Here is a 72,089-nt window from a genome sequence, read left to right on the forward strand (position 1 = left end):
CAAGAGACACCTTAGGAAGCATCATTCGCAAATTCAAGGCAAAGGGCACTGTTGAAACGCTACCTGGTCGTGGCAGAAAGAAGATGCTGACTTCGACTGCTGTGCGCTACCTGAAGCGTAGAGTGGAGAGAAGTCCCCGTGTGACTGCTGAGGAACTGAGAAAAGATTTGTCAGATGTGGGTACAGAAGTTTCAGCCCAGACAATAAGACGCACACTGCGTAATGAAGGCCTCCGTGCCAGAACTCCCAGGCGTACCCCCTTGCTGTCTCCAAAGAATAAGAAGAGTCGACTGCAGTATGCCAAAAGCCATGTGGACAAACCACAAAAGTTGTGGGATAGTGTTCTGTGGACTGATGAAACAAAATTAGAACTGTTTGGGCCCATGGATCAACGCTATGTTTGGAGGAGGAAGAACAAGGCCTATGATGAAAAGAACACCTTGCCTACTGTGAAGCATGGTGGAGGGTCAATCATGCTTTGGGGCTGTTTTGCTTCTGCAGGTACAGGGAAGCTTCAGCGTGTGCAAGGTACCATGAATTCTCTTCAGTACCAGGAGATATTGGATGGAAACGTGATGCAGTCCGTCACACACCTGAGGCTTGGGAGACGTTGGACCTTTCAACAGGACAATGATCCCAAGCATACCTCCAAGTCCACTAGAGCATGGTTGCAGAGGAAAGGCTGGAACATTTTGGAGTGGCCATCGCAGTCACCAGACTTAAATCCGATTGAGAACCTCTGGTGGGACTTAAAGAAAGCAGTTGCAGTGCGCAAGCCTAAGAATGTGACTGAACTGGAGGCCTTTGCCCATGAAGAATGGGCGAAGATACCCGTAGATCGCTGCAAGACACTTGTGTCAAGCTATGCTTCACGTTTAAAAGCTGTTATAACTGTAAAAGGATGCTGTACTAAGTACTAAGATTGAATGTCACTTGGGGGTTGAATAAAACTGATAATGCTGTGAGCACAGAAAAGACATTTGTGGTTATTTCATTATAACTGTTATGTTATATTTGTCTGACCTACAAGTGCCTCTTTAATGTAAATGTAAGCAAGATGACTGAATGATCAAAAGCAATGTCAAACTGGCCAAAACACTCAATTTCAGTGGGGGTTGAATAATTTTGGCCACAACTGTATCTACATTCTCACACTATCACCTTCAAAATAGTCCCCCTGTACTACAATCCAGCAGTCCCAGCGTTCCTGCCACTTCTATAATGTGTCCTGGAAGTCTTCCTTTTGAAGTGTGTCAAGCAGCTTCTGCTGTTCGCGCTGGATCTCCGCAATGTTGTCATAATGGTGACCTTTGAGCTGGATCTTCATCTTTGGGAAGAGGGCAAAGTCCACAGGAGCCAAATCTGGCGAGTAGAATGGGTGCGGAAGTGAGATCATTGCAGTCTGGAGATTACCATATTTTTCGCTCCATAAGACGCACTTTTTTGTCAGTGCGTCTTATGGAGCGAATATGGAGCCGCCGGTCTGGTATTTCCACCGCCGCAGTGTCAGAATACCGGGCCGGCCGCTCAGCTCTGCAGTGGGACCTTAACTGTTCTTCTATCCAGCGGCGCGCTGTCTTCCCGGCTTCTGTAGTGTGCGTGACAGCCGGGTGCCAAGTGCGCATGCGTGTGTGAATAGACACTAAGAGCCGCGGCTTGTGAGCGTGCCTGGTCAGGTGCCCCCATAGCAAACTGCTTGCTGTGGGGGCCCCTAACAGGAGGGAGGGTCAGGAGCGCCAGCTCCAGGGGACACAAGAAGAGGAGGATCTGGGCCGCTCTGTGCAAAACCACTGTAAAAAGAAGGTAAGTATAACATGTTTGTTCTTTAAACAAAAAAAACAAGACTTTAGTATCACTTTAAGTTATTATTATTTATTTATTAGGGTAGTTAAATAGTGCTGACAACTTACACAGCACTTTACATACATATTGTACATTCACATCAGTCCCTGCCCTCCAGGAGCTTACAATCTAAGGTCCCTAGCTCGCATTCATACATACACATACTAGGGACAATTTAGACAGGTTCCAATTAACCTACCAGCATGTCTTTGGAGTGTGGGAGGAAACCCACGCAGGCACAGGGAGAACATGCAAACTCCAGGTAGGTGGTGCCATGATTGGGATTCGAACCAATGAGGTTAATGTTGCCAGGCAGAAGTACTAAGCTATTTGAATGGGGACAAAAGAAATATAAAGTAGGTGTTACTCCAATTTGGCTGCTAAAGTGGACATACTCTTTAAAATGGTAGTAAACGCCATTTTTTTTTACCTACAGGTAAGCTTATAATAAAGCCTACCTGCGGATAAAATAAATATCTCCTAAACATTCACTGTGTAGGAGATATTCACTCCTTTTAACAGCTGGCGCATGCACATACGCAAAGCCGTGCCATTCCTTCAGAGCACTGTGCCGTGGCCCGGGACGTCATCATGGCCTGGCCATTCAAACGGTCGGAGCTCACAAACCCGGGAAGAAGAGCAGGTGAAGATGGAAGCCACTGCAAAGGTGAAAGCGCAGGAGGAAATTTTTTTCATTTTAAGTGCGGTTTACTACTGCTTTAAGTCACTTAAAGTAGTCACAGTCACAGAAAGTAGAAATTATATATATATATCTTCTGGTGAACATAATAAAATCAAGACAAACCACTAAAGAAAAATAAATTAATACATCTGCAAACATAAATATAAAAGTGTGAATGATAATAATAATTTAGTGTACATATGTACAGGGGCTGACTGACAACTCATGGGGCCCCCGGCAATAGGGGATCATGGGGCCCCTGTGTCCTTGTCCAAACTCAAAAAAGCCTATGAAAAAGGTACCAGGGGCATCTCATGGGGCCCCCTACTGATCCCAGGCCCTCGGGCAGTGCCCGAGTTTCCAAATGGTCAGTCCGCCCCTGCTTGTGTATAAACTGCAGCTTAATAAGAGTGCAGTATTACTGAACTCAAATTGCAGACACACCCAGAAAAGATACGGGGGGGATATCATTGTATTCCTACTTTTGGAATTTTAAATCTGTATAGTAGTAAACAATACAACAACAAAAGTGTGAATTTGTTTATGTTGTATCAGGCAGGTCACACTGGAAAATCAAAGATCACGTCAGTCATTTACGATCGCCATCTCATTGAGACACTATGGTCATCAACAAATATTTGAGCAATGTGCGCTGATTTTGTTTTGTTCTCTTCGGATTCCTAACGTGTAACTTTGACCATTTCTTCCATAACTCAGACCAGGAAATGGGAAACAATTTTAGATAGAGTGCTGAGAATTGGTAAAGGCTTGCCAGTTCCCTATCCACAAATTAGAAACAGGATCTGGGCCTCAGGTTTGGAAGGCATTCAGGAACAGGAAACAAAATTCAGCCAGGCATCAGTCTCACAGCTGTCAGGAGCCCCGCAGCAATCATATGAATGATCAAGTGCTGCCATCTGCAGGATAGTGGACATATGACACAATGCAATAAAAAAATGTATTTGTTGTTGATATTATTATATTGTTGTTATTGTAGTTTCCTCTCTCATGTATACAGTACTGACATACACTGCTCAAAAAAATCAAAGGAACACTTTGAAAACACATCAGATCTCAATGGGGAAAACTATCTTGCTGGATATCTATACTGACATGAACTGGGTAATGTATTAGGAACCTAAGGATGTCCCATCGTTTGATGGAAATGAAAATTATCAACCTACAGAGGACCAAATTAACAGACACCCTGAAAATCAAAGTGAAAAAATGATGCAGCAGGCTAGTCTATTTTGCTGAAATTTCATTGCAGCAACGCAGAATGGTCCTCAGTAGTTTGTATGGCCCCCATGTGCTTGTATGCATGCCTGACAATGTCGGGGTATGCGCCTAATGAGACGGCGGATGGTGTCCTGTGGTATTTCCTCCCAGATCTGGATCAGGGTATCGCTGAGCTCCTGGACAGTCTGAGGTGCAACCTGATGGTTGCGGATGGACCGAAACATGATATTCCAGAGGTGTTCTATTGGATTTAGGTCAGGCAAGTGTGGGGAAAATTCAATGGTATCAATTCCTTCATCCTCCAGGAACTGCCTGCATACTCTCGCCACATGAGGCCGGGCATTGTTGCGCACCAGTAGGACCCAGGACCCACTGCACCAGCATAGGGTCTGACAATGGGTCCAAGGATTTCATCCCGATACCTAATGACAGTCAGGGTGCCTTTGTCCAGCCTGTAGAGGTCTGTGCGTTCCTCCATGGATATGCCTCCCCAGACCATCACTGACTCACCACCAAAACGGTCATGTTGACCGATGTTACAGGCACCATAACGTTCTCCACGGCTTCTCAAGACCCTTTCCTGTCTGTCACATGTGTTCACGGTGAACCTGCTCTCATCTGTGAAAAGCACAGGGCGCCAGTGGTGGACCTGCCAATTCTGGTGTTCAATGGCAAATGCCAATCGAGCTCTATTGTGAGCACAGGGCCCACTAGAGGACGTCAGGCCCTCGGGTCACCCTCATAAAGTTTCTGATTGTTTGGTCAGAGACATTCACACCAGTGGCCTGCTGGAGGTAATTTTGTAGGGCTCTGGCAGTGCTCGTCCTGTTCCTCCTTGGTCAAAGGAGCAGATACTGGACCTGCTGATGGGTTAAGGACCTTCTACGGCCCTGTCCAGCTCTCCTAGAGTAACTTCCTGTCTCCTGGAATCTCCTCCATGCTCTTGAGACTGTGCTGGGAGACACAGCAAACCTTCTGGCAATGGCACATATTGATGTGCCATCCTGGAGGAGTTAGACTGCCTGTGCAACCTCTGTAGGGTCCAGATATCGCCAAATGCTACCAGTAGTGACACTGACCCTAGCCAAATACAAAACTAGTGATAAACAGTCAGAAAAGAGGAGTAGGGAAAAAATGTCAGTGGCCTCCACCTGTAAAACCATTCTTGTTTTGGGGGTCGTCTCATTGTTGCCCATCTAGTACGCCTTTTGTTAATGTCATTAACATCCAAGCAGCTGAAACTGATTAACAACCTGCTACTTAGCTGATCAGATCAATATCCCAGGAGTTTCATTGACTTGATGATGCTATACTCTAATTAAAAAGTGTTCCTTTAATTTTTTGAGCAGTGCATTATTTAGAACTTCACAGAATACTCAGAACCATTTACAGCATTCCCTGCTACAGAGGAGAGTACAGTCTTCGGAATGTTCATACATGTTGCAGCGTTTGCTGGCGCTCCTAAAAGCTATTTGTGGTGGATTGCTTTTCAGAGGCATTTGACAGGCAGTGAGGAAACAATATGTCACCTCCTCACTGCCTGTTTAACCCTGGACCTGCCGACCCACTGTGCCCCAACCGCTTGCATTGCACACAGTTCCAGGGTGATAGTGCCTTGGACTTGATGGGCTACTCTGCCTGTTAAAATCAAACATATATCAATTACACAGGTTCTGAGGCTATGTTAATGCAGATAAGACACTGACTTTAATCACCACCTTAATCAGCCACAGAACCTGTGTAATTAATATGTGTTTGGTTTTAAAGGAATGAGGTGGCAACCCTAGTTTAGCCCCAAGTCACTGCACGCCATGTTCAGGTCGTCAGGGACATAAAACCACTGATTTTACCACCCTCTGGACACCACAAAAGGGCCTCACACATGATATTCATTGAATGTAATACCGAAAGCCATCAGATACTAAAGACTGGACAAGGGAGATAGTCAGAGACTTTTGAACATGCTCCTATATTAGGTTAGAGACTGCAGACATGCTATAGGAGTGGCTGGAGACTGGGGACATCATTATAGACTTGGGACACATTACAAGAGACTGCTAGAGTTATTATCCTTTACAAATCCACATTTGTGTCTCTACAGTCCCCTTACATATTGCTGTCAAATTTCAGCAAGATCCAATATAAAAAAAACATAGAGTTAAAAAACATCAAAAACATAAAAAGAAGGGCCAAGCAGGGGCGGACTGACCATTTGGAAACTCGGGCACTGCCCGATGGCCCGGGGTCAGTAGGGGGCCCCATGAGATGCCCCTGGTACCTTTTTCATAGGCTTTTTTGAGTTTGGGCAAGGACACAGGGGCCCCATGATCCCCTATTGCCTGGGGGCCCCATGAGTTGTAAGTCTGCCCCTGGGACCAAAACAACCAACTACTAGTATCCAGTCTAAAAAACATTTTGATTTTACGAGCCCCAAAAAGATATAGAGAAGAAATAGAGTAGATAAAGGAAACACTTTAGTAGAAACTCGAAGGGGTTGCACAATAAGTGCCCCAGGGATGCAAATGGGGTACCAGTGGGGTCTAGGGTAGTAAAGGTAGAAAAGCTTACAATTTAATTCAGAAGAAAGGAGTGGTACTAAAGGTGTAAGAATTTATAATCTATTAGGGCAGGGGTCTCCAAACCTTTCAGTACGAGGGCCACATTGTATATTTTAGTAGGCAAAAAAGTACTAAATGAATGAATAGGCATGCTGTAAGAAATAACTTCACATCAAAAGGCCCCCCTATTACATCAGTGCCCCCTTTCATATATGCCTCCAGCGGCTAATCGTCAGGTACACCTGCCAAGCTTTCCGCATCTAATCACTTAGGCAGGCCATAGATGGGTCGACAATTGGCTGATTTTTTGGCCCAAAAAAAAAATCGCCCGATTTTCGCACCGTTAATGGGTTAATTGGTCAGCCGTTTTTCTGGATTTTGGCACATTTTTTTGATCGGTAAAGTTGGAAAAAAATCGGCTGATTTTGCCGATCGTACAATTTTCGTGGCAATGATGGGCAAATCGGCCGATCTTTTTACCGATTAAAAATCTGCGCATGAGCCGTGACCTGCAAGAAAAAGAAGGAGAAAAAGAAGAAGAGGAAGAAGAAGAAAAAGAAGAATTCCAGTCCGCAATTATATTTGACATGAAAAAGTATTGCGGTTGCAACAATGTGTCTATTTGTATCCGAATAAAAACATCTGTATCCGAAATGGATACAAATAGATACAATGTTGCAACCGCTATACTTTTTAATGTCAAATATAATAGGGGAGCTCCCTGCAGGGACAGAAGTAATTAAATGCCGGCTGTAGACGGGACGAAAATCGGCCGATTTTTTTCTACCGTTGGTGGTAACGTCGGCCTATTGAACAACCGATTTTTCCTTTTTTTTTTTTTTTAAAACGGCCGGTTTTCGACCCGTCTATGGCTTGCATTAGGCTCCTTTCACATGGGCATCCCGTTTTTTTCATCATCTCAGTCACGTTTTTTTCCAAGAAAAAAACAGATCAGTTCACATCAGTTTTTCATCAGTTCACATCAGTTTTCATCAGTTTAGGTCAGTTTTATATCCATTTTTCATCAGTTTACATTCGTTTTTCATCCGTTTACATCCGTTTTTCACCCATTTACATCTGTTTTCATCTGTTTTACATCCGTTTTTCAATCATTTATATCCCTTTTTTGTCAATTTGCATACATTTGTTGTCCGTTTACATACGTTTTTGTCAGTTTACATCCATTTTTCATCTGTTTCGTTTTTTTTAATGGAAGAAAAATAGGCCCATTTCACACGGGCGTTCCGTAGGTTCATTTTTCATCTGTCTGTTTACGGATGAAAAATGAGCACCTGTGTATTTCTATGGACTAGCAGATGTAAACGGATGATCATTTGTTTACATCTGTTAATGTCTGCATCCTTTAACATCCTTTTTTTGAACGGAAGAAAATCCAATTTCCTATCTCTGTTAAAAAAATGGAACGGACAAAAAACAGATGTAAACGGTGGAAAAAATGGATGTAAACGGACAAAAAGTGGATGTAAATGGACAAAAAAACGGATGAAAAAGGGATGTAAACTGATGAAAAACTGATATGAACTGATAAAAAACTGATGAGAGCTGATGAAAAACTGATGTGAACGGATCCGTTTTTTCTTAGAAAAAACGTGACTGAACTGATTAATAAAATGGAACATCTATGTGAAAGGGGCCATAGGGTTTACTTCCATTCAAAAAAATGGACGTTAATGGACGTTATGGCTAGTCCATAGAAATACATAGGTGTCCGTTTTTCATCTGTAAATGGCCAGATGAAAAAGGGACATACGGAACGCCCATGTGAAAGGGGCCTAACTGTCCCATTTGCAAGTGTGAATGAAATTTAAAAAGAAAACCCTTGTTATATCCCCCAAGGGAACCAGTGCACATAGTACTTGGCCCTGTACAAATCTGTGCAGTGGTTGCTGAGCTTGGTTGTGCAGAGGTTGTCAGACAGCTACCCCACCATAGGTGTCTGACCATGCCGGATGAGGAAGATAAATCTATAATTAGCTCTGACTGACAAAGCAGGAGGAAAAGGGATGGTACACACAGTGCACACAAAGTCCGTACAAAACCTCTGCCCCTGCCTCCTCCTAAACGAACATCTGCAGCCCTCCATCTAATCCAGCAGCCTTGTGCCTCCTCTTCTCTGCAACCCTCTTTGTACTTAAAAGAAAGAGCTACTAAGACCAGACCCACCAGTCCAGAAGCCACCTGCTATTTTGGGGGAAAGAGACTACTATAGTAACTGTTGGCTTGTGTTGTTGTGAATGACCGCACTGTAGGGGAACACAGTCATTCACAGAAAACAAGCCCACAATAACAATAACACACACCAGCTACTACACTAATCTCACTGGCAAACAGTTACAACTGTACTCCCTCTTCTCGGAATTACCAGGTGGCTGGTTGGTGGGTCTGAGCTCTCTTCAGTGCAAAGAAGGTTATTAATATTATATTGTACAGGATTTATATAGCGCCAACAGTTTGCGCAGCACTTTACAAAATGTAGGTAGAGTGCAGAATAGAAATGAAGAGGGAGCACAGGGTTGTACAATTAGGCTTTCTATCCCTCATGGGAATATCCATAAATTTGGCTGCAGCACGGGGTGAAACTACAACACAACACATACAGAAAAAAAATTTCAGTTTATATAAAAAAATACTACACAGATTTGATCAGAGCCAAGTGCTATGTGCATTGGGTCGCCTGGGGAATTCAACAAGGTTTTTAAGCTTCTTTTTTAATTTTTGGAGGAACTGCCATGTCCAGATTTATGGGGGAATTTTGGTTTTACAGTTGCAAGAAAAACTATGTGAACCCCTTGGGATTACGTGGAGTTTTGCATGAATTGGGCATAAAATGTGCTCTGAACGTCATCTAAGTCACAACAATAGAAGAACACAGTCTGCTGAACATAATACTACACCAACATTAGATGTTGCCACGGTTTAATTGCACATAACATGTAAACATTCATAGTGCAGGGAGGAAAAAGTATGTGAATCTTTGGACTTAATAACTGGTTGACCCTCCTTTGGCAGCAATAACCTCAACCAAACATTTCCTGTAGTTGCAGATCAGACCTGCACAACGATCTGGAGTAATTTTGGACCACTCCTCTTCACAAAACTGTTTCGGTGTAGCAATATTCTTGGGATGTCTGGTGTGAATCGCTCTCTTAAGGTCATGCCACAGCATTTCAATCAGGTTGAGGTCAGGACTCTGATTGGGCCACTCCAGAAGGCGTATTCTGTGCTGTTGCAGCCATTGTTTTGTTGAATTACTTGTATGCTTTGGGTCATTGTGCTGTTGCATCACCCATCCTCTGCGGAGCTTCAGTTGGCGGACAGATGGTCGTACGTTTTCCTGCAAAATGTCTTGATAAACTCTGGAATTCATTTTCCCATCAATGACAACAATCCGTCCAGGCCCTGAGGCAGCAAAGCAGCCCCAAACCATGATGCTCCCTCCGACAGTTTGTCTTACCGTGGACACATGAACATCAAGGCTTTTGGAGATACTTTTGTAACCCTTTCCAGCTTCATGCAAGTCAACAATTCTTGATCGTAGGTCTTCTGAGAGCTCTTTTCTGCGAGGCATGGTTCACATCAGACAGTGCTTCTTGAAACCAGTAAACCCAAAACAGGTGTGTGTTTTTTAAGGGCAGGACAGCTGTCAGCAACATATCCAATATCATCACACTGATTGGAGTCAAGGTTGGCTAACTCCTAGCTCCAATTAGCTCTGGGAGAAGTCATTAAGCTAGGGCCTCACATACTTTTTCCTCCCTGCACTGTGAATGTTTACATGTTATGTGCAATTAAACCATGGCAACATCTAATGTTTGTGTAGTATTATGTTCAACAGACTGTGTTCTTCTATTGTTGTGACTTAGATGACGTTCAGAGCACATTTTATGCCCAATTCATGCAAAATTCCACGTAATCCCAAGGGGTTCACATACTTTTTCTTGCAACTGTATACTATGTGCAGATTTCCTCTAAAGGTGTTGTTGTTTGCACCTATTGATTATACTATGGCTTTACTCATAGGTCTTCAGTAAAATTATACAACTGAGTATTTTGTCATCTCCTTGTTTTGGGACTATTTCTAAGTAGTTTTACATAGAACTGGTCCAATGGATCAACTACAGGGGTTTGACAAAAAAATGGAAAAAATACACGATTCACAGGTGTGAACGTGATGACATGTTTTGCGTTAAAAGCAAAAGTGATGTAACATTATTTTGGTTCCACTGTGTGATGAGACACCTAGCTAACAGATGGGAAGCCTCACTTTCATCATTCACTGTATGTGCTGCTAGTACTACACAGTCACGTCAGAGCTTACTGAGCTTCAAAGACGGTAAATTGTTGGTGTCGCTTAGCTGGTGCCTCTGTGATTGAAGTTGCCAATTTATTTGCCATGTCGCGAATATAGTATCAAAGATTTTGACGGCATATACAGTTTCTAAGAAAACGTCGTCTGATAAGCATAAGTGCTGTCGAAATGGTCAACTGACCAATAGAGACAAAAGGACATTGTGCAGGATTGTGACCCAGAATAAGAAAACAACTGCTACTAAAGTGACTGCAGAGCTCAATCTCAGTCTTCACGGTTTGGTGAGATAGTTTACAAGCTGGTATTGGCTTGTAAACAACAAACCAAAAATGGAAGTGACAAAATCCTCATCACTTCCGGTTTCCTCCATTACAGAGGGGAGGCTGGTATGAATGTACCTTCCTCCCCACTCAGAGCACAAGCACAGCAAGTGGCGGTGGTACTGGGCAATCCTGTGTGAAAGGTGTCAGGCGTCAGTGGGGAGGAACTCCTTCCACACCCAGTAGTAGTGATTGAGTGGCTGTATAACCGCTAGGACCACTTCTATAGTAAAGCCTATCACCAGCCTAAAATGTTGATGCCAGGATGAGGCCTGCAGGTGCAAGCATCATCCCGGTATAACCACTTCATCCTGAGGACGTACAGGTACATCCTAAGTGGTTGAAGTGCTAAAGCAGAACTCCAAAAAATGATGCTGCGTTATCCCTGTAGAAGTGATGTGATTCATGACACAATGCCTTGGAAAGAAGCACGGTGACGTCATTTCCAGTTACAGATGGCAGCTGCTATCTTGGTATACCCAATCCTATGCATATCATTGTACATGACTGTATGGGTCTGCAGACCCATTTTTAAGATGTGAGTAGTTTTTACCTGCTTTTATACATTAAAAAGAATGTATTACAGGATGGGAAGTCCCTTGTTGCTTATGTTTTGAGTATTGAGCTGAGTGGAAGGAGATTTTAAAGACGACACAGATGAGGAGATACTCAAGAGATCCGTTTGGAGATTCATCTATTAAAAGCGCATGAGACCTAAACTATATTGCCAAAAGTATTGGGCTACCTGCCTTTACACACAGATGAGCTTTAATGGCATCCCAGTCTTAGTCCATAGGGTCCAATATTGAGTTGGCCCATACTTTGCAGCTATAACAGCTTCAACTCTTCTGGGAAGACTGTGCACAAGGTTTAGGAGTGTGTCTATGGGAAGGTTTGACCATTCTTCTAGAAGCACATTTGTGAAGCCAGGCACTGATGTCGGATGAGAAGATCTGGCTCGCAGTCTCTACTCTAATTCTAATTGTTCTGTCGGGTTGAGGTCATGATTCTGTGCAGGCCAGTCAAGTTCCTCCACCCCAAACTTGCTCATCCATGTCTTCATGGACCTTGCTTTGTGCACTGGTGCGCAGTCATGTTGGAACAGGAAGGGGCCATCCCCAAACTGTTCCCACAAAGTTTGGAGCATGAAATTGTCCAAAATGTCTTGGTATGCTGACACCTTAAGAGTTCCCTTCACTGGAACTAAGGGGCCAAGCCCAACCCCTGAAAAACAACCCCACACCATAATCCCCCCTCCACCAATTCTTATACTTGGCACAATGCAGTCAGTCAAGTACCCTTCTCCTGGAAACCACAAAACCCAGACATGTCCATTGGATTGCCAGACGCATGATTCGTCACTCCATGTCTCCACTGCTCTAAGGTCTAATGGCAGCGTGCTTTATACCACTGCTTCGAATTGACTTGGTGATGTAAGGCTTGGATGCAGCTGCTCAACCATGAAAACCCATTCCATGAAGCTCTCTACACACTGTTGTTGTGCTAATCTGAAGGCCACACAAAGTTTGGAGGTCTTTAGCTATTGACTCTGCCAACAGTTATCGACTCCAGCACATTGTGTGCTTCAGCATGCGCTGACCCCGCTCTGTCATTTTACGTGGCCTACCACTTGGTGGTTGAGTTGCTGTTGTTCCCAGTTACTTCTATTTTGTTACAATGCCACTAACAGTTGACCGTGGAATATTTAGTAGCCAGGAAATGTCACGGATGGACTTATTGCACAGGTGACAATCTATCATGGTACCACACTTGAATTCACTGAGCTCCTGAGAGAAACCCATTCTTTCACAAATGTTTGTAGAAGCAGTCTGCATGCCTAGGTTCTTGACTTTATACACTTGTGGCCATGGAGGCCTTGGAAAACATGAATCCAATGATTTGGAGGGTTGTCCCAGTACTTTTGGCAATATAGTGTATATAAACTATAGGTCAAATCTTAAGGTGCACGCTAGCTGGTGGAGGAGCACAAGTGGTGTTTATTTCACAGATGAAGATCACTGGTAGATTGATTTAAGATTGATGAGCTTCTTCACAATAGGCTGTTTGAAACCTTATTATATTTTGATATTTGTTTATGTATGCACTTTATTTATATGGTATTTAATTTAGAGCTAGGATTTATGAGTTATTGTGTGTAAATCTTACATTAGTATTAGTATTGAGAGCTGCTCAGTCGGCTGTTTACTTACATTTAATCTATTTAATTATTCACTTATTATTTATTTATCACTTATTTATCACTGTCGTTGATTGGTATTAATATTTAAAGCAGAGTTCCACTCAAAAGCGGAAGCTCCGCTTATTTGCCTCCTCCCCCCTCCACTGCCATTTGGCACCTTTTGGGGGGAGTGGGTACCTGGTTTTGACAGCTACCCGCTCCCACTTCCAGCTCAGTTCGCTGCGGCAAAATAAGCTGGAAGTTCGACCAGCTCCTCCCTCCCGCAGTCTCCTGGGAACTTTCACAGGTCCCAGGAGACTGCCGGACCAATTAGAAAGCGCAGCGCGACTCGCACATGCACAGTGGGCCGCAAGCTGTCACAGCCTGGTGTCCACAGTTCAGATGCTGGCGCCGTGGAGGAGAGAAGGGGAAAAGGGATGGCATGGGTGAGTACATCGCTGGACTCTGGGACAGGTGAGTGTTTGTTTATTACAAGTCAGCAGCAACAGTTTTTGTAGCTGCTGACTTTTAATAAAGACAAAACCGAGTGAAACTTCACATTGAGTGAGTAACCAGAATAATTTTTTAGTTTATTTTGATCTGGTATGTGAGAACACAATTAGGTGCTTGCAGCAACTCGTACTATTTGGGTAGGGTGTGGCACTGCATAAGGACATATTTATTTTATAAAGCAGAACTCCAGGTTTTTTTTAATTATTTTTAAATCCAAACCCCACCTTGTGTAAAAATTAAAAATCTACTTACCCATGCTACAGAGCTGTCTCCAGCCTCCTCCTTGCCCCAGCATCAGAAGTTCTTTTCTAGTAGAACAACAATTGTGTCATTCTGGCCATTTCCTGTGAGTCCAACTTGTTTTCTTGCCCATGTTTCACTTGACTGGTGTCTCTATGAACAGGTTATCTATCTGGTTGTAAAGAACTAACAGAGGCAGGGGCAGACTGACCATTTGGAAACTCAGGCACTGCCCGAGTGCTCGGGGTCAGTAGGGGGCCCCATGAGATGCCCCTGGTACCTTTTTCATAGGCTTTTTTTAGTTTGGGCAAGGACACAGGGGCCCCATGATCCCCTATTGCCCGGGGGCCCCATGAGTTGTCAGTCCGCCCCTGAACAGAGGGTGCACAGGCCTAGTGCATTACCTTTTAAAAGATAATTTATTATGTAAATAAATGGTAATATACTCACAAAGGAACAAATATCAAGGGCACATGGTATAAAGTACAGCAAGGTCCACTCATACTGGATGATTTCCGTAATGGGACTTCTAGACCTCTAAATTGCTGCCACGTTTCGAGGACTTGCCTCTTCCTCAGAGCTGATAACTGTAATGCCAGTATCCTCTCTTATATATACTAGTATCCTGATGGTGGGTAATTGAGGATCCACCCTTGGGTAGGCAAATATATATATATATATAATGATAAAAATCCATAAAAGAATATATAGATAAATAAATAAATACATAATTACAAACTTAACTATGTTTACCATTGGGTCCTTCGGGTCCACACACATGGGCATTTGATATGCTTGCTTTGCCCGCCCAAGGGTGGATCCTCAATTACCCACCATCAGGATACTAGTATATATAAGAGAGGATACTGGCATTACAGTTATCGGTTCTGAGGACGCGTCAGCATTTGGAGGTCTAGGAGTCCCATTACGGAAATCATCCTGTACGACTGGACCTTGCTGTACTTTATATGATGTGCCCTTGATATTTGTTCTTTTTTGAGTATATTACCATTAATTTACATAATAAATGATCTTATAAAGGGTAATGCACTAGGCCCGTGCGCCCTCTGTTTGTTTCTTTGCATGCAGTATTCTGGATCCCCCTAGTCCGTTGAGGGCAGCAAGGCATGCAGCTTCTAGGCATCCCACGTGTCGTTCAAACCTCTGTGGAGTCCATCCTCCAGCACAGGAGCATATGCTTATGCCATTCTTTGTCATATGTATCTGGTTGTGCCTATGCAGTACTGTTTGATAAAAAAATGGGACGCCATCTTGAAACTCCCAGGAAGTACCACATGAATGCAGTTTACCCATGCAGGGGAGAGGAGGAGGCTGTATTTCAATGTGAGTAATTTCTGTATACAATTAAACGCCTGCAAGCTTGATCTACTACACTATGGAGGATCTCTTTTTTGCTCACTAATATGAAAGTGAGATTTCACAGAAATACTGCTTAAAGGACCCCAAAGGTCACAGAGGAGAAAAGGTGGAGGAGGCATAATAGGAGAACTAAGGAGGTTTACCAGACAGGATTGTTGAGGATCCAGGGTGATCCTGAAAGCTCTTTGGCCCCTAGGGGTCGTAGAAAGGAGGTGAGGAGGCACTGCAGCTGGAGTGGAAAAGTGTGTTGGCACTTACACGATTGAGCACTAAATGCACATTGCATGTGTATGCTGCGTCACTGAATTATTTATATTGGACTTATATATTTATGTGTTTGTTCATTTATGAGATTTGAAGTGGCACTATCACGTGATTTATGTTTGTTATCTTTATTCCAATATTATTTGTTGGCACATGTGTGGGGCACTAAGATGATTTGGTCACTTTAAGATGTGTTATATTTTTCACATTCTATATATTTTCATTTTTATGCTTTCATTATAAGTATTTCACATGTAGGTGTGTTTGGCTTTTTTTAGCCCATGTAGCATTATTTATAGTGATTTAGTTTTTTAGCTCTGCACTATTGTTTAAAATTTACTGTTTGTGTCTCTGTGGATAGGTTTTAGCTTTATCAGTACAGTACTTATGTACTGATTGTATCTTTTTGGGCATGTTTCTAGGTGAGTCAATCCAATGCTGACTGCATCTTTGCAGGCATGTTTGTGGCAGCCTCATTGAAGTAGTTGTGTGATAGAGTGCTATCACTGTTCATTGACTGATAATGGCAGCCCTGGTTTGCAAGCAAAACAATTGTATAAAAATATATTTGAAGACATGAAGTCAATTGTAATCAACGTGTAGTGTTCTTATTGAGGTTTTCAATGCCAGACCCCACCCCTTTAGGCCACACCCACCCAGGTGATCTTATCTTGTAAGGGTGGCAACCAAATTCATAATCCATTCAGTTTTGTGAACTTGGTTTAGACATTCTTAGGGGTCCATTAATAACAGAGAGCAGACATAACCGTCCACTCACCATTATACTATGCAGAGGTGCAGCATGCCATGGTCTTCATCTGGTGGTATTCCATAAAATTGTCTCAGTTTAAAGTAGCAGAGAGAACTCTGTGAATGGAGTAGTGTTGGGTATGTGACTTTCACAGGTCATGTGACCAGACTTTCGTCCTGGCTTTTTTGTAACTACATTTTAATAGTATCCTACTGGCTTCAGAATCTCAAAGCCAATGGAGTTTAAGGCCACATGCACCAGGAACATTTAGCCCCACTGCAAGAGGCTCCAATGTCTAGATGAAGGTGGATGGCACAGGTGCATCATCCAGCCCCGCTGCTGTAGTGGCTGAACAAATGGCCAGAAAGCAAGAAGTCTACTAAAGCTGAAGCAATTAATCCATAGTTAGGGCCTTTTTAAATCTTTGGTAGTATATTTTATTGTACCCAGTTTTAATATGCAGCCCTTTCCCCGAAGCCTCTGGAAATGTGCTGAGGTTCTTCCCTGTTGGATTGCCCAGCAGCCAGTCACATTAACAAAGTCACACTTTTCCTCAATAACCAGTCTAGGGGTGTTGTTTTTATTTTCAGAGAACTTGGGTAGGGTTCAGGGAATTGAGTGGAATACTCCAAAAACAGAAACTATGTACAAGTTGAGGACAGCAATCTCCTTTCTATAAAGTTGAAATTCTTGCATATAGTAAACTGTGGACTTGGCGTGTAATAGAAACAGTAAAAGCACACAAGCTTCTTTCTTTAGAGCAATAAGAGCAGAGTTCTTTCACAGAGAACCAGACAGACTAAGCTCTTCAGAACTTCATGTCCCCTTTAAACAACACACAGCTGACTCTCTAGCACAAGAGGGGTGGCAACAGTCCAAAAGTCTCTGTGACAGACTGCCTGGCACCCTGCCTGGGTGCTTCAGTCAGAGAACTGCTTACTCACCACTGGGACACAGGAGCAAAGTATTATAGTTGGGCATTGCACCCAAGAACTAGACGACACTAGCTTTAGTGCAACTGGAACTCTTTATTGAACAGAAATACAGGTTTTTATACACTTCAGAAATAGGGGCAGTCTCCACATGAACAATCCCACACTGATTAGATAACAGGGTAAAGCTGACAAAAGTCTAAGCCCATCATGTAGAAACCTCCAGGAGGACTAGCCAACAGGCAGAAACAATAGGTGACTCAATTTACTCAGTTAACAATGGGATAAAGACACAGTAAACACATCACATCTTAATAAACAGATTGCAGCAAGAGACCTCAGCATCAGGTTGTTTTGAACTGATTATATTAACATCTGCTCTGAGTCTCTGAGTCTAGGAGGGGGGTTGAAGCAGTCAATGGTGGTTTGGGCACAGGGACTCCAAATCTGTATCCTGGTCCTCCAGTTCTCAAAGTCTGTGTGTTTCAAGGACACATGGACTTGAATTTAAAGTAAAACTACTCCAAATGTCTCCCCAGGCACACACCTCCCAAAGAATAGAGCCCCCTCAGATGCCAGGGACCATGGTCAGTAGGCAAGAGACTAGCCTGCAGTCCCCTCCAAAAGCCCCTTTCCCAGTTGGGTCTGTCATAGTCTCTAAGATCTCTCACAGCAGTCTGAACTCACAAATGTCCAGCGAACGTTGGTTGCTTCCTTCCAGCATCAATGAGACACCTTTCTTTTGTGATCCCAAACTAGATGTTTAGCAGACAACCCCTCAGTCAGCTCTCTGTAGCTTCAGTGTCCAGGAGAACATAGAGCAGCAGCCCTCCAAGCTGGACTGATCCTCAGCAGGAAGAGATCCAGAAGTCCAGTGTGTCAGGGTATTTATTCAGTTAACCAGAAATCTTCAGGGCCTTACTCTCTGGGATTGGCTAGGGCTGCTTAAGTATTCATTCTGTCTTCTGCATAGCCCCACACCTATGTTCCAGAAAATTCTACCATTCTCTGGAAGCAGAGGGAGCCATCAGACTAGCAGCAACTGAAAACACTGAGGAAACCTTAATCAGCTACACTGGATACAGTGAGCACAGCTGGAATTTACCTAACCAAAAACACACACAGCTTCACTGAACACAGTGAGCCAGCACTAAATCTAACTAATCCTAGCACCTATCTGGGAGGGTGCTACAAATATGTCCAATGAATAAAGCCAAAGCATATATTACACTTCCATTAAGACTGAGCACACTGGCTCACAAATAGCATAGAGTAAAGATAAACTTTGTGTCTTAAAACACCAATGAGCTCCCCAGGCAAAGACCAACAGTTCAGGTTCAGAACTCAAAAAAACAGAAACTAGAGTGAAGTGAATTAGGACACCAGTCCCTTTAAGTCAATCATTTGTGTGCCAACACCACCTGTTAGGGACCTGCCGGTGGTAGCCTCTAGCGTTCCACAGACCGAAATTCCCCAAGGTGTGGAATCTAAGCCCTGACCTGCTTGTTCACCAGGGCCCCTGATGGTGGGGATGGACTTGGAGCAGGCCGAAACCAGGTCGCGGCCCCTGGGTGCACCCAGCTACGGTAGAAGCGCTTGCCGGAGGTGTATAGCAGGTGAGAGCCTGATGTAAGGAGGTAGAAAGAGCAGAGTCGGGCAGGCCGGGTCGGTAGCGGTGGAGGCAGCATGGTACAAAACAGTAGACAGAAGGATAAACGGGTCACAAGCCGGGTTCGGTAACAGAAGATCAAAACGTGTGGGAAAAGACAGGAGGATGGTCAGGCAAGCCAAGGTTCAGAGCAGGAGACAATCAGCACATCAAAGGTCAGGCAGAGTCGGCAACAAAGCAATCTAATCTCAGGAACACAGGATACAGGTAAGACCATAGGGCAATTAGAGCACAGACCTGACCTGTTTTAAATAGGGCCCTGATTGGTGGCAGGCACGCATCCGCGATTGTGAGCACACATGCGCAAGCGCCGCTGCCATAGCGGGTGCCCAGATCCCAAAGCTCGCACGCTAGTGCGGCCGGGCACACCACGCATGCGCAAACCCGTGCGCGATCGCGGCCAGATCTGGGGTCCCTGACACCACCACTGATACATTTCAGGGCCAAATGTGCCAATGCCACCATGAAACCTTTTCAGGGCCAAGTGTGCCAACACCCCCCTGATACATTTCAGGGCAGAGTGCGCCAAAACCATCATTGATACATTTCAGGGTCTAGAGTGCCAACGTCACCACTGATACATTTTAGGGTGGAGTGTGCCGACACCACCACTGACACATTTCAGGGCCAATTGTGCGTGCTAACACCACCATGAAAACTTTTCAGGGCCAAGTGTGCCAACACCACTGATACATTTCTGTTTCAATGTTTTTATTGTTACACGGGGGTTGTAGATGTCTGGGGGGTAGCGTTCAGAAGGGAGGAGGATCATGCCTGTGACAAGGGCCAAGTGTGCCAACCAATATATTTCAGTCCTGAGTGTGCCAATACCACCACTGATACATTTTAAGGACAAATGTTACAACATCACCACTGATACATTTCAGGACCAAGTGTTCCAACAACACCACCACTGGTACATTTCAGGGCTAAAGGTGCCAACACCACCACTGGTACATTTCAGGGCTAAAGGTGCCAACACCACCACTGGTACATTTCAGGGCTAAAGGTGCCAACACCACCACTGGTACATTTCAGGGCTGAAGGGCCAACACCACCAGTGATACATTTCAGGGCTAAAGGTGCCAACATTACCACTGGTATATTTCAAGGCTGCATGTGCCAATATCACCACTGAAACATTTCAGGGCCAAGTGTGCCAGCAACACCTTTGATACATTTTAGGGCCAATTGTGTCAACACCCCCATTTATACATTTCAAGGACGTGTGTGTCAACACCAGGGCCACACCTCTACTGTATATTAGAATCGCAGTGGTGAATTCCAGCTGTGAGCAATACAGGTGCCATCTTGAATGTTCATGTGTCTGCCAGACACTATTTATTTTATAATGTCCAAGACTCAGTAAAGCAGCTGTCTGGCAACCTCTGGAGAATTTTCTCCTTAACTACACTTACAAATTATAAGTTAATTACATTTTGTTTGTTATTAACCACATGCAATACTTCACTTCAAAATTAAATTGAGCAGTAATAACATAACAGCAAGCTGAATTTCCGAGCTGGAGTTTTATATATAGTAGTTTTATAAGCCGAGGTAACAAGGTTTAGGTTAGGTTTCCATAGCAAAATAAATATTTAGTTTATCCAATAAAGATTTAGTTACCCCAGGCTGGACGTACAATTACTTTCCAAAGTCAACTAGGTTATTGGATTATTACAATATAATACAATAAAGCTTACCAGAATTAACTTTATTTATAACTCAATTTTATTATTAGGCATAATTCATTTATGTTTGCTAACCTTTAGATAACCATAAATATATAATGTAAAGAGGAAATACATTCCAAACAACAAGTTATAAAAACAATAATATTACATGAATCTTTTAATATTCCATTAAAGGAACTGTCCACTTTTAGACCACTTCCTCATTTATAATTTTCTTCTGCTTAGCCTGAAGATAAATAGATGTTTTATAGGATTTTTTTTTAAGTAGAATAAGTATTCATTGTGGTTTCAGCATGCATTAAAATATCATTTGCAACACTTTTGCATAAGTCTGTTACTAAATGTTTTATGTACTGATTTAACATTAAAGAGGACCTGCACTGTGGAAATACTATTGGAGGAGAAAGGACAAGTCATCAGTATTGTCTGCAGGCACAGTATAGCTGATCTTTTCCCTATGGGTGATTTACATTGCTTTGTTCTGTACTGTGTCTCTGTGTGGAGGCAGCCATGTTGCTAGAAGTAGGTGTCACGATCAGGAGTCAGGCACTGAGACCGGTAGCTATAGCAGTAGAGAGGCTCCCACTGACTAGCTGGATAAGTGCAGTAGCAGGTCACCCTGGCGAATGACATGGGCTCATCCGAGATGCGGAGTCTAAGCACTAACCAGCAAAGCTCTTGATGGAGGAGATGGGTTTTGCTGACTGTACCAGGTTGCGATCCTCAGGATCACCCCACCAGGAAGTGAACATGCTGGGGTCCAGTAGCAGATGTAGCAGGTAGGTATCAAGCAGAAGTGTAGTCAGTAAACAAGCCAAAGGTCGAGAACATTCAGTCACAGGCTGGGATCAAGCAGAAGCATATTTGAGGAACAAGCCAAAGGTCAGTAACAATGGGTAGCAGAGATACTGATGGCAGCAGAACTGACTGGACCCCAGCATGTTCACTTCCTGGTGGGTTGGTCCTGAGGACCGTGACCTGGTAATAACAGTGACAAGAGCAAGATATTGGTTGAAGAGAGCACAATAAACAGACAAATAGGAAGTGCAAAGGCATGGCTGAAATAGGAGGTTCATGGGAGGAGCAAAGGGTTCAAGGTTCAAGAGAAGCAAGTTACAAGGCAAGATCATTCAAGGAATTGTCCAAAGGAGCAGTCCAGCATCCCAGGTGGATCGGAAAGAAGAGACATCTCCAGACACAGCAAAGGTCACAGGTTCAGAATGGGACCCTGACAGAAGGGCTTTGCTTCCTCATGTCATAACTCCCACCCACACACACACACCCACCTTTAACAATGACTGGTGACCTAGTGACTGGTGAGGTAATGATGAAGAAGCAGCAGAGATGTGGAGGAAGCATCTGGCCAGTGAGTAGAAAATTCCCCAGCAATAGCGGGAATAAATAATGTCTCAGGATGCTCCTGCAGCCTACCTCCTTCACCTCTTACTTCTCTCTCTGAAAAGATATAAAAACTCTCTAGTAATCCATCTCTTAAATGCTGCCAGAATTTGGAGACATGAACCCCTTCCTACTCTATCTAGTGATAAAATCAACTATCTGCAACATATGGAAAGTCTCACCGCCTCCTTGAAAGGTAGAGAGGTGAAATTTTGACATACTTGGTTCTACTGGTTGGAATTGCATGTTCCCATGGATATAAAGCCAGTTTGGTTCATTTTTCCAACATGGACCTGCCCCAACGCCCACCCTTCTCTCCCTTCTTTTTCCTCTCCTTCCTTCCTCACTTGCCGGTACCCTATTCTTGTATTTTATCCTTCTTGCCTTAATATTATTTGGAGTTTGTTGTACTGCTGTGGTTATTTTCAACTAATGTGTTCTACACCTGTGAAACCACTACAGGTATATTGTCTATAACCCGTGTTTGTATTGAAAATTTAAAATCAGGAATTTACAAAAAAAAGCAATGTCTCAGGCTTGGTGGGAGGAAATAAATGACATAGGGCCTGTGGTGTATAGGAGGAGGAATAGTGCCCCTCATTGGTATTAGTGGGAGGCATAGTGCCCAATGATTGGTGTCAGTGGGAGGAAGAGTGCTCAGTAGTTTACATCTGTAGCAGGATCTATGTTCTATCATTGGCTTCAGAATGGTGCCCAAGTCATTGGGAGGAATGATGCCCATGCATTAGAGTCAGTGGGAGGATTGGGGTCTCATCATTAGTGTCAGTGGGAGGAATGGTGCTCTATCGTTAGTGTCAGTGGGAGGAATGGTGCTCCATCGTTAATGTCAGTGGGAGGAATGGTGCTCCATCGTTAATGTCAGTGGGAGGAATGGTTCCCATTCTTTAGAGTCAGTGGGAGGAATGGTGCCTCACAATTGGTATCAGTGAGAGGAATAGTGCCCCAAGGGCCAGATGAATGAGAGCAAGTGGCTGCATCAGACCTGTGGCCCACAGTTTAGAGCCAACTGTCTTAGATAATCTCACACTGCAGATATACAACAATAAGGCTCATGTCACAGGAAGTGTACTGCTAAATTTCAGGAGGTTTTCAAGAAAAAATGTTGATCTTTTATGGTTTTTCTTAGGCACAATTAACATTTCTAAAGGTTTTCTATAACATAGCAAATCTTCACTTTTTTAAGTTTAGGTACATGTCAGGAAACTATTCTAATTAAAATAACTTTTTGTATTACATTCTTCAGTTGCTTCTTGGTTTCTGGCCTAGGCCAACATGGTGTCATACATTTCAGAAGTCTTCATGAGCATTTTTTTTTTTTATTCTGGGGGAGAGGAGCTAAGCATACCTTCCTGCCCGCATGACTAAGCTAAGGGCAGATGTATTAAAGGAAGTAAATACTCCATGAATTGTCTGCCCTTATTCAAGATGGAGGCAGCTAACCATATTTGGGGGGAGTTTTGCACAGTGATTACTCAACAAAATGAAGCATGGAGATGTGGATGGATGGAAGGATGGGTACGTTTACTTCAAATATTAAAAATGAATAAAATAACAATGTCAGTTTGTGGTGCTCAGATACAGTTTTGTTCCACTTTAAAGCAGAACTTTCCCCCTTTCCCTAAATGCTACATCAGCATGCATCTTTGTATGCTGATGTGAATTTGTCTAACACTTTTTCGTATGTGTTTTGCTTTACTTGCCTTTTTTCTCTTCCGTTTCCTGGTTTCCCTGAAGGCAGTGGTGACATAGCCCAGCAGCAAAGATGCCCCCTGGGAAGGCAACATCACCATTGCCTTCAGGGTAATCCCGTCTGCAAACTGTGAGATCTCGCAGTATTGTCATACTGCACATGCACCATACAAAGTCAGAGTCAATTGCTGGAGAAAATACAAAAAAGATTCTGCATGAGATTTTGTGAAATTTCAAGGACGGGTTTTCTTCCCCCAACAGATGCCCGTAGTGTATTACAGAATAAAGTGCATGATGTCATATCCTTCATGTTGCGCACACAGTATCACATGATATACAGTAGGTAAGTATGATTGTTTATTTCCCTTTTATTCAGGTATACATGTTTAAAAAGTAAGGATGGTGGGAAACAGTGGTGGAGCTACCAGGGTTGCAGAGGTCGCACTTGCGACTGGGTTCTGGTGTTCTGCCACCACATAGGGGCCGAGGAGCTTGTAAAATGATCCTAGACTCAGTTTACACTGCTGTGACCCTAAAGTCACATGAATTGCTTTCAACTTGCAATTTTCTTGACTTCCTTGTGACTTGCCTGCGACTTTCCTTGCAACTTGCTTGTGACTTTTGTGATTTATTATTTCAGTCTATCGCACTCAAATTGCATCAGAGTTGCAGAAAAGTAATGCAGGAACCTTTTTTAGTCACTGTGACTTGAGTCGTATTAATTAAGATGCCACTTATTGAAGCTAAAGTGTTTTGACTTGTCATGTGATTTTATGGGGTTGATTTACTAAAATTGGAGAATGCAAAATCTGGTGTGGCTGTGCAAAGAAACGAATTAGCTTCCAGGTTTTTTGTCAAAGCTTTATTGAACAAGCTGAAGTTAGAATCTGATTGATTTCCTTGCACAGCTGCACCCGATTTTGCACTCTCCAGTTTTAGTAAATCAACCCCTATTTGTCACAAGTCACATGATGAGTCACAGCAATGTGAACCAGGGCTTTTAAAGAGCCCCAAGATGAAAGTAAAGGGCCCTGGAATCAGAGTAAAGGGCTCCAAGCTTGGAGGGAGAGGACCTGGGCTCAAAGGGAAGGGCTCCAGGACCAGAGGAAAGAGTCCTGGGACTGATGCAATGGGCCCCAGGACCAATGGAAAGGGCCCCTGAGACCAATGGAAAGGACCCCGGTAATGATGGAAAGGGCCCCCAGAGGTCAGGGGAGCCCTTCATGGTTTCTTGCAAAAGGGCCCTTAAGGTTCTAGTTATGCCTCTGGTGGGGAAGGTCCTCTCTAACTGCAACATAGAAAAGCCAAATCTTCTGGCCTGCTAGACAGGGCTGTGCTGCATGGCCAAGCTGTGTAGATCTTAGAACTGGATGGACAGAAATAAAAATCCTTTAGCAAGAAAAACAGCTCCCATATATCTATTTGGCTTTGTTTTCCAGCAGTTCAGCTTTGATTCATTGGTTTTCCTCCCTCTTTCATTTCTGATGAGAGGTGTGTTCCTAGTGGGGAGGTAACAAGAAACAGTACAAACCCTGCAGAGGTTCTAACTGCTTTCGCCGCTCTTTTCAAAACTAAATAGAAAAAAAGGGCTGGAATTTCACTTTAATCATTTTCTGTGCCCCTACACTCTGGCAATGCATGGAAGAAGCACATTTTCCACCAGTCCTGCTAAATTATCCTCCTCCAGACGTGCCAGTCATAAATGTTGCACTTGGAATGTCTTCTGCTCAAGCTCTCTTCTCATTTTTGCCAAGCTTTGTAAAAAGAGAAAACAAGCTTGTATTTTATGTAATACCAAACGACAGCCCGGCACAAACTACAGCCGGCTAATTTAATACACACATTGGTGACACCGGCATCATTTTGGGGGAAAAAAAGGTCTGCGCTGAAAAGAATGTTTTCTTAAGTGAAATCGTTTTCATTCTGGAGTTTTACTGCTCCGTTCATGCAAATTGGGAATGATGCCTAGATTGCATGATAAAATATATACTATGGCTACGGTATGCTCAATTTATAGCCGATCCCTATTATGCACTTAAAATAAGCACTGAGTAATTAATAGTCAAGATAAATGCCTTTTCTTATTTCCTGAAAATATATTTATCTTTTTGTCCTTGGGATCCCTCGTACCCATGCCAAAGAGTTCAACTGAGACAGAACACTGCTTGAGTTTGCTGTTAGTTTAATGGTGTTTGCAGCCAGTTAAAACAAATAGAGTGAGTCAGGCTCAAAATGTGTCGTTACCTTGCTATTTTATAATGGCATTTTGGCCTACATACCTCTATATTTCAATTAAAGGAAATTATTGGGTACATTAGAAGAGAAAAACATTTGAGGTATAACTGTAAAATCTTTACAATGTTATTTACTTTGCAATATTTTTTTTATGTTCAGATTTGTAGGTGCTGGCAGCTATAAAACAAGCAGTACAATCAGCATCCTTGAAAATTAAACAGTGCTTTTTGAGCTACTGTGATTATGTACAAGATTAAAAAAAAAAAGAAAATGTAAAGTATGGCGAAAAAAGGGAAAGAAAGAGAAAAGCAGCTACTACCTGATCACACTCTCTGAAGTACATTATGTGCTAACAAACCAATATACGCAATGGGGTGGGGCTTTTTCCATATTCTAATATAATCAGATTACTGCAAAAACAATGGAAGAAGGGGCTCACTAGTCTAGTGCAGTACCTGAGAATAGAATTTTTATTAAAACACCAAAATGTATACTCACAAACAATTGTGCCAAAAGCATAATGTCCAAAGCAACCAGATCACCAGGTCAACTCCCAAATCTCAAGAAGAACCTCAGATGGTTGATGCATTTCGAGGGACAGTCCACCCTGTGGCTCTGAGGAAGAGGAGTCTGCATCCTCTAGGTAGTTAGGCTTTGTTGTTTTGTTAGACAGAGGCTGGATAGCAGCCTGGGATGAGTCAGCCTGGGAGTGAGGCAGAGGTCCACCTCGGGACAGGCTGGGAGGCTGTACAGGTCACGGTTTCTGGAGCCCTCCCACCCTTCCAGAAACTTGGAGAACTTTCTGGAAGAGGGGCAGAGCAAGGGAGAAGGCCCAGATCTGCATGTTTGAGGGACCTTTGCCAATCTCCAGGCAGAAGGCCAGGCATGGAGACCAAGGACAACCCTTAACTGTGGCAGAGCCAGGGGTGCAGGGTGCAGAGTCGGGTGAAAGATGAACGGGAGGAAGGCTGAAGTGTGGAGTTTGGGAGGGGACCCCAGGGAGGGGAGCCTACCTGTAGGCTGGTTGAGTGACAGAAGGATCTTCACTGTTTCACTGTATCTTAGGGAGGACATCCTGAGCAGCAGGGAAGGAGCCAGCCCAGAAAAAGGCCTGAAAGCAACTGTCCACCCACCACGCGGACAGGACAGTGTGAGTACTTCCACACCCCTTGTGACAGATAAAGGGATAGTGCGGTCAGGTGCAAGACCCAACTAGTTCTCATCTGGGACTGTTTAACTGGCAGATCTTGGAATACCTTGCCCAGGGATACCCTCATTGCAGCTGGGTGAAAAGGAGGATCTGAGGTCTGAGGGGGTACACCAAGGGGACTTCCGCATTCCTTAACAGAGACAGTTACTATGTTTTGATCCACATTTTTGTATAGTATTATTGCTAAGAAGGTTGTCCTCAGGTTCACAGTTCCATGGGCATCCCATATACACCTAGACCCCATCCAAGTTGTTAATCCCTTAATAAAAAAAAACTAAAAACTAGCTCAAGGACTGTTTACTGACTCTGAATGTGCTAGTGTAGAAAATGCATATTGCCTAGCTGTGCAGAGCTTAGGGTGACCCACACCAATCCAGCAGTCCTCTCTCAAAAGTTTCTGTGTTGAGCTTCTCTATCACAAAATGTTCTCCTTTAACTGTATAACCACCACCTGTTGTGCCCTCACTTGGACTCCATGACATTACATGCTATGTAGGGTCAAATAAGACCTGCGTCCCCATCTGTGTACATATACACTCACCAGCCACTTTATTATGTACACCTTGCTAGTACCGAGTCGGACCCCCATTTGCCATCAGAACTGTCTTAATTCTTCATGGCATAGATTCAACAAGGTGTTGGAAACATTCCTCAGAGATTTTGGTCCATATTGACATAATAACATCACACAGTTGCTGCAGATTTGTTGGGACAACGGGACAGGATGGAGTGGAGACAGCAGGGATCAGTGATGGGACAGGATGGAGTGGAGACAGCAGGGATCACTGATGGGATACAATGTCAGAGGAGACAGCAGAGATCAGTGATGGGATAGGATGTAAGAAGAGACAACGGGAACAGGATGGAGTGGAGACAGCAGGGATCAGTGATGGGACAGGATGGAGTGGAGACAGCAGGGATCACTGATGGGATACAATGTCAGAGGAGACAGCAGAGATCAGTGATGGGATAGGATGTAAGAAGAGACAACGGGAACAGGATGGAGTGGAAACAGCAGGGATCAGTGATGGGACAGGATGGAGTGGAGACAGCAGGGATCAATGATGGGATAGGATGTAAGAGAAGACAGCAGGGATCAAGGGTGGCACAGGATGGAAAGAAGACAGCAGGGATCAATGATGTGATACAATGTAAGAGAAGACAGCAGGGATCAAGGGTGGCACAGGATGGAAAGAAGACAGCAGGGATCAATGATGTGATACAATGTAAGAGGAGACAACAGGGATCAGTGATGGGATAGGATGTAAGAGGAGACAACGGGGACAGGATGGAGTGAAGACAGCAGGGAACAGTGATGGGACAGGATGGAGTGGAGACAGCAGGGATCAATGATGGGATAGGATGTAAGAGGAGACAGCGGGTATCAGTGATGGGACAGGATGGAGTGGAGACAGCAGGGATCAGTGATGGGATAGGATGTAAGAGAAGACAGAGGGGATCAGTGATGGGACATGATGGAGTGGAGACAGCAGCGATCAGTGATGGGACAGGATGGAGTGGAGACAACAGGGATCAGTGATGGGATAGGACGGGTGTCGGCAACCCGCGGCTCCAGAGCCGCATGCGGCTCTTTTTCATCTTTGCTGCGGCTCCGGAGCACACTGCCCACCAGGTGACAGGCAATAGGGTTTCAGTGGTCGGCAAGCCGCGGATCGCAAGCCACATGCGGCTCTTCTGTGTGCCGGGCGCCCGCTCCCCTCCCTCCTCTCGGGCGGCCGCCTCAAAAGTCAGGACTCTTAATCCGGCCCGCGGAGCGTGGAACATTAGCTGTCAGGATGTAGGCGGGGCAGCCAGGATGTAGGCGGGGCAGCGTGACGAACTCCTCCCACAGTCCGCCCTGAAGACCGGAACACAGCGCGGGAACACAGCGAGAGGAACGCGCGGAGCAAAGGTAAGTGAATTGAGACAATATGGGGAATTAATTACTATAGGGGGGATGAATTACTATGGAGGATGAATTACTATATGGGGGATGAATTACTATGGGGGATGAATTACTATGGGGGATGAATTACTATATGGGGGATGAATTACTATGGGGGATGAATTACTATATGGAGGATGAATTACTATGGGGGATGAATTACTATATGGAGGATGAATTACTATGGGGGATGAATTACTATGGGGGATGAATTACTATGGGGGATGAATTACTATATGGGGGATGAATTACTATATGGGGGATGAATTACTATGGGGGATGAATTACTATATGGGGGATGAATTACTATATGGGGGATGAATTACTATGGGGGATGAATTACTATATGGGGGATGAAGCTAACTGCACGATCCTGTATATAGCATTAAGGTAAGAAACAATATATGCAGTGTCGGATTTGTTTTAAATGTTGCAATGGTTTTGCGGCTCCCAGTCTTTTTTTTCCCTTCGGAAACGGGTCCAAGTGGCTCTTTATGTCTTAAAAGTTGCAGACCCCTGGGATAGGATGTAAGAGGAGACAGCGAGGATCAGTGATGGGACAGGATGGAGTGGAGACAACGGGGATCAGTGATGGGATAGGATGTAAGAGGAGACAGAGGGAAGCAGTGATGGGTCAGGATGGAGTGGAGACAGCAGGGATCAGTGATGGTAAAGGATGTAAGAGGAGACAGTGGGGATCAGCGATGGGATAGGATGTAAGAAGAGACAACAGGGATCAGTGATGGGACAGGATGGAGACAAGACAGCAGGGATAAGTGATGGGATAGGTTGTAAGAGGAGACAGCGGGGATCAGTGATGGGATAGGATGTAAGAAGAGACAACAGGGATCAGTGATTGGACAGGATGGAGACGAGACAGCAGGGATCAGTGATGGGATAGGATGTAAGAGGAGACAGTGGGGATCAGTGATAGGACTGGATGGAGCTGAGTCAGCAGGGATCAGTGATGGGATAGGATGTAAGAGAAGACAGAGGGGATCAGTGATGGGACAGGATGGAGTGGAGTCAGCAGGGATCAGTGATGGGATAGGATGTAAGAGAAGACAGAGGGGATCAGTGATGGGACAGGATGGAGTGGCAACAACAGGTATCAGTGATGGGATAGGATGTAAGAGGAGACAGCGGGGAGCAGTGATGGGACAGAATGGAGTGGAGACAGCAGGGATCAGTTATGGGATAGGATGTAAGAGGAGACAGCGGGGATCAGTGATGGGACAGGATGGAGTGGCGACAACAGGTATCAGTGATGGGACAGGATGGAGTGGAGACAGCAGGGATCAGTGATGGGACAGGATGGAGTGGAGACAGCAGGGATCAGTGATTGGATAGGATGTAAGAGGAGACAGCGGGGATCAGTGATGGGACAGGATGGAGTGGAGACAGCAGGGATCAGTGATGGGACAGGATGGAGTGGAGACAGCAGGGATCAGTGATGGGACAGGATGGAGTGGAGACAGCAGGGATCAGTGATTGGATAGGATGTAAGAAGAGACAGTGGGGATCAGTGATGGGACAGGATGGAGTGGAGACAGCAGGGATCAGTGATTGGATAGGATTTAAGAGGAGACAGCGGGGATCAGTGATGGGATAGGATGTAAGAAGAGACAATAGGGATCAGTGATGGGACAGAATTGAGTGGAGACAGCAGAGATCAGTGATGGCATAGGATGTAAGAGGAGACAGCTGGGATTAGTGATGGGACAGGGTGGAAATGAGACAGCAGGGATTAGTGATGGGACAGGATGGAGTGGAGACAGCAGAGATCAGTGATGGGACAGGATGGAGACGAGACAGCAGTGATCAGTGATGGGACAGGATAGAGAGGGCACAGCAGGGATCAGTGATGGGACAGGATGAGAGGAGACAGCAGGAATCAGTGATGGGACAGGATGGAGAGGAGACAGCAGGAATCAATGATGGGAGAGGATGTGAAACGAGACAGCAGGGGTCAGTGATGGGAAAGGATGGAGAGGAAACAGCAGGAATCAGTGATGGGACAGGATGGAGAAGAGACAGCAAGGATCAGTGATGGGACAGGATGGAGAAGAGACAGCAAGGATCAGTGATGGGACAGGATGTAAGAGGGCACAGAAGGGATCAGTGATGAGACGGGATGGAGATGAGACAGCAGAGATCAGTGATGAGACAGGATGGAGATGAGACAGTAGGGATCAACGATGGGAGAGGATGTGAGAGGAGACAGCAAGAATCAGTGGCATATCAAGATGGGAGAGGGGCAGCAGGGATAAGTAAAGGCAGGAGAGAAGAGGATTATTGTTGGACAGGTAGGATGGGAGGAAGCAAGGATCAATGATGATGTCACAATATGTGACAAAAAGGCCGCAGGAATCAGTGATGGTGCAACAGTATGGGACATAAAGGCCACAGGGATCAGTGATGGCAGAACAAGGCATGAGACGAGACAGCAAGAATCAGTGATTGGGACAGGATGGAGAGGAGACAGCGGGGATGAAAGATGGCAAGACAAGATGTGAATGGAAGAAGCAGGTATCAGTGATGGCAGCACAGGATAGTAGAGGTGGCAGCTGGGTGGCAGTGATGGAATAAGATGCAAGAGGAGGCAACATTGATCAGTGATGGGACAAGTTGGTAGAGGAGGAATCACTGATGGTGAAACAAGATGCGGAAGGAGGCAGAACAAAATAGTGATAGCAGGACAGGATATGAGAGGGGCAGCATGGATCCCCAGGAGGGTGAAACAGGATGTGAGAAGACTGAGTAAAAGCAGAACTGGGGGCGAAGGTGGAGGCTTGCAAGTCTGTATAGTGGAAGGGCAGTTACCTGCTGGCGGCACTGTGGGTTATCGACTGGATGGGAGCAATTGTTACATTCACCAGCTGGTGTCTTCAAGAAACCGACAGAGCTTAGTGATTAGTCTCCACCTGAAGCTAGTTGTTGGGCGACCAGCTCCACTTGGCTTAAAAACATAATTCCAGCTTTATTTGACTTTAAATAGCTAGTTTGGGCCAAGCTAGCCTAAATGAAGTATTTCCAATGCATGACTATGTGGCCACTGTATGCGCTGTAATGTACTGTAGCAGCATTAGCTACATACAATAAGCAGTGCTGCGTTCCAGCAGCAGTACATAGGACTTCCTGTCTGCTACTGGAAATAAAGTTAGTTGGGTTGATTGCTTCTCTGCCATTCAGGAGAAGTCTTGTATTGTTTTCTTTTAGTATTGTTATTCACGTTTCATTCAGTACAAATAGTACAAAGTACAAACAGGAGAACATTAATGGCCTTCAACAAGTTGGATTTGAGACATCACAATATTAAGTAATTCCTCCAGTATTTTGCTAAAGTTGGGTACTATACAGGACCGGATCTAGCCAGTCTGATGTGGGGGTACAGTAAAAGGGGTCACTGGTGGTATGGCAGAGGACAGGGATCACTTCTCCCATTCCTGCACTGCACACAGCCTAGGCATCAGTATAGTCAGACTAGAGCTGTAAAGTATCAGACTAGGACGGTATAGTGTTGGATTAGGACAGCATAGTTTCAGATTTGGTCAGTATAGGGTAAGTTAGGGCAGTATAGTGGCAGTATAGTGGCAGGTTAGGGCGGTATAGTGTCAGGTTAGGGCGGTATAGTGGCAGTATAGTAGCAGGTTAGGGCAGTGTAGTAGCAGTATAGTAGCAGGTTAGGGCAGTATAGTGGCAGGTTATGGCGGTATAGTGGCAGTATAGTAGCAGGTTAGGGCGGTATAGTGGCAGTATAGTAGCAGGTTAGGGTAGTATAGTGGCAGTATAGTGGCAGGTTAGGGCAGTATAGTGGCAGTATAGTGGCAGATTAGGGCGGTATAGTGGCAGTATAGTGGCAGGTTAGGGCAGTATAGTGGCAGTATAGTAGCAGGTTAGGGCAGTGTAGTGGCAGGTTAGGGCAGTGTAGTGGCGGTATAGTGGCAGGTTAGGGCGGTATAGTGGCAGTATAGTGGCAGGTTAGGGCAGTATAGTGGCAGGTTAGGGCAGTATAGTGGCAGGTTAGGGCGATATAGTGGCAGTATAGTAGCAGGTTAGGGCAGTGTAGTAGCAGGTTAGGGCAGTGTAGTGGCAGTATAGTGGCAGATTAGGGCGGTATAGTGGCAGTATAGTGGCAGGTTAGGGCAGTATAGTGGCAGTATAGTAGCAGGTTAGGGCAGTGTAGTGGCAGGTTAGGGCAGTGTAGTGGCGGTATAGTGGCAAGTTAGGGCGGTATAGTGGCAGTATAGTGGCAGGTTAGGGCAGTATAGTGGCAGGTTAGGGCGGTATAGTGGCAGGTTAGGGCGATATAGTGGCAGTATAGTAGCAGGTTAGGGCAGTGTAGTAGCAGGTTAGGGCAGTGTAGTGGCAGTATAGTGGCAGGTTAGGGCAGTATAGTGTCAGTATAGTGGCAGGTTAGGGCGGTATAGTGGGAGGTTAGGGCGGTATAGTGGCAGTATAGTGGCAGGTTAGGGCAGTATAGTGGGAGGTTAGGGCGGTATAGTGTCAGTGTAGTAGCAGGTTAGGGCAGTGTAGTGGCAGTATAGTGGCAGGTTAGGGCAGTATAGTGGCAGGTTAGGGCGGTATAGTGGCAGGTTAGGGCGGTATAGTGGCAGTATAGTGGCAGGTTAGGGCGGTATAGTGGCAGTATAGTGGCAGGTTAGGGCGGTATAGTGTCAGTGTAGTAGCAGGTTAGGGCAGTGTAGTGGCAGTATAGTGGCAGGTTAGGGCAGTATAGTGGCAGGTTAGGGCGGTATAGTGGCAGGTTAGGGCGGTATAGTGGCAGTATAGTGGCAGGTTAGGGCGGTATAGTGGCAGTATAGTGGCAGGTTAGGGCGGTATAGTGGAAGTATAGTGGCAGGTTAGGGCAGTATAGTGGCAGGTTAGGGCGGTATAGTGGCAGGTTAGGGCGATATAGTGGCAGTATAGTAGCAGGTTAGGGCAGTGTAGTAGCAGGTTAGGGCAGTGTAGTGGCAGTATAGTGGCAGGTTAGGGCAGCATAGTGGCAGTATAGTGGCAGGTTAGGGCGGTATAGTGGGAGGTTAGGGCGGTATAGTGTCAGTGTAGTAGCAGGTTAGGGCAGTGTAGTGGCAGTATAGTGGCAGGTTAGGGCAGTATAGTGGCAGGTTAGGGCGGTATAGTGGCAGGTTAGGGCGGTATAGTGGCAGTATAGTGGCAGGTTAGGGCGGTATAGTGGCAGTATAGTGGCAGGTTAGGGCGGTATAGTGGCAGTATAGTGGAAGGTTAGGGCGGTATAGTGTCAGTGTAGTAGCAGGTTAGGGCAGTGTAGTGGCAGTATAGTGGCAGGTTAGGGCAGTATAGTGGCAGTATAGTGGCAGGTTAGGGCGGTATAGTGGCAGGTTAAGGCGGTATAGTGGCAGTATAGTGGCAGGTTAGGGCGGTATAGTGGCAGTATAGTGGCAGGTTAGGGCGGTATAGTGACAGTATAGTAGCAGGTTAGGGCAGTGTAGTGGCAGGTTAGGGCAGTGTAGTGGCAGTATAGTGGCAGGTTAGGGCAGTATAGTGGCAGGTTAGGGCGGTATAGTGGCAGTATAGTGGCAGGTTAGGGCGGTATAGTGGCAGTGTAGTAGCAGGTTAGGGCAGTGTAGTAGCAGGTTAGGGCAGTGTAGTAGCAGGTTAGGGCAGTGTAGTGGCAGTATAGTGGCAGGTTAGGGCGGTATAGTGGCAGTATAGTAGCAGGTTAGGGCAGTGTAGTGGCAGTATAGTGGCAGGTTAGGGCAGTGTAGTGGCAGTATAGTGGCAGGTTAGGGCGGTATAGTGGCAGTATAGTAGCAGGTTAGGGCAGTGTAGTAGCAGGTTAGGGCAGTGTAGTGGCAGTATAGTGGCAGGTTAGGGCGGTATAGTGGCAGTATAGTAGCAGGTTAGGGCAGTGTAGTAGCAGGTTAGGGCGGTATAGTGGCAGTATAGTGGCAGGTTAGGGCGGTATAGTGGCAGTATACTTCTCCAGAAATACTGACATAATCATACCGCCAGGGAGGCTACTAAACACACACTTACCAGGGTCCAGCAATGCACTCACCCACGCTATCTAATTTCTCGTTCTCTTCCTGGCACTGTCATCTCAACTGTGGGCACCAGGCTGTGACAGCTTGCAGCTTCACAGCCGGGTGTCCACTGCGCATGCGTGAGTCAGCTTAGCATTCTGATTGGTCCAGCAATCTTCATGGACCTCTGTAGGTTCTCCGGAGACTTCAGGAGGAAGGAGGGGGACGGAACTTCCGGCTCACTTCACCGTGGCAAACTGAGCCAAAGTAGGAGTAGGTACCTGTCAAAACCAGGTACCACTGCCCCCAAAATGTGCCAAATATGGCAGTGGAGGGGGGGAGGAGGCAAACAAACGAAGCTTCCACTTTTGGGTGGAACTCCACTTTAAGATTCACTGGGCTGTGCTCACTCCTCCCTTTTTCCTTTCTTCAACTTCAGAATCAGCTAGAGTGAAGGGGTCTGTGGGAAAAGTAGAGGAGGCAGCCACACCCCAGCCCCACCTACCAACTCCCACTGCCTCTGGAAATATTGAAGATCTCCAAGGAACAATTTAAGTTAATTAGACAACAGGGGAGTGGTACTGGCAGCCTCCCCCACCCCCTTGCTGACCCAATCATCGATTTAGCCAGGCAATACATTTATGTTTACAAATCTGCAAGGAGATGGAAAGTGCAGCTGTCTGTAGTATTGTTCCATGGGCAGGCAGACTGTTCGGGGTGGAGGGGGGAAGTGGTCTTTGGGGGGGGCCCAACTAAAACCTAGGGGGGGCATAGCCCGCCCCAGCACCCCCCTAGATCCGGCCATGAAGAGACATTCAATGTACCGCATAATTTTTTTGAACATCTAGAGTGCCATGTAGCAATGGTGTCAGTCAGTTTCGTTCCCCTCACAATGCCTGGTTGAGATGGTGGGGACAAGATGGCACATCCCTGTTACTGGTTCCATATATGGACCAGCATCTAATTGGTGTTTTTTTTACCTTAGGTGGATTTGTAGCTATTGTTCCATCTTTTTCCTCCTTTTATATATCTATATCTATATATATATATCTATAGATATAGATATATATTGTTTTATAACAACCTGGTTCATTTGTAGACATTCATAAGTTCTTACATCTCCTGAGGAAGTAGGCGTTGTCTCATGAAACGCTTCGAGATGCTTGCAAGAGCTCTTTTATTAATAATTTTTCAAGATGGGGAATACATTTACATGACATATGTACGGTATATCTTCATTTTATGTATTTGTATGAAGGTTTTATATTTTGTCAGAGCTTTTTTAATAAGTTTATTTGCAATAAAATATAAAGATTTTTATTAACTCCTGATGTGTCGCAAAATCCTTTGGGCATTTTTGGAGTTTTGTATTGTTTCATTTTTATGGGACTGAGTCACATCATACACACATTAGTCCTCTATTTTGAGTATTATCAGTCATTCTCACCTCTGCGAAGCCTTGTATTTAATTAATCCGCAGTCTCTTACTCTCTCCCATATCCTCTCTGCAGTCTCTGACCAGGTCCTGTGTCCTGTCTGCAGGCTCTGACCATCTCCTGTATTCTATCTGCAGTCTCTGACCATCTTCTGTACTAAGTCTGCAGTCTCTGTATCCTGTATCTTGTCTGCAGTCTCTGACCTTATCCTGTATCCTGTCTGTAGTCTCTGACCAGGTCCCGTGTCCTGTCTGCAGGCTCTGACCATCTCCTGTATTATATCTGCAGTCTCTGACCATCACCTGTAGTATATCTGCAGTCTCTGACCATCACCTGTAGTATATCTGCAGTCTCTGACCATCACCTGTAGTATATCTGCAGTCTCTGACCATCTCCTGTATCCTGTCTGTAATCTCTGACCATCTCCTGTATCCTGTCTGCAATCTCTGACCATCTCCTGTATCCTGTCTGCAATCTCTGACCATCTCCTGTAGTATGTTTGCAGTTTCTGACCATCTCCTGTACTATGTCTGCAGTCTCTGACCAACTCCTGAGGTGAAGCTCTAATAGGAAGAGGTGGAGCCTAAAGAAGAAAGGGAGGGACAAATTTAGATGGGGGAGGCACCCAATTTTAGTCTTGGCTAGGACAGGACAAAACCAAAATACACCACTGGTCCTTGCCCTCAAGAGCTTACAATCTAAGGTCTCCATCTCACATGCATACACATACTAGGGCAAATTTAGACAAGAGCCGATTAACATACTAGCATGTCTTTAGAGTATAAGAGGAAACCCACACAAAACACATGGAGAACATGCAAACTCCATACAGATAGGTAGTTCTATATATATATATATATACCTGTATGCACACATGAAAAAATCAGTAAGTAGACTGTTGGTAACTTATCATTATTGGGGAATTATGTGCAATGAAATGATTTTGGCATGTAAATTCACTTCTCACAGATATGTCCTCCTAATTAAACTAAGTGTAAATATAATCCTACCTAATTAAATAAGACATCTAATATATAAATGGCAATTCCCAATTCTTTGTTGTCTTTTTAAAATAAAACAATATACCATAATCAAAATAACATTAAATGTCCTATTTTAATTTAAAGTATTTCAACCATGTATAAATAAAATGTCAAACCAATCTGCAACCCAGCGTAACACATTACATAAAATTATAAATGATCAATAGAATTACAATACACAATCAGTTGGCAGGCATGCCACCACAATTCTTAAAATAGAACTTGGTACATGAAAAAGTAGACTTGTCTTAAAAGATGTAATGTGAAACATAGCGCAATTAGTGCATACAGAAGAAAGCAGGAAATCTGGCAACCTATCTGCTTTTTTTAGGCAATTTACCTTAATTGCATCATTGCAAACATAATTATTGCATCTGGATTTTCCAATGTAAACAGTGGCTCCAGACGCAAGGAGAAAGAATGATAGATGACACTTTCTGAGGAGGCTACTTTATTAAATGATTGCATTCAAAAGATTTTCATGCTTAAAACATAGATCATCCTGAATTATTTTTAGCTTTCATTTTTGGGTTTCAGGCTCTCCAAACTGCTCACCAATTAGTTATGGGTGCAACTGTAATTAACAAGCTTTGTCTGAGGATACAATGGATTTAAAACTCTGAGACCTCATTTCAGCTTTTATATATTTCCTTTTATTTAAAGGAACTCATTGACTTTTCAGGTTTTTTTTTAGAAAAATTCATAAGAGAACAGCTTGAAGTAAATAATACCAATATACAGTATGTTAATGTTTAAGGCTTGGTTCACATATATATATTTTTCATTTGATGTTTTCTCCAGTGCATTTTGCAGTTTGTTTTGTGTGTTTTTACACGCATTTTTTTTTCTCCTGTCCTTGCTGGCAGGAGAGAGACCTGTGTTGTTTACACACAGGTCTATCTCCTGTCAGTTCTGCGTGGCGGCAGGGAATTTCCAGCCAGGTCCCGGTGATTGACATCCCTAACCGCCAATGGCAGCGTGGGTAGGGCGGTGCGCACATGTCCCCTACCTGGGAATACAAATCACGTATATATAAGTGATTTTACGCAGCCCTGCTGACCTGTAGCAGTAGTTCTACTATAGGGTGGCGGGCAAGCGGTTAAAGTCCAATTGAAGTTTCAGTTTCAATCAGGCAAATACATGACAAGTGCACAATAGATAGGCTAATCAAGACCCACTACACCACCATTTCACTCTTCACATACCACCCCTTATAAACCAACATTAAAGGAAAACATAACACCGAATGGAGTAATATGGCCAACACAGCCTTTTATTAACACTTCAACTTCAATACACAAACACATTCCTTAAAACAGAAACACATACTGTATTTTTCGCTCCATAAGACGCACCTCACCATAAGACGCACCTAGGTTTTAGAGGCAGAAAACAGGAAAAAAAATATTCTAAACCAATGGACTGCAGACATACAGTTGTGTCCAAAATTATTCAACCCCCACTGAAATTGAGTGTTTTGGCCAGTTTGACATTGCTTTTGATCATTCAGTCATCTTGCTTACATTTACATTAAAGAGGCACTTGTAGGTCAGACAAATATAACATAACAGTTATAATGAAATAACCACAAATGTCTTTTCTGTGCTCACAGCATTATCAGTTTTATTCAACCCCCAAGTGACATTCAATCTTAGTACTTAGTACAGCATCCTTTTACAGTTATAACAGCTTTTAAACGTGAAGCATAGCTTGACACAAGTGTCTTGCAGCGATCTACGGGTATCTTCGCCCATTCTTCATGGGCAAAGGCCTCCAGTTCAGTCACATTCTTAGGCTTGCGCACTGCAACTGCTTTCTTTAAGTCCCACCAGAGGTTCTCAATCGGATTTAAGTCTGGTGACTGCGATGGCCACTCCAAAATGTTCCAGCCTTTCCTCTGCAACCATGCTCTAGTGGACTTGGAGGTATGCTTGGGATCATTGTCCTGTTGAAAGGTCCAACGTCTCCCAAGCCTCAGGTGTGTGACGGACTGCATCACGTTTCCATCCAATATCTCCTGGTACTGAAGAGAATTCATGGTACCTTGCACACGCTGAAGCTTCCCTGTACCTGCAGAAGCAAAACAGCCCCAAAGCATGATTGACCCTCCACCATGCTTCACAGTAGGCAAGGTGTTCTTTTCATCATAGGCCTTGTTCTTCCTCCTCCAAACATAGCGTTGATCCATGGGCCCAAACAGTTCTAATTTTGTTTCATCAGTCCACAGAACACTATCCCACAACTTTTGTGGTTTGTCCACATGGCTTTTGGCATACTGCAGTCGACTCTTCTTATTCTTTGGAGACAGCAAGGGGGTACGCCTGGGAGTTCTGGCACGGAGGCCTTCATTACGCAGTGTGCGTCTTATTGTCTGGGCTGAAACTTCTGTACCCACATCTGACAAATCTTTTCTCAGTTCCTCAGCAGTCACACGGGGACTTCTCTCCACTCTACGCTTCAGGTAGCGCACAGCAGTCGAAGTCAGCATCTTCTTTCTGCCACGACCAGGTAGCGTTTCAACAGTGCCCTTTGCCTTGAATTTGCGAATGATGCTTCCTAAGGTGTCTCTTGGTATGTTTAACATCTTTGCAATCTTCTTATAGCCATTGCCCTTCCTGTGAAGAGAAATCACCTCTTCTCTTGTCTTCCTGGACCATTCTCTTGCCTTCACCATGTTTGTAACCACACCAGTAAATGTCTAGAAGGAGCTGAGTATCACAGTCATTTTAAAGCTGCCTAATTGGTGCTTATTATGCTTGATTGCTGCTCGGTGACATCCACAGGTGTTTTCAATACCTGATGGAAAGCACCTGTATGAACCTCTGTTCTTCAGAGTGGTAGTCTTTAAGGGGTTGAATAATTGTGGCAATGAAGAAACCACATAAGAACCATTTACTACTGTATTACATAAACAATTGATGTCATTTTAGTTGCATTTGGGTAGTTACAACGTCCTTGTAGGATTTGATTCTGAATACAATTCCAAATGTACACTATAGTCCCTAAACCCCTTTACAGCATTGGGGGTTGAATAATTTTGGACACAACTGTAGTACAGGAGATGACCAGAGACTGCAGACATAGTACAGGAGATGACCAGAGACTGCGGACATAGTACAGGAGATGACCAGAGACTGCGGACACAGTACAGGAGATGACCAGAGACTGCAGACATAGTACAAGGAAATGACCAGAGACTGCAGACACAGTACAAGAGATGGCCAGAGACTGTGGACAGCACAGGAGATGACCAGAGACTGCGGACACAGTACAGGAGATGACCAGAGACTGCAGACATAGTACAGGGGATGACCAGAGACTGCAGACATAGTACAAGAGATGGCCAGAGACTGCGGTCAGTACAGGGATGACCAGAGACTGCGGTCAGTACAGGGATGACCAGAGACTGCGGACAGTACAGGAGATGACTGCTGACCTTTGGGGAGGGGGGGAGCGGGTACCTGAATTTGACAGGTACCAGCTCTTACTTCCGCGGAGTTGTTCTTTGGTTAGTGTCCGCTCTGCAGCGGGACCTTACCTGTTCCTCTATCCAAGCGGCGCGCTGTCTTCCCGGCTTCTGTAGTGTGGGCGCTCTGATTGACAGCCGGGTGCCCAGTGCACATGAGCGAGAAGCGCTGTGCTTTGTGATTGGTCTGGCGGCTTCTGGGACCTGTCATGTGTCCCAGGTGCTGCCTTACCATGCACAAAGCGCACCGCTTCCCGTGCATGTGCACTGGGCACCTGGCTGTCAATCCGAGCGCCCACACTACAGAAGCCGGGAAGACAGCGCGGCGCTGCATAGAGGAACAGGGAAGGTCCCGCTGCAGGGCTGAGTGGCCGGCCCTGTATTCTGACACTGCGGCGGTGGAAATACCGGACCAGCCACTCCATATTCGCTCCATAAGACGCACTGACATTTTCCCCCCTTTTTTGGGGGGAAAAAGTGCGTCTTATGGAGCGCAAAATACGGTAATCAAAGTTGTTGGTCTTCGAAGGCACCAAAACAGAACCGATATCCCCCTGCAGAACCCATATTACACTAGGCCTCCAGCCGCAACGCACCGGCTTGGAGACAAACATACCATCCGCAGTGCAGAACCACCACCTTCTAGTTAAACCTCGGTTAACTGGAATGCCCCCTGGCACACCATACCACCGATGGGTCTCAAACCATTATCATTTACACATTTTTGATGCGTTTTGTTAAGCTCTTTTTTTTTGTTAAGGTGGAATTTTTTTTGTTGCTGGGCAAAATAAAAATGCAAAACGTGGCAAAAACGCCGCAAAGATGCACTACTATGCATTTCAGAAGCTTCGCCATTGAACTCTATTGTAACAAAAATGCTGTTTTTTTGCTTTTAAAAAAAGTCCCTGACCCTTTCCAAAAATGCAGTAGCTCAAAAAAGCATAGATGTGAACAAGTTCAATAGGAAACCAAGTTAAGTGGACTGTAGTGCATTTCTACAAAAAGCACTAAAAAATGCACTGTTGTGAACAGAGCCTTAGAAATCTATATATAAATAAGACACAGGGACAATCATATTTGCCAATTACATACTTATTATTATTATAATACAGGATTTATATAGTGCCAATGGTTTGCTCAGCGCTTTTCATGATAGTGGGAGACAATACAGTAACAATACAGTTCAATACAAGAGGGATTTGAGGGCCCTGCTCCTTGGAGCTTACAATCTAAGCTTTGCTTCCTGATATGCAGTGATACACAGTGGTTGTGCTTTACTGTTCCCACAATGCAAATCTGCATGCCAGCCGACTCATTAAAATTAATGCACTGCCCAAGCAGCTGATTTGCAATAAGCCACTGAAAGCTCCTAGTGTTAATCTAAATATTTTGTGTTTAACGACTTGCCCTCCAGAAGATTTACCCCCCTTCCTGGCCAGGCCATTTTTTGTGTTACGGCACTGCGTTACTTTCATTGACAATTGCTCGGTCATGCAAATCTGTACATAAATAAAATTTATACATCTATAAAAAAAAAAGATTGACAACTTTGTTAAAAAAATAATATTTTTGACTTTTTGCTATAAAACATAGCCAATAAAAAAATAAAAAAAATCTAATTTTGTCATAAATTTAGGACAAAAATGTACTCTGCTACATGTTTTTGCTTAAAAAAAATCCCAATACATGTAAATTAAGTGGTTCACATGAAAGTTATAGTGTCTACAAATGGCGTTATATATATGGGAATTTTTTTTTTTTTTTTTTAATACTAGTAATGGCAGCGATCAGCAATTTATAGCAGGACTGTGCCGTGCATTCTGACACTGGGGGGGGACTGACTAACTGCCACTGACATCCCCAATGACACTAATACAGTGATCCGTGCTAACAAAAAGCACTGACACTGTACTAATGACACTGGGTAGGAAGGGGTTAACATCTGGGGCGATCAAAGGGTTAACTGTGGGCTGTGTGTGTTTTACATTGTGTGATGTGTGCTGTTTTACTTAGGAGACATGCTGCTTTCTATCTCTGTTGTGCAGAGAAATACAAAGCAGCATGTCCTTGTTGTTTACACACAGGTCTATCTCCTGTCAGCTCTGCGTGGTGACAGGGAATTTTCAGCCAGGTCCCAGTGGTTGACATCATTAGCCGCCAATGGCAGCATGGGTAGGGCGGTGCGCGCACGTCCCCTACCTGGAAATACAAATCACGTATATATAAGTGATTTTACGCAGCCTGTAGTTCTACTATAGGGTGGCGGGCAAGCGGTTAAAGTCCAATTGAAGTTTCAGTTTCAATCAGGCAAATACATGACAAGTGCACAAGAGATAGGCTAATCAAGACCCACTACACCACCATTTCACTCTTCACATACCACCCCTTATAAACTAACATTAAAGGAAAACATAACACTGATTGGAGTAAAATGGCCAACACAGCCTTTTATTAACACTTCAACTTCAATACACAAAAACATTCCTTAAAACAGAAACACATAATCAAAGTTGTTGGTCTTCGAAGGCACCAAAACAGAACCAATATCCACCTGCGGAACCCATATTACACTAGGCCTCCAGCAGCAACGCACCGGCTCGGAGACAAAAATACCATCCGCAGTGCAGAACCACCACCTTCCAGTTAAACCTCGGTTAACTGGAATGCCCCCGGGCACACCATACCACCGATGGGTCCCAAACCATTATCTTTTAACTTCAAAATAAGTGCTGCCTCCAAAGACCAACAACTGCCCACAAACCTGAATAAAACCCCCAGGGGAGTGACAAAAATACCCACACGAAACAAGGGCGGACGGGAGGGAAGCTCTCTCTCTGTCTTCTCCAACCACACTGCTTGAAGACCCTCCCCATCCACACCCCAAGGTGTAGAAGACCCCACCTTCCACCACTGAGCTACCAGTCAGGTAAAATCCTTTACACTTAACCCACCTCGTACTTTCTTTAACCCTTTCCTGTCTTTTTTTAACCACTCATGGCCTAGTCATGTCTTCCCTGCGCTATTTTCTTTTTCTCTCTTTTTGCTACGGGCATTTCTTTCTAGTTGCATGAAAAGGTGCGCAAAGTCTTTCAATTTGTTTTCTTTAGAAAGCAGCCATAGCTTAAGTAGCATAGCTTGTCCTCTGTGAGCAACCTCCGCCTCTTTGTGTGGAAGCCATGGTCTCTCTGAAGAAGTCTAATACTCTCCTTCCTTTATCAGACCAATAGCTCCACCATTAGCAAAAAAAAATACTCCCTGTGGCTTGGAGAGCTTTAGCTCTCACTCAGCATAGCACATGTCAGACCTCTGCAGAGAGACCACTGCTTTCACTCCAAGAGCAAGGGTCTTTTTCTACAACATACAGATGTGGACAGGCTTTTCTACCCAGATGTCACTGTTTTCTAAAGAAAACAACATTTGGAGGCTTTGCACACCTTTTGTTTTGATGCACATGGAATGTATTTATTATTTATCTATTGTGTATGACTCATGGTAACTGTGTGAGTCTGTAATTATGTCGGGTTACTGCAGGTCAAGCTGGATGGCTGAACAGGTTGGGAGTCTATTGCCTCTGTCTGGTTCTGGAGGACCATGGGAACCTTCCAGAAGCCAGTAGAGGTGGAGACCTAATCTGCATGTTTATGGGAGTCTAACCACTTCCAGGTTTGGAGGCCCTGGTAAAGTGGTGGACCAGCCCATAAATATGGGATAGTCAGAATGGCTGGGGAGACGGGTGGAAGTTGGAGTGCTGAGGAGACTGACGGTGGCCTGGGAGGGGTTCCATAGGTCTAGGGGGGGGGGGGGGATCCATTCAGCAGTACAACATGAACAGGATCAAGGACTGTGATCAGGATCAGGATCAAGGCCTGTGAGCTGTGGGAGCAAGGAGGACAAAATGAGTACATCAACACACCAGGGATTCACAAGGGGAAAAACTTCCACATGTAGCAAGCTTTCAAAGGACAGCACTGTTCTTAATCTTTCATCCTTGTCCTGGGAGATCTTCAGAGCAGTCAGGAGGGTTGGTAGTGTCTGCATGCTGTGGAGCTGGAACAGTTCTACAGGGGAGAGGAGACATCTCTGCATGTAGATTACAAGTCAAGCTGATTCTCAGAGGGGGGGCTGTGAGTCCCTTGCCTCTAAAGGGCTGTTGCTACTTATTTGCTCAGACTGATGGCTTTCAAGGAAAAGAACAGTCCAGGATCTGTTTCTGTAAACAGGAAGGAAGTTGTCCTCGTGCTTTGATGGTGTTAACTGTTTTCAGGGAAATCCCCGGCTCGAGCTTGGCGCTCAGCAAGTTTTCCCTGAATGCTTCACTGATTTAGTACATGTGCAGTAGTTGCAGGGATTCCGATCTTCATGTGATACCTATCTTACTGCTACAGGCGGCCCTGCCTGGGACACACTCGCCCCCACATTATTTCCACACGCCAAATGCGAGCAGGCAAGTGGAAATTTTGAGGCCTGCTCTAAGTGTTAGTTTCTCATCATTGCTCAAATTTTTGTTTTTAAACAGATTTTAAAATAATTTTTTTTAATCATTACATGACAAAGGATTCCCAGAGCACTATGGATTTTTTTTTTAAAAGGAAACTCCTTTCAAGTATGCTGTCTCTTATTGAAGCCTGTTGGCACCCTGTGATAATATAAAATATTTATTTAAAAAAATAAATCTTTTTTTATTAACCTGAGTTTAAAAAAATTTAGACTTTTATTTTGTTAGTCCAAGATAACATAATAAAGAAAATATACATATATTATGTATTATTGCTATATATTTCCTTTAAAGAAAATTGTCACAGTCAAAAGACACAGTCATTATCCATAATGTTCGTGGCATGTGGATTTCAAAGGACTATCATTTCTCCTCTTAAGAAAGAGCCACATTCAGCTGTATCTGCTGAAATGGGAGACTCCAATGTAAACAGATTCCAACAACGAGGTCCCGTCTTCTGCACAATAGTCTTTCTAATGGTGTTGCTTTTTCCACCTCATTTTAAACTTGTGTAGAGGTCTATGTTCTCCGGCAGACTCGCTGGCCACCATGGTACCTTGGGGAAGGAAATGAAAGCTGCAGTAATGGATTTAATAATCCTTAAATAAATGAAACATTGCTTTACATATTGAATATTTACTTAAGAAAAGTCCAGGAAAATATTCTGGACATTTTAAAACTTGGCAAATAGAAAAAAACTACCATCAATCATTTGATGTTCCTTATGGATTACTGACTCTTGGATTACTTCATTGCACATCTGGATTGCTAAAATGAAAGTACAAAATTGTATGAAAGTTTCAGTTTGCTAACAAAAATAACACACTATACACATATATGAAATAAATTATATTTTAATCCCTTTATGACCAACACATATATGCAACAGAAAATGGGTGGATTTTAATGCCCACATTCCACACATATGCATTGCTGGGCGGCTGCTGATTTTGTGCTGAGAGCATGCTCGCTGCACGCTCCTATCACACAGACAGAACTGTTGAAGACAGCTCTCGTGTTTAGACTATAGATCATTAGCCGATGGACTTTCTTCTGATCATGTAACCACCATGACAGTGGTCAAATTTCTGCCGATCCTTCCTGAACTGGATGTTCCCAACTGTTTAAAAGGACGCCAGGGCACGCAGGAAAGGGTTAAGAAGCCGGTCCACTTCATGATATTTTATTTATAGCTGGAGCAGGTGGCCCAATTTTTTTAACCTCCTTAGCGGTATTCCTGAGTGTAGCTCGGGGTAAAATTTCAATACCAAGAGCGGTAACCCCGAGCTACACTTACCATGCGGCGTTGCTCAGGGGGTCCCTGCAGCACTTACCTTGTCCTTCGCTCCCGCGATGTGTCCCCTGCAGCGTCCCCGGCCATCTCCTCCGGCCGATGCCGGCATCTGGCTTCTGTGTTCTGGTCCCTGTGACGTCGGGACGTACGGGCGCCGGAACCGGCTGGAAATTTGAAATTTTTTAAAAATGTCATTTTTGCTGTCATTGCTATTTCAATGCATTTCACATATATTTTGTCCCTACTGCTTTGTCCTGTGCTCTGGCTGCATTTTGACTGTTCTTTCTGCCTGGAAACTTAGAAAAGTCCATGGCGTCCAAAAAGCATCCCTTTACGTCAAAAGCGGTTTTAGAACAGCGATAGTAAATCAGAACCACTTGCAGAATTGAGTGATAATGATTTGTGGTGAAATTCCTCATCAGATGCTGAAAACGATTTTGCGACTTTGCTCAGCGATGTGCGAATTTGCCTCTGTATTCCAGTGTTTTTGGTTTGATTATATTATTGAATCAAATTTATTATTATTATATTATTATTTTTTATGATTATTTATTAAATTATAATTTATGATTTCGTGTTTCAAGTTTTATCATATCCGGAATGTTTACTAGACTCTTGTTCGTACAGATTTCAGTGAGTTATTCCTAAAAATTACAGGCCTACAATAAAAAACTACATTCCATTATTCCATGCAAAAAAATGGTACCGCTTTCAGCACAAAAAATCGGAAAGACTCATACCGCCGAGGAGGTTAAAGTCTTGAATACTCCAACAGTGATTTCTCCCTTCCATAATTCCCACCTCTGTTTCTCTCTTGTCTGATTGGCAGAGGTGGAAAAAAAGGGGCGGTGACATCATGCTCTCCACTTCCAATCTGTCCAATCAGAGAATGCTTTGCATTCATTCAGAAAAGGCAAGGCATTCTCTGAATGGTGATTGTGCCGAGTGGCGACCTCCTGTATTCAGAAAACATCAGGCACCGGAAGCAAGAGGAGATCAATGGAGTAGCAATGTATCCCTCAGTGATTTCCAGCTTCCAGTGGCATTGGCCAGGTATGGTATATACAGAGCTACACTGGACCAATGTAACTATTTATAAAATATACCATACCAGAAATTTCTCTTTAACCAACCCACAACTATTATCCATCCCATTTTAAAAGTCTGCATTAATCCCAAACAAGCTGAAAAGACAAAATGCCGTAAACCTGTATGACAACTCGCCATCAATAGTAAAAGCTTCTTTTTTTTTCATTTCTCTGCCTTCGTCACAAGATCCAAACGTTATTTACACAAGTGGTTTTCGTTATAGAACGCATACTGTATTATTGCTTATGAGTAATTTAAAATTGCCTCCCAGACAAGCAGAATCTTGGCCACGGGAGTTGTACAATTGCCCAACATAACTAAAATTTGATGTGTTCTACAAATAGCAGATATCCGGCACTAATTCTTCAGCATGTTCTTTGCTACAAATACGGAAAGGAAACAGTAGCACAAAAGAAGATATAGAGGATTCCAGTTTCTTTCCCAATACAAACGGCTCAGATTTATATGACAATATATTTTTATCATGCGAGACATCTACCAAACCTTCTGTCATTTCTGCTTAGGGATGAATTTGGTAAATATATGCAGACTGTACTACCCGTTTATTACACAACAGACTGTACTACCTGTACATAGAAAAAAAGTCTGAGCTGAGAGAGAGATACACACAAGACCATTGTTGAATGCCCTCTAAAACTGCTAGTTGTCTGGCAGTTTCTGGCTCAAGCCATTTGAGCCCCTCGCCCAAAACAGGTTTGCAGCTAATAAAATCAACCTTCATTTTCTCTCCTCAGATTATTGAAGGGATGGAATGCCCAATCACTACCGAGGAACTGGGGACTGCTGTCACTGACCTGCCATTGGGCAAAAGCCTGGGACAGGATGGCTTCACTAATCAATATTATAAGAAACTCTCTCCCATCCTCGCTGACCAACTTTGTTGTTACTTCAACTCTATTACCACTAACAATCCGCTGCCTTCGGAGGTTCTCCTAGTCCATAGTTCTGCTGAAGCCAGGCAAAGATCCTCAGTATTGCGCCAATTATAGGCTCCTTTGCTTACTGAATTCTGACAGTAAACTGTTTGCCAAGATTCTGGCAGTTCACCTTCAGGACTATGTTGCGGCCTTAGTCCATCCACATCAGACTGGCTTCATTGTGGGCCACGAGGCTAGGGACAATACTATTCAGGCTTTACATACTGTACACTGGGTCCAACATGATCCTGCTTGCATGGTGTAGGTATTGCTATCAATGGACGCCAAGAAGGCCGTCTATAAAGTGAATTGGACCTATATGGCGGAATTACTTTGAGGGTTGGGCCTCAGGGAACGGATGTTGGGCTGCATTAATCCCTATTCTGGGACCCTAAAGCTTGTATAAAGGTGAATGGTATGTTATCTGACCAAAGGTTGCTCCAGGCTTTGTGAGGCCTTAGGCAAAACTTAGACATGAGGCCCAATTCACTCCCATCTGTCTGTCTGTCCATTGGTCCATCAGCTACACAGCAGACCTTCCTGGATTGAGATCCTGGTGTGGTGGATTGGAGGGGTGACATGCGCGGACGCAACGTCACTCCCCATTGGCTGAAAGAGCTCTAGAAGTTTTACATAAATATTGTGCATTCACATCAGTCCCTGACCCTGAAGGGGTGTACAATCTAAGGTCCCGAACTCACATACATACATACACATACTAAGGCCAATTTAGGCAGGATCCAATTAACCTACTTGACTTGGTTTGGGAGGGTAAATGTTCTAAAAATGACGATCCCCCCCCCCCCCCCAGGATTATATATTTTAAATGCAGTACCCATTACCTTACCCCAGGGTTTCTTTAAACACTTGCGTAGAGCATTGCTGACTTTATTTGGCACGACAATCATCCCAGGCTGGTGTATGACATTTTAGCAGACATAAGCTGGATGGAAGGGTCAGTCTCCTGGACATAGCTATCTATTATAAGGCCATGGCTCTTGTTTGGATCCTAAGTTGGTGTCACAATACCTTCACTAAATTGGGGGTCCCACTAGAAAAATCGATGGTGGTCAGGAATTTTGCAGTGGCTCCTTGGATTCTGACTGCCTCTAGAGGATTTGTTGACTGTACATCCCCCTTGACTCTCTCTACACTGGTGGTTTAGGATAAACTGAATGGGACTGATCAGTATGCTACCATGACGCCCCCATGAGCACCCTTAGGGAGATATCCCTGTTTCCCACTGGAGAGGATTTGGGGTTCTTCTGCTCCTGGGGAGTGGACAGAAACATTACCTGTGCAAAATTCTCCCGTCGAAGTCACCCTTTACCCATCCATGTCTTACAATCTTCAGATGAGACCTTCCCACTTGTGGACTGGAGGTACCACCATCTGACTAACTTCCTAACTAAGCTGGAGTCTAAGACACGACCTTGAAATACCCTTACTCCATATGAATCCATGTGTAAACAACATCCAAATTCAAAACACTTGTGATCTCAAATGTACAAACTCGTGTTAAGCATCCATTCAGTGTCTGTTCCGTATTATCTAAGGGCATGGGAGAAGGAACTTGGATTGAAATTCACCCCTCTCCAAATCCAGAGGATCATTAAATTAATGCATACCTCCTCCATTAGTTCTCGTATCCAGGAAAATTTCTCACTCAGTGGTAAAAATCCCCATCCCGTTTAGCTCAGATGTTTCCCACCGCTAATGCTCGTTGGAGAGGCTGCAACCAACATGGCACATTCTTCCATTTGTGGTGGTCTTGCCCCAAGATTAGAGCTTTCTGGATGCCATCACCCCCTGGATTAAGAAAACAACCCTTAGACTGATAGCAAGTTCCCCCCTTTCAATTCTTTTTTCATGGGATCCCATCCTCTACGAACTTTTATAAAAAGAGTGTCACTACTGACTTGCTGAATGCGTTAAAACCTTTAATTCCTAGGTTTTGGAAACAAACCACCTATCCTATACTTTCATACTGGAAAAGGGAAGTAGATGCTATTATAGAAGCTGAATGCTGGGTACATACAGTTAAAGATCAAAAAGTGAAATTTAGGGATGTATGGATTGGTTGGATGTACTACTATACCGAGATATGAGATACTGTAACTGATTATTCCTCTGCATACTATATAGCAGCTCCTTTGCTTCTCTCAAATCAGATTGGCATCATTGCTTACCCCTGTATTTTTTTTAATTTACTCGGGTATTAGTTGGCCATCTTTTTTTGCCCCCTCCATTTTTTTTCCTTTTCATGAAGTCTTTTTGTGTAAGTTTATAGTGATGTCTTTGTCAATGTACGTGTTTTATATGGTTTGCCCACGTATGTTACCTCCATTCTGGATCATGCAGTAATCTTGTCAGTCTTCCTGGACCCGTTCTCATGCAGGAGTGGTCTGGCCTACTCTTTGAGAATCTGAATATACCTGGACTTTGTTTATTCTGCGCTTACCATATTGTATCTGTGTGAACTGTCATACACTGTATGTATCCTGAATACATCTTATATTGTGTTCCTTTTACCTTTTTGTACTGCTTGAAAACTCTAATAAAGCTTGATTATATGAAAAGAAATAAAGTCAAACTTCTGATCTGCATATGTGCCAGAAATGATTGAAGGCACTACAGTATATCAGCATGGTGGCCAGATAACTAGCATTTTCAGGAAACAGCCAAAATATTTCATTCATGATAGATTGATTAGTGATTGTGAACTCTTACATATACCCAGTACAGTGACTGGCCTCAAATGGTACACAGAGATGAACAGGGGCGGACTAACAACTCATGGGGCCCCCGGGCAATAGGGGATCATGGAGCCCCTGTGTCCTTGCCCAAACTCAAAAAAGCCTATGAAAAAGGTACCAGGGGCATCTCGTGGGGCCCCCTACTGACCCCGGGCCCTCGGGCAGTGCCCGAGTTTCCAAATGGTCAGTCCGCCACTGGAGATGAAACCTCCTCCATAAATTGGACATGTATTGCCAGTCTGCTGGAGAGGAGCTCTTTGAGTTTCCTCTATAGTGCCTATAGCAGAGTTCAGTACAGGGCACAGAATGGGGGACTGTTGCCATCTCGTGGAAGATCTGTATAACTGCAGCTTCCAGAAACATTTCATGAGAAGCTGCACAGAGCTGTGATGATTGTCAGACAATTAACCACTTCAATACCGGGCACTTTCACCCCCTTCCTGCTCAGGCCGATTTTCAGCTTTCAGCACTGCTGCATTTTGAATGACAATTGCGTGGTCATGCAACATTGTACTCATATTAAATTTTTTTCATACAAATAGAGCTTTCTTTTGGTGGTATTTAATCACCACTGGGTTTTTTTTATTTTTTTGCTAATTAAACAGAATAAGAAAGAAACAATTGGGAAAAGAAAGCAAATTTTTTTTCATTTCTGTTAAAAAGTTTTGCCAATAAATAATCTTTCTTCATAAATTTAGACCAAAATGTATTCTGCTACATTTCATTGGTGAAAATGACCCAAATCAATCAGTGTGTATTATTTAGTCTGTAGGAAAGTGATAGAGTCAACAAACTATGGTATATATATATATATGAAAATTGATCAGTCCTGATGTACTGACGGCCGATCTCATTTCTAGAGGCTCAAAAACGAAAGAACAGTACAAATACACCCCCCCCCCCTTTCCCCAAGGGCCCCTTTTTGGAAAATAGACAGTCCAAGGTATACAATAAGAGGCACAGTGAGTTTTTTGATGTTGCAATTTGGTGTCATAATTTTTTGGAAAATGAAGAAATTATTTAAAAATTGTTTTTTTCCCATTTTTTTTTTTTCCGTACTGTCGCCAGTTCAGTACAGCGTCATCATTAATCTGGTGTGGCGGGGATCAGGGACACTGACTGGTGACAGTATGCAAAAAAAAAAAAACACAGTACAAATACCCTCCCCCCAAGGACCCCTTTTTGGAAAGTTGACAGTCCAAGGTATTCAGTAAAAGACATGGAGCGTTTTTTGAAGTTGCAATTTTTTGTCACGATGTTTTGGAAAATGAAGGAATTATTTAAAAAAAAAAATTTTCCCAATTTTTAATTTTTTTACGTACTGTCACCAGTTCAGTACAGCATCATCATAAACCTGGTGTAGCGGGGATCAGGGACACTAAGTGGTGACTGTGCAAAAAAAAAATTTATGATTTTTTTTTCATTTTTTTTCTTTTTGTTTTAATATACTGTGACCAGAACAATACAGTGCTACCATAGTAACACTGTACTACTCTGGAAAAGTGATCATCATCATCATTTTTTTTTTACACACTAAGGCTACGTTCACACTAGCCTTGTGTGCAGGCGGCAGAGAGGCTTTTGGGAAGCGTTTTTACCGCTTCCCAAACGCCTCTGCCAATTCTGCACATTACAGCACATGGTGCTGTTCTAACAGGAGCGTTTGCGTCGCGTCGCGTTGCGTCGCGGCAAAACGGACGCCTCTGGTCGAGTCAGGAGGCTTTGAAGCCTCCTATTCTCGTCTATGGTGCCGCTCCGCAAACGCCCGGCCGGCGTTTGCGGTGCGGTTGCGACGCGGTTGCGGGGTGTTTGCGGAGCGGTAACACCACTCAAATGCATTATAGGCGTTTGTGGGACGTTATTAACGCTCGGCAAACGCCTAGCAACCGCCGCTAAACCACGCATGCGGCGTTTGCCGAGCGTTTGCCGAGCGTTAAAAACGCTCCGCAAACACCGGACCAACGCTTGCCAAACGCTATAGGGGCGTTTGGCAAGCGTTGGCAAAACAGCCTAGTGTGAACGAGCCCTAAGATTGCTTATACCACTGAATTTCACTGATATAAACAATCATTTTTACTGAAATGAAATTGATTCATTCAGTATTTACCTCCCCAGTTGCTCAGATTGGGTTTGACATGTGATAACACATAGTGTATGTATAGCTAATCCGCATACTCGGGACAATTTAGACAGGAGCCAATTAACCTACCAGCATGTCTTTGGAGTGTGGGAGGAAACCGGAGTACCCAGAGGAAACCCACAAACTCCATGCATTTAGTGTCCTAGTCTAAGGACTCCATTTCTGCAAGACATAAGTGCCATCCACAAAGCCCGGTGTTTCCCATGTCACAAATCCTGAAAGGATAAGTTCACCTTTTTACACCCGTTTTTTTGGTGGAATATGTAACATGTTCCCACTGCAGCAGCCACCACCCGCTGCTGCTTAGCAGCTGTCAGCTTATAGTTTTCAATGAACTACCCTGGCACTGTGGAGCGTCATGGCAGTTCATTGAATCTTCCTGTCAGTATATCTGCTTGCCTGTGCATCTCGTACGGGCAAGCAGATATACTGACAGATCTGCAGGAGACCTGCGTGGCACCAGCGATCTGTCGATTGCTGGTGAAATGCTTTCCAGGCTCCTGCAGACAAAAATAATAAATGCACATTTTTTTTACCTGCAACAAAATGTGCATTTATTTTTATGCAACAGGTGAACTTGTCCTTTAAAGCGGTTGTAAACTCTTACATAGACCCAGTAAAGTGACTGGCCTCAGGTGACACACAGAGATGAAACAAATCCTCCTACATAGGTTGTACCTGTTGATATTCAGTGTTCTCTTCTCTACATCTGTTCAAAGTGCAGAACTTCCAGAAAGTGTGGAAAGGGAGCTGAAATTACACTTTGCAGAACTCAGAGCTCAGTGATAGCTGATTGGAGGGAGGGGACACACAGCACACAGGAACAGAGCTGAGGCTGTCAATCACAGGCTGTGTGCTGGAGCTCCCTTCCCTATCGCCTTTTTTTCTCTTGGTTTCAGGAAAACATCTCAGAAGTGACTCATGCAGATAGCAGAGTAATGAGGCAGTAGACAGAAATCATGCTTAGTACTCTAGCTTGAGACAAGTACACACTATAGAGGGATACACTTTGTTCATATTTTAGGTCTGAGGTTTACAACCACTTTAAAGTGCAACTCTAGGCACAACACCCTCATCAGGTTTACAGCAGAATAAACATTCCTTTGCCTCGGTAGAAAATTCCCATCATGCAGGTCTAATTCTGTTTTTCAAATCCGCTTGTATTTGTGCTGGGATTAGTACAGCTCCCGAAGTTCCTCCTGGCTGCTCTGGATGTAAGCTTTAGGTTGTGTCTCTGCCATTCTGTCCTGCTGGCTACTCACATATCACACATTCCCAGGCTGGGTTTTGTCAGTTGCCTGTTTTTCTAAAGGAGCTCATTAGTGTTCTTCATATTTTTGTATTTGATTGTGTATTGTTGCTTTAATTTTCTTATTTTACTTGTTTTCCCTTTTTTTTTTCATTGTAAGCTAAGGATACTAATGAGAGTTTAAAGTGATACCAAATGATATCATTATTCTCCAAAACATAATCCATATACATACACTTATTAATGGCCCTGTGTAGCACCCTCATAAATGGGTTGCTAGGATGGTTAGGTAAATGTAGTTCTTTTTGGCTCCTCTGTAATCAGTGGAGCACTTTATGATTGCTTTGCGCTGCTCTGGACTTCACTGGCTGCATATTTAATTGTTTCCCCCTGTGTTCTGGAGAATTCCAGAATTTAGTGGGCTGGACAAGGCAAATCAGCAGCTTGAATATTTATGTTGCCTCAGCCAATCCCTGGGGTAGAGGGGGGTGTCCAGTGGGTGGCTGGGGAGTACATAAATAATCTGAGGTTGGGGGAAGCCATGTTCTTGCCCAGGAGAAGTTCCCAGCTGAATTTCTACATATGCTCATCGAGGTCCCAGCTAGGTAAGAGCTGGGAGGCTTGTTTTCTGAGATTCTTCAGTACTAATTGAGGGATTTCATTGGGAATCTGTTCTGGAGAGCTCACATCGAATGGCTGAAATTGGCAGGATGCATCCAGTTATCCAGGGACATTGTGAGTACAGACTTGAGTCCAGGATCCTAGTGACTGTGTTGAAACACAGTGTTCATGCATTTTGTGCAACAAATACATTGGTATTCAGTAGAGATATATTCTACAACCAGTAGATGGCAGTGTTTATAAGTTTATAGCCGCATCTATGATATACTCTATGTCTTTTCTCTAACTTAAGTTTCCTGTTTCCTTGTTACAGTGAAGCAGAAAAGCACCTGTTGACTGTATACTGTCTGTTCTATAGGGCTATATACAGGATTTCTTAGTTTACAGTTTTTTTTCTCATGTGCACAAGTGCCAGTGATTGCTTGGACTGGGACAATTCTTACTATATTTCAGTGCTGCACATTTCCTTGGCTTCTACTAGAGGGACTGTATTATATATAGGTATTGACAAAGTGGAGGGTGTCTTCTTATTACTGTGCAGTGCTGTTGGATTATCCCACAGCTCCCTGCATCCCATCTAAGTTTATTCAGCAAGTAATGTAAAAAAGACAACCCCCCCCCCCCTTTTGTTCGTCCGGCTCTGTCAAGGTCAATGAGACGCAATCTGATTTTTTCATGATAACAAATGGTACATGCCAGGGCGGGCTACCAGGAGACATCCCGTGTCCATAAGGTGGTCGTGTTTGCAGATGACCTGATCTTTTTTACGGACCCATTGGCGTCCCTGCTGAAACTGCTCCAATTATTAAGCAAGTATGCGGCCCTATCTAATTTTCATATTAACTTGTCTAAATCCTTAGACCTTTCTATCTCATTAGAACGGGCCATGATTGCTGGCCTCCACTCTTCTTTCTCTTTTCAATGGGCAACCAAATTCATTCATTATCTGGGAGTTAATATTACTTCAGACCTTGCTGCCTTTTGTACGTACACTTTTGATCCAATATTAAAATGATCGTGAGAACCACAATCGGGTTCAGGGTGGGATTTCTGCTGCTGTTCCTAATTTTTTGAAAAATGAATTTCACGTGCACGCCGGAAAATGATCACACCGACAACTGTGCAGTATAACCACGTCCTCATCTCTGTTTATTTCAGAGCGGTGCTTAACCTTTTATACATAGAAAACAATAGAGTATACGTCATTATTATATAAATATGATCATAGTCTAAAAAACACATTTTAGTTGGCTGAAATATAAAAAGAAGGCAAAAACTTGAAACTTGTTGCCGTTATCTCTTCACTGCCTCACATATTCAAGACCGTAACTGCAAAATCCTCACAGCTCGATGGGAGGGGTTGAGAACATCGCTGAACAAACAAATTAAAAAGGACTGCAAAACCCAGCAAACAAAATATATACACACAACACACATATTTAGAAATATAAAAAAATATAAAAATATAAAAGTAAATATGTATAAAATATATATATATATATTCAGGAGGAAACCGAATAGACATTTTACCAAATCCATAACATTATGTCAGCATGCTGACCTACTCCACTGGCACTCACTTATAGTAACCTGGTTTAGCCACTGCAGTGCCCTAAAAATGATGCTGTTGTCCAGGGTTCTCTATCTGATGCAGGCTGTCCCTATCCAGTAGTTTTCAGTAGCTGCAGTAGGGAAAATGGAAAGGATCGGTTCCTGTATATGCCACCCCTGCCACTCCTCCTGCCCAAGTGTAAAACACAATGTGCCAGGGAGGTCGCACGGGCCCCCTGGAGCATGAGACTTGGTCATCATTGCAATCACTGACACTACACCAGTGGTTGGGGAGTGTGGTAAACACACGTATTAACTAGGGGGTTTCCCTGCCCTCCCAAACTGCAAATGTAAAGCCTTTACTTTTTTAACTAACACAGCCATCACATCTAAGTATTGGTAAGCTGTAATATAATAAATGTTTGCTTTTGGGTTTAAAACCACTTTAAATTTCGTGAAACTCAGTTTTTGACAATGCTGAGGTCACTATGGTGTTTTGTACAAGAACCTGTATTTGCTACTTTTAAATAGTAATTATGAAAAGTGACGTTTTATTGAATTTCTTTCTGTTTTTTTTTTTTACATTTTGGTTGATACTGTGTTCCCAAATCTGAAAATATTTAGTGTGTGTGTGTTTTTAATTGTTTGATTTTAGCTATTGCAAAGTGAGCAAACAGAAGAAAGATATAAAGTAAATTAATGTTTAGTGTGACTACCCTTTGGTTTCAAACCAGTATCAATTCTTACACTTGCACACTTTGTACACTTGCACAAAATCAGGGATTTAGTAGAATTAGAATCAGGTGTATGATTAACCAATTATACCATGTTGGTGCTAGTGATCATCAATCTCTTATGTAGGCTGAAACACAGCCATTAGCTGAAACAGAAACAGCTGTTTCAGGTGGCATAAAAGTGGGTGAGGAACAGTCAAACTCTGCTACTAAGGTGAGGTTGTGGGAGATAGTTTTACATCACAGGTCATTCACCATAGCAAGACTGAGCACAGCAACAAGACACAAGTTTGTTATACTGCATCAGCAAGGTCTCTCACAGGCAAAGATTTGAAGCAAACTGAGGTTTCAAGATGTGCTGTTCAAGCTCTTTTGAAGAAGCACAAAGAATCCTGCCGAATTCCTTCCAAAACTGTGTGCAAGTGTACCTAGAAGAATTGATGCTGTTTTGAAGGCAAAGGGTGATCACACCAAAAATACATTTGATTTGGATTTCTGTTCTGTTAATTTACTTTCCATTTTGTTAATTGATAAAAAAACTATGAACACTTCTATTTTTGAAAGCATTCTTAATTTACAACATTTTTCACACGTGCCTAAAACTTTTGCACAGTACTGTAAATATTACATGCTGTGCTTTTACATGGTGGGTGAATTATATAGGCTGCCACTGCATATGTTCATTTGTGAGAATTTAGTTCTTTGACTGTTATGCTGATGCTTTTGGCTTCAATACTTTTTTTAAAGTGTATCTCCAGGCAAATCCACCACTGATCGGCTTTCAGAAGGTTGGCAAGAGCTGCTGCACATGAGAATGAGCCCTAAGAGGGGAATTACTCTTACTTTTGGAGATTACCGCCTTCGTTCTGTTTCATCTCAGAGGCAGGGTTAAAGTGATTGTAAAGTCACTTTCTTTGTTTTTGTTTAAATAAAAAAAACTGGTTATATTCACCTACTCTGTGCAATGGTAATGAGCAGCCACTTACATCCTTTTTGGGGTCCCCCCGCCAGCACTCTCTGCTCCTCTTCTGTTTCTGCCTCCATAGCAAGCCGCTTCCTATGGGAACACATATGTGGGTGCGTTGCTGGGATGGGATGGGCTATGTGCATCCATAGACATACACAGCTTGGCTCAACCCCACATCCACTCCCTTCTCACAAGATTTTGTTGAGAGCAGCAGGAGCCAATGGCTTCTGGTTTTAACTCTTCCCTACTCTAAAACAGAAAAAAGGGCTATTTGGCTATGTATACACTTACCCCCGGTTGACATCTATGTGGGTGCTGCCACTGCGGATCCGCATGAAAATCCATTCAGCTGCACCACCCGCACAGAGAAATGCGGACCCGCAGGTGCCATTAGTTATGATGGCTAGAGATGAGCGAATTATTCAAAAATTAGATTCGGCTGATTCGCCGAATTTCAGGAAGAAATTCGATTCGATGCGAATTTATTCGCTACGAAGTTAACTTATAAAAAGGGTTTCTAGGCTTCAGAGAGCCTTTAAATTAGTGCAGAACACTGTACCTTTAATTTAAATGCCCTTGGAGATGAGGAAGGAGAAGGAGAAGGAGAAGAAGAAGGAGAAGGATGAGAAGAAGGAGAAGGAGAAGGATGAGAAGAAGGAGAAGGAGAAGGATGAGAAGAAGGAGAAGGATGAGAAGAAGGAGAAGGATGAGAAGAAGGATGAGAAGAAGGAGAAGGATGAGAAGAAGGAGAAGATGGAGAAGGAGAAGGATGAGAAGAAGGAGAAGGAGAAGGATGAGAAGAAGGAGAAGGAGAACGATGAGAAGAAGGAGAAGGAGAAGGATGAGAAGAAGGAGAAGGAGAAGGATGAGAAGAAGGAGAAGGATGAGAAGAAGGAGAAGGAGAAGGATGAGAAGAAGGAGAAGGATGAGAAGAAGGATGAGAAGAAGGATGAGAAGAAGGAGAAGGATGAGAAGAAGAAGGACGAGAAGAAGGAGAAGGATGAGAAGAAGAAGAAGGATGAGAAGGAGGAGAAGGATGAGAAGAAGAAGAAGGATGAGAAGAAGAAGAAGGATGAGAAGAAGAAGAAGGATGAGAAGAAGAAGAAGGATGAGAAGAAGGAGAATTCCAAGCCGGCAAAAAGTGTATCTGCAGAGCTCCGCTATTTCTTAGCGGAGCTCTGCAGATACACTTAGCGGAGCTCTGCAGATACACTTTGTGCCGGCTTGGAATTCTTCTTATTTTCATCCTACTTCTTCTTCTTCTTCTTCTTCATCCTCATCCTCATCCTCTTCTTCTTCTTCTGAGGATGAGGATGAGGATGAAGAAGAAGAAGAAGTAGGATGAAAATAAGAAGAATTCCAAGCCGGCAAAAAGTGTATCTGCAGAGCTCCGCTAAGTGTATCTGCAGATACACTTAGTGGAGCTCTGCAGATAGATACAGCGGTTGAAACATAGGCTATGTTTCAACCGCTGTATGGAGTGAATGTCAGAGAACTGTCAGAAATAGGCTATTTCTGACAGTTCTCTGACATTCACTCCATACAGCGGTTGAAACATAGCCTATGTTTCAACCGCTGTATCTATCTGCAGAGCTCCGCTATTTCTGACTGTTCTGTGACATTCCCTCCATACAGCGGTTGAAACATTGTATCTATTTGTTTCCATTTATGGAAACAAATAGATACAATGTTTCAACCGCTGTATGGAGTGAATGTCACAGAACTGTCAGAAATAGCGGAGCTCTGCAGATACACTTAGCGGAGCTCTGCAGATACACTTTGTGCCGGCTTGGAATTCTTCTTATTTTCATCCTACTTCTTCTTCTTCTTCTTCATCCTCATCCTCACCCTCTTCTTCTTCTTCTGAGGATGAGGATGAGGATGAAGAAGAAGAAGAAGAAGAAGAAGTAGGATGAAAATAAGAATAATTCCAAGCCGGCAAAAAGTGTATCTGCAGAGCTCCTCTAAGTGTATCTGCAGAATAGAGGAGCTCTGCAGATACACTTTTTGCCGGCTTGGAATTCTTCTTATTTTCATCCTACTTCTTCTTCTTCTTCTTCTTCATCCTCAGAAGAAGAAGAAGAGGATGAGGATGAGGATGAAGAGGAAGAAGAAGAAGAAGTAGGATGAAAATAAGAATAATTCCAAGCCGGCAAAAAGTGTATCTGCAGAGCTCCTCTATTCTGCAGATACACTTAGAGGAGCTCTGCAGATACACTTTTTGCCGGCTTGGAATTATTCTTATTTTCATCCTACTTCTTCTTCTTCTTCATCCTCAGAAGAAGAAGAAGAGGATGAGGATGAAGAGGAAGAAGAAGAAGAAGTAGGATGAAAATAAGAATAATTCCAAGCCGGCAAAAAGTGTATCTGCAGAGCTCCTCTAAGTGTATCTGCAGAATAGAGGAGCTCTGCAGATACACTTTTTGCCGGCTTGGAATTCTTCTTATTTTCATCCTACTTCTTCTTCTTCTTCTTCTTCATCCTCAGAAGAAGAAGAAGAGGATGAGGATGAGGATGAAGAGGAAGAAGAAGAAGAAGTAGGATGAAAATAAGAATAATTCCAAGCCGGCAAAAAGTGTATCTGCAGAGCTCCTCTATTCTGCAGATACACTTAGAGGAGCTCTGCAGATACACTTTTTGCCGGCTTGGAATTATTCTTATTTTCATCCTACTTCTTCTTCTTCTTCTTCTTCTTCATCTTCTTCTTCTTCTGAGGATGAGGATGAAGAAGAAGAAGAAGAAGTAGGATGAAAATAAGAATAATTCCAAGCCGGCAAAAAGTGTATCTGCAGAGCTCCTCTAAGTGTATCTGCAGAATAGAGGAGCTCTGCAGATACACTTTTTGCCGGCTTGGAATTATTCTTATTTTCATCCTACTTCTTCTTCTTCTTCCTCTTCATCCTCATCCTCATCCTCTTCTTCTTCTTCTGAGGATGAGGATGAAGAAGAAGAAGAAGAAGAAGAAGTAGGATGAAAATAAGAATAATTCCAAGCCGGCAAAAAGTGTATCTGCAGAGCTCCTCTAAGTGTATCTGCAGAATAGAGGAGCTCTGCAGATACACTTTTTGCCGGCTTGGAATTCTTCTTATTTTCATCCTACTTCTTCTTCTTCTTTTTCCTCTTCATCCTCATCCTCATCCTCTTCTTCTTCTTCTGAGGATGAGGATGAAGAAGAAGAACAAGAAGAAGTAAGAATAATTCCAAGCCGGCAAAAAGTGTATCTGCAGAGCTCCTCTATTCTGCAGATACACTTAGAGGAGCTCTGCAGATACACTTTTTGCTGGCTTGGAATTATTCTTATTTTCATCCTACTTCTTCTTCATCCTCATCCTCAGAAGAGGAAGAAGAGGATGAGGATGAAGAGGAAGAAGAAGAAGAAGAAGAAGTAGGATGAAAATAAGAATAATTCCAAGCCGGCAAAAAGTGTATCTGCAGAGCTCCTCTATTCTGCAGATACACTTAGAGGAGCTCTGCAGATACACTTTTTGCCGGCTTGGAATTCTTCTTATTTTCATCCTACTTCTTCTTCTACTTCTTCTTCTTCTTCTTCATCCTCATCCTCAGAAGAAGAAGAAGAGGATGAGGATGAGGATGAAGAGGAAGAAGAAGAAGAAGAAGTAGGATGAAAATAAGAATAATTCCAAGTCGGCAAAAAGTGTATCTGCAGAGCTCCTCTATTCTGCAGATACACTTAGAGGAACTCTGCAGATACACTTTTTGCCGGCTTGGAATTATTCTTATTTTCATCCTACTTCTTCTTCTTCTTCTTCTTCTTCATCCTCATCCTCATCCTCTTCTTCTTCTTCTGAGGATGAGGATGAAGAAGAAGAAGAAGAAGAAGAAGTAGGATGAAAATAAGAATTCCAAACCGGCAAAAAGTGTATCTGCAGAGTTCCTCTATTTCTGACAGTTCTCTGACAGCTCCTTCACATGTACAGCGGTTGAAACATTGTATCTGTTTCCGAATAAAAACATCTGTATCCTAAATGGAAACAAATAGATACAATGTTTCAACCGCTGTACATGTGAAGGAACTGTCAGAGAACTGTCAGAAATAGCGGAGCTCTCTGCAGGGACACTTTTGCCGGCTGATCGGGAAAAATCCGATTCGCGCACCCGAAGTAGGCTAATATTCGGATTCGACGCGAATCGAATTTTTCCTGAAATTCGTATCGAATTCCACTTCGCCTGGTTCGATTCGCTCATCTCTAATGATGGCACGCCGCCCACCCTGGAAAACAACCAGACTGGGAACTGAAGTTCCCACGCGGGCTGCGTTTTCCAAAGAAGTGCAGGTACTTCTTTCCCTGCGTGTCACGGGCACAGGAGTCCATTCAAATGAATGGGCTCTTGTGCCGGTGCAAAACACGGCCCACTTGGCAGCATATATGTGAACCTAGGATGAAAGCCCCTTGTACACAGGGCATTCAGCGGCATCCAATTCTGGTGTTTTAGTGCAGTCAGGAGACACAGCTGCAGCTTCCAACCCCATTGCCTACAACTTGTGAAATGATGAAATGCACTGCAACTGGACGGGCTTAGTGCTACCCGCAGTAAGGGCCCTATGCATTCAGAGACTGTTTTCTTCTGCCGGCATTCGTCTCAGACTGCGTAGGGGTCTAAATATGAGTAGCCCTATAGACAGTTCAGTTGCAGTGTATTTTAGCATGCCATAGACTTAGACACTATACCTGTCCTGTACTACCTGGGAGCACTAAAATGTGGAGATTGGGAGCACACCAGCTAAATGCCCCATGTGCAAAGGGCTTTAACCTCCCTAGCGGTATGATTATGTCCATATTTCTGTGCTCAAAGTGGTACATTTTTTTGCATGGAAATATGTAGTTTTTTTATTGTAGGCCTGTAATTTTTAGGAATAACTCACTGAAATCTGCCCGAACAAGAGTCTAGTAAACATTCCGGGTATGATAAAACTTGAAACACGAAATCATAAATTATAATTTAATAAATAATCATAAAAAATAATCATATAATAATAATAAATTTAATTCAATATTATAATCAAACCAAAAACACTGAAATTTGAAAATAGCGCCAAGTTCGCACATCACTGAGCAAAGTTGCAAAATCGTTTTCAGTGTCTGATGACGAATTTCCCCCACGAATCATTATCACTCAATTCTGCAAGTGGTTCTGATTTACTATCGCTGTTCTCTAGCCGGTCTAAAACCGCTTTTGACCTAAAGGGACGTTTTTTGGACGCCATGGACGTTTATCAGTTCCAGGCAGAAAGAACAGTAAAAATGCAGGCAGGGCACAGGACAAAGCACTCGGGACAAAATGTATGTGAAATGGTTTGGTACAGTAATGTTATACTATGTGATTTTAGTGAATGTCACTTTTTGTCATTTTCAAATTTCCCGCCGTTCTGTCCCCCGTACTTCCCGGCGCTCACAGGGGACGGAACCCAGATGACAGATGCCGGCATCCGCCGGATTACATTGCCAGGGACACTGCAGGAGGGACATCGTGGGAGCGCTGGACAAGGTAAGTGATCGAGGGATCCCGGAGCAGCGCCACATGGTAAGCCCGAGTGTAGCTCGGGGTTACCGCTTGTGGTACTGAAACTTTACCCCGAGCTACACTCGGGAATACCTCCAGGGGGGTTAATTAGTGATTTAGAAGATATACAGCAATGAGAAATTCATTTACACATGCTTGTTCTGTCTGTTATACGTAGATATTGAATCCAGACATAGCCAGAGAACTTGCATTTTCAGGACGAGCTCATGCAGTGGTGTGTGTCCCTCTTGCCTGTCTTAGACGGTGGGAGGTATGGGAAACGTATCCTTAAACACAGTCTTGGTTTGCCGACACACGCTCAGCACAGCAAATTTTGAAACTTCAACTGAATAATATTTTTAATAAATACGTTCTATTTCTGTAAACCTCTGCTAAATAAAGACGGAATAATTGTGAGCTGTCTCAATAAATCAGAGTGGGGCCTAGTAAAAAGTCCTAAATCATGGCAGCAGGCCATTATAAATGTCAGGCGGCAGGAAAGGGGCTTGCTAACTCTCTACAACAGGCAGTTTTTCTTTATGAAGTCAGTAATTAGTGTAAAACTGGTTCCAGGTGTTGTCACGGTGCAGCGTCTGGGGACTTCATGCCGTTCACAACCTTTTAAGAACACCTGAAAGTAATAGGATGTGTCCAGGGATTGTCGATGTTGGAGGAGGCTTAGAGAGAATGTTCTCATGTTACTAAAAAGGAAAGGAAAGTAACACTTTGTTCTACTGGCTGCACCATGGAAGACAACGTCCACCAAAAACGATGGCTGGAGGGCAGGGGCGGACTGACAACTCATGGGGCCCCCGGGCAATAGGGGATCATGGGGCCCCTGTGTCCTTGCCCAAACTCAAAAAAGCCTATGAAAAAGGTACCAGGGGCATCTCATGGGGCCCCCCACTGACCCCGGGCCCTCGGGCAGTGCCCGAGTTTCCAAATGGTCAGTCCACCCCTGCTGGAGGGTGATTAGGGGGACATCTGAGCAGTATTGAAAGTATGGTGTTCACATAGATCTAACATCAGATATAAATTTTTTTCCAGGTAAAATATATATCTGATATTAAATCTACATAAACAGCATACTTCCAAAACTGGTCAGGTGTCCTCATAATCATCCTCCACCCATTGTTTTTGTTAAATGCCTTTATCTTCTTTTCTCAAAGGCCAGCATGATCTTTGTTCAGCCACTTTCCAGGGTCAGCATTATGGATGAGTTCGGACATATTCTGATCCTAGCCAAAACCCAGCAGGAGATTGTCACTGTGGTGGGCCATTCATAAGGCATTCTCCACCCCTACCCACAAATACAGGGCTGCTGTAAGAAACCAGGGGCCCCATACAGCCAAACTGACAGGCCCACCCCCAAAAACACAGTTTACTATGTTTCGGGTATGAATGAACATAGTGAGTGATCGGTACCGATCACTCACTGTATTCATTGAAGAAAGGAAAGAGCTGGTAAATGTGACATATTTACGGGACCCTTCCTAAACTCTCCATCCTGAAGGAACCTATGGCGTGCTTGCAGCTGCAGGGGTGGGAAGGAGAGGAGGGAAGCTGGAAGCACTGCAGGGGTGGGGGCATACAGAGGGGGTCCTGCACAGCAGGAGGAAACATATGAGGCACAGGGAGGGTGATGGGTGCAAGGGGGGCTGGGGTCATTACTGGAACCAATGCCCTGTATGGAGCTCTCTGCAGCAGCTGAAAGCCAGCTGGAGGGAGAGGAGAAGAAGCAAGTTTTCAGCTGCTGCAGAGAAAGCCATACATCAGTTACAACAATTGCTCCCCCCCCCCCGTGCTGATCATCCTCCCAGCCCACAACCAATTCACCCAGCTGCCTGGGCCCCCCTTGCTGGACTGGGCCCCATACAGGAGGACTGGTGGTACCCCCTTATCCACATATACACCTTCCTTTATACGTGTGGCTGAAGGGCAGGGAATACCCCATTGCAGATGATTCACCCAGTACAGGTGACAGTTCTTAGTGGGCTTACTTAGGTGGGTTCAGTGTAGGACCAGAAAGCGTCTGAGCTCAGTCCTGGTCAGCATCTACTTTCTAGAATGAGATACCTGATCAAAGATGAAACATTCTTGTAAATCCTGGTGTCTGTTCTGTGAGTTCTTTGTGACTTTCTGCAGAGTTAGAACATTGCAGTCTGATCAGTGGGGGGGGGGGGGGGGGACTGAAGAAATGCTTCCTCCTGTCTGCAGCAGACTGATGACATCATCTCAGGCTAGGCAAAGTCACTGATGGAGTTCAAGTACTGCTTTAAATGATAAAAGATACTATTTTTTACTTTGAAGAGTACTACTGTTGTTTATTGTGAGAAGTCAGGAGTGTGCAGTCCCGGAATGAGTATCCATAATAATGATCACAATGGAAAGTGCTCCTTGGTCTGTGTGACCGCATGACTGTGCTGACCAATGAGAAGCACTTCTTTGTTCTGGGACTCCTTACCGGAAGATCCACTACGTGGATGTGCTGACCAATGAGTACTTGCCATTGCAGATGTAGCCAGGTGCCTGCTATATCATTATATTATTCTGGGTCAGTTACAGAGAAGACTATGGGTAATCCTTTTCCCCCTAGTGCCCAGTACTGGGACAGTGACATCACTTCCTGTTAGCAGAATGGATTACATTTTTTCCGACTGCAGAGGATCTTGGGACCTGTAGTCCTATAGCCAATACATCCTATATGTGTGGACAGCACAGTGGCTAAATGGTTAGCACTTCCGCCTGGCAGCACTAGGGTCGTTGGTTCGAATCCCAGCCACAGCACCTCCTGCCTGGAGTTTGCAAGTTCTCCCTGTGCCTGCGTGGGTTTCCTCCGGGTACTCTGGTTTCCTCCCACACTCCAAAGACATGCTGGTAGATTAATTGGATCCTGTCTAAAAATTGGCCCTTGTATATGAATGTGAGTTAGGGACCTTAGATTGTACTCCCCTTGAGGGTTAGGGACTGATGTGAATGTACAATATATATGTAAAGCGCTGCATAAATTTACGGCGCTATATAAGTACCTGAAATAAATAAATAAAATATTCCAAGTGCTGCAACTACCAGATAGCTGGCGAACAAGGAGGATGCTGGGAAAGCAGATGTATTCTACAGCAAGGAACTGGCTCTCTCTTGGTGCGGGCTTTAGAGCTGAACACAGGGGGACTGCTGTTGTCTTCCAGAGATAGATTGATGGCCTACTGCTGCAGGACTCTGCACATCAGTTCAGCACAACGGTGACTCCGATCAGCACATTGGGTTTGCACCAGCGCCTGCATCAGGACTGTCATTGCCCAGTCTTCAGACAGACTCCTCTGCTCACCGTGCTGACAGGCCATCAGTAGGTAACTCAGCACATCCCTGCAACCAGCCAAGAACCTAAGCAAGAACTCCTGGCAGGCCGTGCTGTCCATAGGATTGGTGAGCGGGCAGATGTCCAGCCTCTTTCTGTCATCACTAGAGACACTGCATACAGACACCTGTACACCTCAGTACCAGGACATCTTTCCTTTTAGCAGTACCACAGTCTGTTTAATTTCATTGAATTACCAGTATTCACTAATGTTTATATCTATCGCTAGCAGAAGACAACGGATACCACCATATCAGGAACTTTAAACATCCCCGGACTCAAGTTGCAATCTCTAGTTAAAGGGACCTTTTCTCTTTAAATCCTTTTGCTGTCAGGTCCATACAGCATACAGACACAGAGCACTGATTCCAGCTGGCCAGGTCCATACGCCATACGGACCTGACATTCCTCCTCTATTATAAGCTCAAGCCTATAGCAGAACTGCTTAGTAGACTCTGTTGAACATAACAGCTCTGATCAGCAGATGATAATCCCCCCCCCCCCCCGATTCTTGCCTCCCACCAACTGCTGTCTGTCCGTCCACATCCCCTGCTGCTGGCTGCTAAAATTCCCCCAACCTTCCTTAATGACCCCTTCCTTTGCCACTGGAACCCCCAGCACTTTTCTCACCCACAGCATTGGAAGCCCCCCCCCCCCCCTCCTCCAGCCCCGATCACCGATTCCCTGTGACTGGATGCAATTGTCGGCTTCCCCCACTGCTTCTCTGTTCTGTCTCTCCAATCTAAGCCTTGAAAGTGTGATCTCTGTAACTTACAGTTGTGATGAGATAGCGATAACTCCAATCTTAGTTGAATGACACAGGCAGTGACTCAATCCAGAAGACATCTTGTAGATCTTGTGAAGTTTATTCCAAAAACTGAGAGAATCTTACAACAATGAACATCGGATAGGTCAAAAGATCATAATGTAATCTACTTCATGACATGAGGCTTGAAGCTGAAATGCATTTCTGGGAAAGGGGGAGGGCTATCTATACAGCATTAACTAAACCAGAGGAAAGGGAGGAGCAGAGACAAAATATAGAGAACACTTAAAGGCATATGACATGTGAAACATGACGCTCTCCCTCCTGCAATTGCATCCAGCCAAAGTTCCCAATCACTATAAATAATCCCCCTGCTGGGACCCCAACTCTTCTGTGCCCTCCCCTTCCTCACTGATCCCCAGCAGCCCCACCCATTCCCTCCACAAGCTCCTTCTGGCTGCAGCTGCTACTCAGGAGATCGGTGAGTGTCAGGATGGAGAGCGGGGGGGGGGGCTAGTAAACATGTGTTTACCAGCCCCCTTTCTTTCCTGAATGAACATAGCGATCGGTACTACTCACTTCTGTTCATTCATCACTGACACATAGTAAACTGTGTTTACTATGTGTCGGTTTGTGAATGAATAGGAGTCTCTGTACAGGCTCCTATCTCATTCATCACAGTGCAGCTCTGGCTGCAGAGAAAGGGACTGTCAACAGTATCCTATCTAAGCCTTGAAAGTGTGATCTCTGTAACTTACAGTTGTGATGAGATAGCGATAACTCCAATCTTAGTTGAATGACACAGGCAGTGACTCAATCCAGAAGACATCTTGTAGATCTTGTGAAGTTTATTCCATAAACTGGGAGAATCTTACAACAATGAAAGTCGGATAGGTCAAAAGATCATAATGTAATCTACTTCATGACATGAGGCTTGAAGCTGAAATGCATTTCTGGGAAAGGGGGAGGGCTATCTATACAGCATTAACTAAACCAGAGGAAAGGGAGGAGCAGAGACAAAATATAGAGAACACTTAAAGGCATATGACATGTGAAACATGATGCTCTCCCTCCTGCAATTGCATCCAGCCAAAGTGCCCAATAATTATAAATAATCCCCCTGCTGGGACCCCCCCCTCTTCTGTGCCCTCCCCTTCCTCACTGACTGAACCCAGAGTTCAGTCAGTGTCAGGTATGTCTGAACCCAGAGTGTCAGAGGTATTGGGAGGCTTGCAAGGTCCAGGCAACCACTGGGAGCAAGCATTATCAAGCAGCCCCTGCATCATGATGGATACTCATTCCAAGGCTGTGTATTGCAGTGTAAGGTGTATGGACAGTAACATGGTGCATCACAGTCACTACGTTCAGCAGGGTCCAGGGGTGTGGCCTGGATATTTGCAGCTAGTTCACCTTTTCATTTTTGTGAAATGATCTTTAAGACAATGGCATTCTTCATGATGCTGTCAAGTTGCTCCTAGTTTGTAATATTCATTTGGCGTTAGACATTGAGCGACTTCTCCTCTCCCTGTCTCCCCTACATCAAGGAATCTATATGGTTGTGGATGTGGTCACCTCTCCAATTTTTTGAGTTTAGGTTTCTTAAGTAGGGATGCACCAATACTGGTATCGGTGCCGATATTGAGTACTTTCACATGTACTTTGTTCTCCCGAAAATGCTCCCAATACCTGAAACCGATACTTTGCGGTGCGATTTGTGTCAATACAAAATGTTTGGACTAAAATTGTACTGCAAATAATAGCATGCAATTTGAACAGGAATGCAATTCCTGTCCAAATTGTATGCAGTTTCCCCACTGCTCCTGTGTGAAGCCAGGCTTGTCTTAACCTGAGCTCACACAGGAGCAGTGCGGAAAACTTCTCTACATCGAACCCATACTGTCAAAGAAGGAAAAGCTGGGGATTTGAAATCCCTGTGGCTTTCTCACTTCTCTTTTCAGGCATGACAGTACGAGCTAGACGACTTCTGATTGGTCAGCACCCGCCACAGTGTTGAACAATCTGAAGCCGTCTAGCCCATACTGTAATCCTTGCAAGGAGAGGAAAGAAAGCCGCAGGGATTTACAATCCCCAGACCTGTGAAGCTGCTTTCTCTCCTCTCCTTGTATGACAGTATGGGCTAAACAGCTTCTCATTGGTCAGCACTGCCACACTGTCATCCCTGCACTGAAAGGAGAAAAAGCCATGGGGATTTCAAATCCCCAGCTTTTCCTTCTGTGACAGCATGGGATCTGTGCAGGGATCTATGACAAGCCTGGTTTCACACAGGAGCAGTGGGGCAACTGTATGTGGTTTGGACAGGAATTGCATTTCTTTTCAAATCGCATGCTATTCTCTGCGGTGACATTTGCCTCCATGCATTTTGTATTGATGCAAATCGCACCGCAAAGTATTGGTACTTGTTATCGGTGAGTAGTTGACCAAAATTATCGGTGCATGTACTCGCCGATCAAAACAGGGTATCAGTGCATCACTAGTCTCAAGTGGAGGGTATTGTTATTGCCACGGCATACAAAGACGTTGTAGACAATTGTGCACTTCCAGCCTTCAGGTAACAGTCTTGAGAAGTTCTTTTCTGTTCCAGTTGACTGTGCTCCTGTGTACAAAGTCAGATCCCTAAAGACATCTGATGGTGTGGAGGAAATCAATCTATTGAACACCTTTGGGATGCATCAGTGTCATCAGTGTCTGATCTCTGAAATGCTCCTTTGCAGGAGGGTGAGGAGGGGGACTGCTATGTTTATGCCAATAGTTTTGGAAATAAATGTCCAACAAACTCATATAGGTGTGATGGTCAGGTGCGCACAAACCTTTAGCCATTTTTGTATGAGTTCTCTGGAATATGGTTGTAGTGGATTGCCCTGAACTCTAGTACAGTAGCACCATTTCCTAGAAAGCAGTTATTTCCAGATAGTAGTTCACTGAGTGGTTTCATTTGTTGTCTCAAACAGCATCTGTGAAAAGATACATACAGTGCCTTGAAAAAGTATTCATACCCCTTGAAATTTTCCATTTTGTCATGTTACAACCAAAAATGTAAATGTATTTTATTGGGATTTGATGTGATAGACCAACACAAAGTGGCACATAATTGTGAATTGGAAGGAAAATGATAAATTCCATCTGGGTTTCTCCCATACATCGGGGTCCCCATTAGATTCAAAGTACGCATCAGATCCCCTCTTCCATCCAAGTCCTCATCAGAATCCCCCCTTACATAAGGGTTTCCATCAAAGTTCCCATGTTGCATGAGAGTCCTATGTACATTGGGCTCCCCATCATAGTCTCTCTTGCATCATTGCATTGAGTTCTCCCTTACAAAGTCCAGGCGCGAGTTAGGTGTTTGAAATGGAGGCCATAAGCAACCTTTGCTGACCTTGATCCTCAAACTGTGCGCATTGTGGATACGTCACTGACCCTAGCTGAAGGCAGGATAAAATCCTGTAGCTGGCCATATGTGGCCTGCGGGCCATAGTTTGGAGACCCCTGCTATAGCCTAATGCTTCCTAACTCCAGTTTTAATAAATGACCCCTGGTACTGTACTTCCA

The sequence above is a fragment of the Staurois parvus genome, unplaced genomic scaffold (assembly GCF_062004578.1).
Source record: "Staurois parvus isolate SC_StPar_1 unplaced genomic scaffold, SC_StPar_1.0 ptg000192l, whole genome shotgun sequence".
NCBI classification, from domain to species: Eukaryota; Metazoa; Chordata; class Amphibia; order Anura; family Ranidae; genus Staurois; species Staurois parvus.